Source organism: Diadema antillarum, unplaced genomic scaffold (assembly GCF_040938485.1).
Source record: "Diadema antillarum isolate AM-2024a unplaced genomic scaffold, OU_Dant_1.0 seq00000384_RagTag, whole genome shotgun sequence".
NCBI classification, from domain to species: Eukaryota; Metazoa; Echinodermata; class Echinoidea; order Diadematoida; family Diadematidae; genus Diadema; species Diadema antillarum.
Genome location: NW_027271382.1, coordinates 1,478,594 through 1,550,682, shown reverse-complemented (window position 1 = coordinate 1,550,682; position 72,089 = coordinate 1,478,594). Strand labels below are relative to the sequence as shown.

The window sequence follows — 72,089 nt, the reverse complement described above, 5'->3', positions numbered from 1 at the left end:
CGGGTTGGCTTCACAGTGATCCGTCCGAGTGTCCGAGATGACCCTTCCTCCGTGATCACATTTTGTGCAAATGAGTGAATTTTGAAGTTATTTCAGACCTGAAAAAATTCTGCCATCAACCCTCTATACCCATGATCTTCCAGGTTTGTCAACACAGACTCGAGTGCTGCGCAGGCGGGATTACACAGCAGCCGAGTACTGCGCACTGTTAGATACACATCAAAATGAAATTTGTAACATGAATATGCGTCAATAAATAACCTTACTCTAAACATAACAATCATATAAAAAGCATAACATCATAATCAAAATATACTTCTTACAACTTGTACATTACTTACTTACTTAAACATCATGATAAACATCTCTACAACATAACTAACTACGACAATGGAAGTATGTCGGCTACTGTGTAATCCCACCCCCGCAACATCCTTTAAGAAAATTGCCGGCAACAATAAATTCGAAGCCATCGTAACTTCATCATCCACTCATTTGTCCAAAGTGTGATCACAGCCGCAGGGTCACCACCGGGCACCACTGGAATCGCTGTGAAACACACCACGGCAGATGATAAAATACCGAGGTAGCTGCAGTTGCACTGGGTCTAGGGCCAGCAACAGGGCGGCGTACCGAGAGTTCTGGCCGGGGTGCTCTTGTCGCTGAGATGCCGGGCGCACGAGTGAATGACGCACGAGCTGTGTGGTCGAGAAGCTGAAGACCTGAAAACAGGCTGTTTGAAATGAACAAAAGACCCGACCCCATGTTGAACATCCCCTGAAAGACATTCTGGGATTGTACATCGATTTGATACTGACACAGTGTCAACAATGAATACAGTAATCCCAAAGTAATTATGCTAAGATATGCCAACATTAGGGTAGTGAATGGTTCAGGCTATTAGTTAGACTGGTTATTGATTAAGCTGGATATTGATTAATAAGCTAGGTTTGGCTATTTTGTTGTAAATTGCCAGTTTTCCAGGATTTTCGGCAGGCGTTGAGATATCCCAAGAACAGCCAGCCGGCCGTTTTGACCGCGGACCACGGCCCGTCCACCTCCAAAGGTTCCCCGTGGTTGTGAAATTCCACGCCGATGGAAAATCGCTGGAATAGGGTAAGCTCAAGTTCGAGAGTGTCAAAGTAGGTCACAACTGGTTCTTCGCCTTGAGTTTCTGATGGTTCCGGGTCTGAGCCATGTGATCCTCCGGTAGTGTGATCTGCAGTCTGAGATTGGAATTAGACCGGAGTGTAAACATGTTGCTGTTCAGCATAAGTTTCTGAAAGTTTAGTTTAATATCAAGGGGTCCATTAAAACATTCAGAAACTTCAGATGCGTATCAATTTGCAAGAAGCATAAAAGGAAAGCAAAAAGGAGACTGGAAAGAGAGAGAGAGAGAGAGAGAGAGAGGTTGCATGGCACCTCAAGGTACGAAGAGTTACTGATGGACAGAATCGGCAATTACAACGACGAACATTGATGGGTAACGACTTTAACGTGTTCATGGACAAGATGTCAGGAGAGAGTTATTACACGGAACGCCATACGTAACTAGATACCCTTAAAACCCGTAATAAATAATGTTGAGGCCTTCTCTTACACACGTACACTTACATTACAATACCCGTCTGTGATGTCGACGATTGTTGGTCCTTGTCTTTGCATGTCTGCCAGATATTCTCTTCCTCCTCGGGTCAAGGCGTAGGGATCTCCTAGCTCCCGCGAGAAAAACGGTTTCCATGGGAACCTGATGATGTTAACAATGTCTCGCCAGGCAGGGATCATGCAGGGTGGTGATGATGACGATGTCGGGGTATTATTCGCCGGGGGACGGGGCTCCTCCACGTACGCAACAGACCTCTCCCTCCACTCGGCGCGGAAGACCGGGCGATCATGATGGAAGCTTGTGAAGCTGCGAGATCTCGGCTGGGATCGAGGAGGACCTTCTGATATGACTACTCGAGGTCGTGCTCCAGCTGACCCCGACTTTGTTGTCATCACATATTCATTGTGTCCCTGGTCGTTGCTCCAGGAGTCTAGATGGACGCTAATGCTGTTTACTGACTGCTCAACCTTGTCGTCGGTAAATCGAAATCTGCCTTTAAAGAACCTGGTCAGGGTGGCCACTTTTCCTAGACTTTGATCTTTGTCAGTTCTCCTCGTCCAAAAGAAGAAGGAGAAGCGTTTTTCCCCAGCAGGACATCTTTGACCTCTTGACCCCTGACCAGTAAACTGGGATGAACGACAATGGAAAAAGAAAATCACAGCCTCGTAATAATAATAATGATAAGTGCATGTAAATAAGAGCACAATCAATCTTTTTAATGAATTAGTGAACAATGGTATGGTTTTTATATGATGAATTTTGAATGTTGTTCACTATCTTTATAGAAAAACACAACAAGACTTCGAAATTCACACTCAAGAGTACCAGTAACTTTTTTGTGTGTATTCATGTGACATAGATAAAGCTATCAAGCATTTTCTCAAAATTCATAGTCAAGTACATTGTACTAGTAAACGAAACTCTCATAGACGAAAGTTCTGTTTTTAATCGACACAAGCGGGAAATATCAATCACAATTTCAAAAAGTGAATACGGAAATAAATTATACTTATAATTGAAAGTGATTGCGTGATATTTCTGATTCGGAATTCGGAACTCACAATTCCGAATTACGCGTTTCGGAATTCCCAAACACGTCACCCAAATAAAATGTCACAAAAATGAGGACTTATTGTCAATCACACCTTCTCATGTACTGACCCTGTGTATTATTACATTCAGGAGTTTGGGAGAGAAGGAGCTAAAACTGCATATCGTATATGATAACATCATCCGATATCGGGTGTATCAAACACAAACCTGTCGTCGTGGCTCAAAGATTTTGTGTGAGGTGAAGCACCTTTCGAACCGAGCGTTATAGCGACGACTGCCGCTGCGTCTTGCTGCCCTCCAAAAGCCACTGTTGATCACAGGACGCCTTCGTTCCGATAGGCATGGGACATGCATATTGCTAATGACAAGTGCACGGGATCCCCGGTACTCGCAGGTCTTTCTTTCTGCCAGTCGGCGTGGATCGTTGTTGTTATGTGGATCCAGGTGCAAAAAGTTATGGTCGGTTGGCATGACGATGCGAACGGCACTTAGAGGGGGAAAGTCCCATACAATCAGGTCGGCAACGCGGTAGACCGCGTGTGGATAGAACTGAAACGTCGTTGATAGCATAATGGTAAGACATGAAACAAAGAAAACTTTACTTAGTATCTAAACCTCAGCAAACTTCACATACATGTACTCTGTAGCAGAAATTTCAAAAGAATTTATTGATGTATCGAATTCGTCTCGCGCAACATACAACCTGGAATCAAATTCAGATGGCTGATTAGTTGTGTCACTGCAATTAGAAAAAGGCATACAAGTATATGTTTGTTATTCGAAATGGAACTTTCGCAATAAATGAAACTTGTTGCTATCGTTTTGTTATCGCAGGGGTGGTTTATGTTATGAGGAGCTCAGACACAAATCCTATAGCAAGCAGTTCAGAAGTAATCATCAACATGCTACTTGCAAGAAAAAACAAAACACACAAACTTAAGTTTGGTATGTCTTGTTGAGCAAAAAGATAAAAAAAAAAAAAAACAACCAGAACCTCTCTTCTTAATGGGTAGGAAATAAAAATACTTCTTTAAGCCTCTATACCTCAAATTGCGACCTGGTGTCGGTCTCCACTTGACAGGGAACAAGAGCCATCGTTCCTGATTCTGGTTGGCATTTTCCTTCCTTGACCTCACTGATGACACCCTCTCCGCGATGGTCAATCTTGGATGGCCCCTGGACTTCGATGTCCATCGACGCGAGACTCACGCTGTCACCGCCATGCTTGAGGGTTGCAGATGTAGGCCTACGTGAATTCGACTTTGTAATGGACGTGGGAGAAGATTGAAAAAAAAAAAAGTTTTTCATTGACTTGGCCCAGTGTGTATGTTTCAACAGTACTTTTATTCTGCAATATATGTCTAAATATGTAAATCTACATGTATGACTATACATATAAACTATATATAGAATGATTCAGAAATAGAGGGTGAGCGATAGATGGGGGGGGGGCTAAAGAAGAAGACAGAAAATTGTATGAAATACCCAAAACCTCATGAAAGCTACAATTTTGAGAAAGTGCCCTGTATGACATCATCACTCGACCTCATTATGTATGTACATATGAGGTTAGGACAAACTACAACGTACTAAAATTCGATGAAAACGTGCGGGTATGAACATTTACCATTTTCTCAGTTGAAGAAAATGCTAGTTTGTTTATCAAAGCCAACTTGAATTTGGCGTTGAATGCATTTCAATGAACACTTGGTCTTCCTAAACAGGTGGTCACTAAGCAGGTCTGACTATGTACGCTGTTATCATGCCCTAGTTACGCTTGTCATGTTCGAAGACGTTACACTATTAGTAGGCAGTGGGTATGCCTCATTGGTCATTGTTATTGATCGCTGAAAGTGTATCGGCCCAATACTGATGAATTCAGCATAACGTAGTAGAACATTATGACGTATTCCGCAGTAAAACATTATGACGTATAGGCAGTAGAACATTATGACGTATGCGCAGTAGAACATTATGACGTAAACATTATATACTAGTACACTCTGTATCCGTATCACAACATGACTGCGGCAATTTAATGTACACTGTATCTCTTTACCTTGACCTTGAAGGTGACCTTGAGAAATTGTTACCGATGTGCTTATGTAGGAATAAACGAGCGCTTCAAGCGAAATACGTCATAAAACAATGACAAAATGCTTCAACCACTTTGAGCCACAAAAATAGATGTAATGATCACTGCCCGAATTTGTTCGTAGCAAACTTATTTATATCAAACACAGTTACTCATTTTAAGCAATCAGTCATCAATTCACAATATTTACACAACTCTCTACTGATGTGGCTACGCTGTATACATGTATTTAATAGATATGATACTGAAAACAAACCATTGTTTCTTTTTTTTTATTTGTGTGTGTTGTTGTTTTGGTTTTTTTTTTTTTTTTTTTTTTTAGGGGGATACTTTTGGGGAAATAGAAAAACGTGTCCTTGCTTAGATTAATTTTGACATAGTATGAAGATTACAAACCAAATCTACCCTGTACTTACTTGTCAGTTCATTAATGTGCATATATGTCAAGACTGTTCTAACGGTACTTTACACTTTAGATGACGCATAGACTTATATCTCATGCATATGTCAATTTCCATGAATATTTCTCGTTGCAATTAAGAATTCATGAAAGGAATCAAACAAACACACAAGTTTTATCGCGCCTGTGGCATCGAGACTTGACTATCTGCTATGGTTAACTGTTGTTTATTCACTACAAACACAAAACAAGTTTGACGCACCTGTTGCAATGAATGTTCACTGCCGGTATCTACATTGACGGACTGTTCCGGGCTTACTCCTGATGAAATCAGTTCATCTTCACTGTCACTGTCACTGGTAGCTAGGATGTATTAAGATTCACAAAAAAGTACTATTGTTAATCATATTTCACGATGGACTGTTGAAACAAATTCATGCATTAATGTTCAATCGCTGCAAAATAACGGTCTGCTTGACAGTAACTCAACTAACTGATCACTGTGATTCAAAGAACAATGAAAAGAAATGAAAAGATGAATTTAGTCAATATATACCTGGATTCATACAACAGATGGATTTTGATCGCTTTCCTTGCTTCTTCTTCGTTTTGCCTTTGGCTGCGGACTTTCGGTAGAATCTGCGTCCCGCCATATTTCTGCGCTTTGTATAACTTCTGTCTTCCTTTAGCACAGGTCAGAGAAGCAATGAAGGAAACAAACTGCATGCATGGGAAACTATTAGCGGTAACTACGCGCATCACATTGGGCCGCGCGCACCAGCTTGTGTCAATTGTGACGTCATAGTACCGCAGTCCTGTGATTATGACGCAACATTTTGTACAGAACGCTTTCCCCTTGTCCATTTATTTTTATACTACCCATACTAACCATGTTACCAAGAGTATACTCATTGCATTTTCGTCATGATCTCACAGTTTACTTTAATACCTCCAGAGACACAAAAAGAGCAAGGGGATTTGGAATAAACACTTATAGTGGTTAAAGCAATTGCTCTTATTATTTCTTGTTGAACACTAAGTTCATAAGAACCTCATAACCTCATAATGCCCTTGGTATTGAGCGGGTTAGGTTAAACAGTAATTGAATTATTAAGGTCTTTTAGTCATTCTCATTGGCCGCGTAACTAGACCCCCCCCCCAAAAAAAAAACCAACAACAACAAACAAACAAACAAAACAAAACAAAAACAAACACACACACACACGTAAGGGTTCAATAGCTAACTTCACGACAACTTGAAGATAATGCAGTTCCAAGTGAAGCTATATTTGGCAGAAGCGATAGTGTCGTGCACTGAAATCTGAAGTAAAATTCCGTAGGTTTACACTATAATAAGGAGTGACACGGACGTGATATATGACGAGTCGGTTCCACACCTAATATGTTCGTCTCTTCTTTGCAAATTGCTCTGTTAGCGAGAGTTTTTAGTCCACTCTTTCTTTGCATAATTACAATAGCGCCTCCCCCCCCCCCCCCCTTCCCGGTCTTAGCATAGCCAAAAAAGCACGACCCTTTTAGGGTTAAATGCTAACCTCCTTGAGCAGACCTTTTCAATTAATTTCATATACAGAGTGTCACAGCAGGGGACTTTCCTCTGAATGTGGGGAACGAAAGTCCTCCCTGCGACTGGATCTTTTCTATAGTCAAAGGTTGACTTTCTCTAAATGCAGCAGATTGTTAGCAGACCATTCACTCAATCAACTCTTTCGACTTGTGCAACTACAGTGCCTCGAAAGAAGTAGCCAATCACGCAGTGTTCTTACAATATAACGATCAATAAGATTTATTATACTGGTCTCAAATTATGGTCGTTTACAATAATAACATAGTACAAACTTGAATACAGATATCCAATTCCACTTGATCTTGAGCTTGGTTGCTCTGCTCGGTGGTTTATTCTAGAAGCTCCCGTGCTTGGTTGCTCTAGGTTGTCGACGATGCCCTGCCTGAAGTAGCGGGTCGTCTCCCCTTTCTTCTGGTCCTCTCTGGAACCGCAAACTGTGGCTCTCTCTGGAACCCTAAACTTGGTCCTCGCTGGAACCCTAAACGGTGGCTCTCTCTCTCTGGAACCTTAAACGGTGGCTCTCTCCCTGGAACCCTAAACACCCTGTTAATTTAATAACATGATACTTCCCTTCTAATTTGTGGTCTGTTTATTCCTGATTCTATTCATATAACTTCAACAAAACATATAATTATATATTCCATCATATTAACATTGATTAGCCACACATAATTTCCATCATAATGTTTCACCATGGATCATTCTTTCATTGTTGAATAGGGGTGATTAATCAGCCCATTAAAATCTAAGCGTTGTTCTAATTCTCTATTTCTTTCACAATGCAATTAAAATTCGGTTTGACATACAAACATCACACGTACAATGCAATATCGGGAATTACATAGGAACTTACAAGGCACAAACAACTTCAATTAAATGATCGTGTACTTACAACAGTTGTTGGTGTTTAAACTCGAATCCTCCTAGATTCTCTTCTGGACGGTCAGGCTGTCCAAGCCGAAATGCAACAATCTCTGAATCACACTGATTCCAAATAACACTCTGCTACTCTCTAACTTCGCAATCTCGAAGTACCGTAGCCTGGTCCTGAGTGTTCCGCAAATTATGTGGCATCTGAATTTTGCGCCTAAACATTGCCTTTTATTCATTTGTTGGACCATAGGCCTCCATGTAAAATAAATTAACTGAATTGACTTCCTAGAAAGTTTTTACAGAAGTCCTGCCCCCTTTTCTTATTGGTTGGCGTTTTCTGTCTGTCAAAACTTTCCTGAGTATCTCATTTTGCATTGGTCAGGCCTCTGCTTGACGTCATCACTTCCTGTCCACGGAAACCAAAATTCTTTGAAGTGGTCCTGTTTTGACCTAGCTAGAAACTTGTGTTTGACGTCGTGAATGACGTCCACATACCAGATAGTATGAGGCATACTACCAGGGATACCCTTTCCTCGTATTTTGACGTCATGTAGGGTTTACTCATCCCAAAAACATTTAATTCCAAATCACTCTCTTTTACTTTGATTGTGCATCGCAACATCTCCTTATATGGTTATTTTGATGCAAGCTTTTGTCTTTAAAGCTGCACTTCTTTTGTAACCATTGCGATAACATCAATTTCTTACATGAGCTACCTAATAAACAGTCGTACAATGAGACAAATTATTACGTGACAAATACAAAATATGTCATATCATGACACAGAGAACATTTATTTCTTCTTTCCTTTTCCTTGAGATTACTCTGATAGTATACCATCGTTTCACACACATGGCTTCTTCTGTTTGCTACGGGTTTGTTTTTGTCTTTTTCAAAGAAGTGAAATATTGTTTCAAAGTCATGTATCAGTTCCTTGCACCAGGTGTTATGTCATAGCAATTAAGGTATTCTGATGAATGCCGTATGCCTTGATAAAAGTTGCCTCAACTCTTCATTTTGAAAAAGTATGCTTTGGTATCAAGTGCCAATGTTTTTTTTCTATTTCCTTTGGGGTTTTTTCCCCCTAAGGACCCTGCTCCTTTTGAGGAGCATGGTCCATTCAACTTTGATATCAATATTAGTGCTGCAATTAAGGGTGAGTTTAACTACAGCCAAGTTGAGCATGAGATGTGAATTCTCTCCCAGACATGAGATGACAACATGACATAGCAACGTCAACGCTGAGGTCTCATTTGGTCTTCAGATGTCTCCATTTCCCTCCTCGTGTACGAATCACAGAATGACTATTTTCTCATTTTCAGATACAGAAGTATTTAATGCTTTGTTTAACTCCTTTAGTCATATTAAGAGCGTAAGAATATACAAGTCTTGCAATTCAGTTTCTGTCTGGAGAGACACAAATGTCATCACTGATTTGCCTTTAAAATATGTATGGAAGACTATAGAATACCTTCTTGTTTTGCAGTGGATGTTGTTATGAGCCCGAGGAATAGATAGTGGCAAATCAACATGTCATATCATATCATATCATTGAATTGAATTGAATTGAAAGGGTATTTTATTGAATAATGTCCATTGCAGCCCGCAGGCTGGATTGCAGACATTTTACAGAAATAAGCGCGATTGCTATAAAATATATACAAGATTGCATAGATACATAGAATGAAAAAAAAAATCAAACATATTCGTTACACAATATTAACATTTAAAACGAAACACATATTATACATGTACAATTTCTATGTCACTATTCTCATTACCATAAATAATCACAATTATTTTGAAAATACCTGTAAATTCAACTTCTTTCTCATCTTCCTTTGTTTTCCTTTTTCTCTTCTTTTTGTTCTTCTTATTCTTCATTTTCTCTCTTTCTCTCTTTTTTCAGCTTTACATTATTCAGTTTTCACTTTTTTTACTTCAACCTCATTTTATTCACTAACAATATCCAAAATTAATTATCATTATCATAACCACACATTTGATATCATTACAACAAAACCACCGTTTACAGTATTACTATAGCAACAATCACTATCACTAAAAAAAAAATCCTTATATATTATCATTGTTACTTAAAACATTGAGTTCATATATCAAAACAATTGTTCAAACATAAAAAAGAAAAAAAAAACTTCATATATCACAGATCACATAACACAGAACATAAGAAGGCAGGTATTGCACTATTGTGTATGGCAGTATTGCACTGGCTGAGTCAGAAAAGTTTGCCTGAGACTTTAAAAAATGGTACATGGCATATGAAGGAAAAAATGAAAATTGGAGATAAAATCAGTAATGAACATAAAAACATATTCTGTGCTTACATTGTATATACTGGTTACTTGCACTTGTTAATGCAGAAGTTGTTATAAACATTTCTCAAGTACTATATGAGAACAATAACATGTCATTCACCAGAAAAAAAAATCTTAATCACTTAACATTACATTATCACTAGACTTGTAAAAACATAAAGCTGGAAAAAATACACCCCCCCCCCCCAAAAAAAAAAAAAACACGCAAGACTTCACACATCACATGACTCAAATCATTAAAAAAAAAAGAAACAAACAAGCGTGCATTTCAATCAGACCAAAAAAAAAAAAAAAAATTAATACTGTTGAAAAAAACCGGCAGGTGAGAGAGAAAGAACATCCGAACAAACAAACAAACAAACAAACAAACAAACCATATGTTTGGAGATCAGAAATGGACATTTAAAAAAAAATCATATTCTGTTCTTGAGGTTTAGATTTCTGTCCCTTCCATTTCTATCACATTAAACTCGGTTCCATTAAAGGACAAGTCCACCTTCATATACATGTGGATTGAGTGAATGCAGCAATATTTGTAGAACACATTAGTGAAAGTTTGGAGATAATCGGACAATCCGTTCAAAACTTATGAATTTTTAAAGTATCTGCACAGTCACTGCTGGATGAGAAGACTACTAGAGTGTATGATGTCACATGCGTACAATGTTATAAGGGAAATATAAAGAGAATTTCACAAAATGTTAACTTTTGAAAAAAGTGCACATTTCCTCGACTCGTCACTGACGTATGTTCAGGGTAATATTATTCCCCTTGCCTTCTGAAAGAGGGAAGTCAAGTGTTCTTTTATTATACGAGAAAAGTGAAAATATCTTGAATTTTCCTTATACTTTCTTTATATCGTTGTACACATGGGACATCACAAGCTGTGGTAATCTTCTCATCCAGCAGTGACTAAGCAGAAGCTTCAAAAATTTATAACTTTTAAACGGATTGTCCAATTTCCCTCAAACTCTTGCTGATGTGTTCTATTGATATAGCTGCATTCACTTGATCCACATGTCTATGAAGGTGAACTTGTCCTTTAACACTTACACAGACTCTATCATATACAGTATCTACACATGTACTTAAAGAGGATCCTAATTTAAAATGTGTTGTTAAAAGATTCAATTCAATTCAATTCAATTCAATTCATCTTTATTCGTCCAATAAAAAGTATTACAGGAAACTCATCGCGGGATTTTCACATATAAATGACAAAGCATAACAAATACAATATATACATAAAAAAGAACAACACGGAATAGCACTTGACAAATAAATAAATAACCGGGCATGTATGCAAAATCAAACTGAAAAGAACAATCGTATAAAAACGTTGCATAAAAACGGACTCCATTGGCATGATGCTAAAAACTTCAAAAACCTTCTCTCTTGTTACGTCCCAATATCAACCCCGCCCCCCCCCCCCCCCCGTCAGCCCGTAATAGACTGGAACCAAAACCAACTCGCACTAAAATACAACATAGCAAACAAATCAAAACATACAGAAACAATATCAGTGATTATATCATCATATCATATAAATTTCTTTCTAAGTCCACCAATATTGCACAGAGTCATTTCCCAAATTCTGAAATATAATAATGCCAAAAAATATAATCATTGTAGTTGTACATCAACTTGCCGGGAAAAAAAAAAAAAAATATAGATAGAGGGAGGATCAGTGGTAGAGAGAAGAAAGAACGAAAAAGAATAAGATAGGAAAGGAAGCATATATAACAGTTCATAAATGACATATATCAAATATCATTAGCTATGGCATCATAAGTCCAAAACTGTAAAATCCCAAAATGAAGTGATGATGATAATGACCAGTCTGTGTCAATGACTAAAATAAGAAAAGGAAAAAAAAGTTGAGGGTGATGATGATAGTAATGGTAATAATAACATAACATCTTCCAAACTACTTTATTGTTTTACAATGCCCCCCTCCTCCCAACAACTTTCCAACCCATACATACAAAAATCACCATACATTTACCCCTATCACATTACATCCATTTAAAAGCCCATGATTCTACCAAACAACTTACTCATCACAAAAACAATTTCGACACATCCCTGCTGACCCGTAACCTTCCTCAAATTACTCAATCACAATATTCCACGTAGAAACAATGGAAACGGTTAAGCACAAAATCATCAAAAAGCGGGCGGCCTCAGATGGCCCAGGGAGCAACCCAACGGCTTCCTCTAATAATTCAACTACTAATGAGTTAACAGGTATATACTGTTAAGAATCTGTGTGAAAAACAATGAAAACAATTAAACACAAAAATTATCAGAACTTGGGCTGTCGGCCTCGGGTGGCCCAGTGAGCAACCTCACGGGCGGCCTCAGATAATTCAACTACTAATGGGTTAACGAGTACTATTGAAAAGTCTAATTGCAAATGGAATGAAAGAATTCAGATATCGGTTTGTCTTGCATTTTGCAGATTGCAGTCTCTTGCCAGATCTTAACCAACAGAAACATTGGTGAAGAGGGTGATGGGGGTCCTTCATGATATTCTCTACCTTCCTAAGAATACGGACAGTGCACATGTCATCTAGGCTGAAATCTTCTCCGACTATTTTACCTGCCTGATTCAACAACCTTTGAATTTTCATTTGGTCTCTTTTCCTTAGACTGCAATACCAGGAGAGGCAACCATATAGAATGGTGCTCTCGACAACAGCGGTGTAGAAGAGTTTGAGAATGGGTTTGTCAACATGAAAGGATTTTAGTTTCCTCAAAAAGTGAAGCCTTGCATGGCCTTTTGCCAGTGCTTGTTTGCTCTGCTCTTCCCAGTTTAACGACTGATCAATCATTACACCAAGATATTGATATTTTGGAACAATTTCAATAACCGAGTTGTGGATGACAACTGGTCTTGGAACATCATTCTGTCTTTTTCTGTGATCAAACACAATTTCCTTTGTTTTCTTTTCATTAAGTTTGAGATAATTACAGTCACACCACTCTACGAAAGAGTCCAGTGTTTTTCGATATGTTGTTTCGTCATTCTTCGTAATCAGTCCAATTATGACCGTGTCATCAGCGTATTTCAGTATGCTTGTGTCCTCACAATCACTTTGACAGTCATTAGTATAAAGTATGAAAAGGATGGGGGACAGGACACAGCCCTGGGGAGAACCGGTACTAATTGACATCGGGCGTGAAAGAACACCGCTAACCGATACTTGTTGGGTTCTGTTAACAAGGAAATCGCGAATCCAGTGAATGAGGGTGGGGTCAACTCGCAGATTCCGAAGTTTTTCGATCAGCTTCCCTGCTACCATGGTATTGAATGCTGATGAGAAATCCACAAATGTAGCACGAGCGTATGTGTCGCGGTTGTCTGTGTGACTTTGAATGGAGTGAACCAATGATAACACCGCGTCATCTACGGATTTATTCTTCTGATATGCAAACTGAAATGTATCCACCTGCTGCTTTAACGGATCAATGAGGCGCTTGGACACAATTCGCTCAAAACACTTCATGACTTGTGACGTAAGAGCAATCGGACGGTAGTCATTCGGCTCACTTGGGCGCGGTTTCTTAGCAACGGGAACAATAACGGCAGATTTCCAACACTTAGGAATTATGTGTGTCTTCAGTGACTTGCGGAAGAGTGCAGCATAAGGAATTGCCAACTGATGAGCACATTCTTTGAGAATTTTCCCGGTGATATGATCTGGCCCGCAAGCTTTCCGTGGATTCACGCGCTTGAACTGTTTCGCGACTTCCCAAGTTTCGATGGTGACATTGCATTGTGATGGGTCGTCACACACGCTCTCAGATACTGCAGCTCGATCATTCGCAGAGAAAGCAGCGATTTTTTGCTTCATTGCATCTTTCACCTTTTTAGTTATCCAGGGCTTTTGGTTGGGATATATTTTCACTGGCTTTGTTTGAACACAGCTGTCTATGCAGAAACGTACATAATCATTTATCCTTTCCGTTTCCACATCAACGTTATCATCTCGAAAAACATCCCAATCCGTAGTTTCAAAGCAAGATTGTAGTCTATCAATGGCAGGTTTGTCCCACACTTTCACAACTTTGTTGGTAGGTTTTGTTGTTTTAAGTTTTTGACGGTACCTTGGTAAAAGATGAACGACATTATGGTCAGAGTTTCCAATCGGGGGACGAATAAGAGACTTGTAAGAATTGGCAATGGAACAGTAACATTGGTCCAAAATCTTATTTCCCCGTGTAGGTTCACTGACACATCGAACAAATGTAGACAGGGTTTCACTGAGAGGCTGCTCACAATGATTAACATCTCCCAGAACAATCTTTGGCGAGTCGGGGGAAGAAATACACATAGACTGTACAGTGTCATAAACCAAGTTTGACGCCACCTCAGCATTTGCGTCGGGAGGGATGTATGCCAAAATAACATGAATTGTGGTTAAATTCTCGGGGAAGGTAGAAGGGACGTAAGGCTACGCACAAAAGTTCAAGGTTGGCGCTGCATATACTTTTCTTTATCTGAAAATTCTGACACCAGCGTTTGTTCACATACATACAAATTCCACCTCCTTTTGATTTATTAGTTGCAGTTTGGGACCTGTCCAGACGTAAGATATCAAATCCATCAATGTCAATAATGTCGTTGGGTATGTCATTTGATAGCCAGGTCTCGGTGAAACAGAGTATGCTGGAGTCTCTGAACTCGGAAAAGTATTTGCAACCAGTTCGGATTTCATCGATTTTGTTTCTTACTGACCTTAGATTAGACAGCGTTAGTATTGGTAAGGGTGGGCGTTGTCCTCTCCTTTTGACACGTTGTCTCACACCACCCTTCCTACCACGGCGTCTGTGTCGACGCTGATCCGGTGGCGCCGTCCAAGAGTCATTTCTCGTTGGTACCCATGAAGGCAAATCCATGGGCGTGACTCGCGACGCCACGGCTCCAGCAAGTTCATGTAGTACACGTTGGTCATATGTAATTGGGTTGTAGGATTGAGCCGGAGATAAAACAACCAAAAGAAGCACCAAACAAACCCACATGACGTTTAACAGTTTGACGAACATATTCACCACTATGCAATAATCACAATGAAACAGATAAGAAGTCGAAATCAATCTCCAAAGATGAAAATTAACATAACATTTGACGAAAAAAGGACGAGAAGTAAAAATCCCTGGTCGCCACAGGAGCAGCGCCCTCTCTTATGAGAGACAAGCACACGCACACACATCCACTCACACACACACGCACACACACACACACACACACACACACACAACATAACTATTCATTTAACAAACGAATTAAATGAAGAATAGCACTGGTCTTATGTCTTTCAGTTCTGTAACGGAGAGTGGTGAATTTCTGTATTGTGTGAGTGATTACGGGGTGGCGGAAGCAGGTGGTGCAACTTGGAGGATGGATCCAGAAGGGTCCTCGCGAAGGACGCACAGAGGTCTCGCCGCCTGTCACTGAGGGTGGGGAGGTGCAGAGTGTCCCTAGCCAGTGGCGGATCTACAGGGGGGGTTTAGGGGGTTTAAACCCCCCTCTTGGGCTGCCAAGTAAAAAAAAAAAATAAGAACATACAAACAAACAACAACTAATTAGTCAATTATTTGAAGACCAAAATCAACAATAAAGGCACTTTTCTTGCGTAAAAGCTGTCAATTTTAAAACTGAATATGCAAAATTTTCGCCCCTAACGGGGCGAAAATTATAATACACTATCAATATACATTATCATAATCTTTATACACTAATATTTACTTTATGAGTAAATTTAGTGTATAGATGGTATAGCCTCGCGTCCTCGAGTGTGCCCCGTGGAACATACCTTTAGTAAAGCCTACTTTTTTCTTTTCTTCTATGCTTTCTTGTAATACAAGAATAATTTTTATTGCTCAAACAATGCGATTACGTTTTAGCTTTTAATGAATACATTTCAGACGAATGGCAAAGTGAGAGTGGCTCGCTCACTCTGTCCATACTTATAATAGAATGAATAGTTTGCATAATTTATGATCATAGTCCTTCGCGGGGATTTTTTTTAACTGTGTTTAGTTCCCTAGGAATTTGATTTAAATGCCCTAGAAACGCGACTTTTATGCTCTGTTTTTACAAAAAGTCCCTATGCGTGGGACATGGGAAGAGGTATATCCCCCTCCCACACCCTCCCCCGCTCTGTCGCTTCGCTCTCGCCGCGGATCTCACACCGTCTCATGAAATAATGTTATACCACCGTATAATCATAGTTATTTGCAAATGATTCTATCCACTTTTTAATTTCCTAGAAATTTGCTTTTAAATGCTCTATAAACGCGACTTTTGTACTCCCCCTCCCCCCGCTCGGTCGCTTCGCTCCCTCGCCGAGGATCTCAAACCATCACGTCAATGTGCCCATCCCCGTCGAAATTTTGCCCCCCCCCCCAAAACCAGACATGTTCCACCGCGCTTGGGGCGCGGGTGGGGCTGCACCAACCCCCCCCCCCTCCCCCCCCCAAAAAAAAAAAATATATATATATATACATTGTATATATGTTTGGCAAAAAAAGAGAGAGAGAGAAAATAGAGCATGCAAAGTAATTAATATGCTTAAAATTGCAAGCTGGCAATCCTAAAAATTGAAAATCTCCCAACTGTGGGAGGGGGGATACCCCCCTCCCACACCCTCCCCCCTCCCCCCACTCGCTTTGCTCTCACTCACTTTGCAATACCCAGCTCAACCCTTAAACCCCCTCCTTGGAAAAAAGCTAGATCCGCCCCTGCTAGCGTCTGAATAGCTGGAATAGCTTCGACCAATGATGATTCTGCAGGCTCGCTTTTGTATGCGCTCAATCAAGTCAACCTGTTTCTAGGTGAGAGCCGCGGCCCAAACAGGAACAGCGTACAAAGTATTCTAGAATTGGTCTAACGGTGGCCAGATAGACTGTTAGGAGGTCAGCTGGAGGGAGGCCATGGAACTTAAGTCTGAGCAGAATGAAGAGTCGACTGTTGCCCTTGCAGACCATGCTGCTGACCTGGTGTCCCATTTCAAATTTGACTGGATGTAATGAACACTCGTAGTAGCTTAACAACTTTGGTATTCTCAAGCACTTGGTCGTTAAGCGTTATGATGGTTGGTGGTGGAAGCGCCCTTGCAAAACATATATCCATGTTTGCACACTTCTTCAAGTTAAGACGCATGTTACTATCAATTGCCCATTGTTGTAGTTCCATTTGTCAGGCGGTGAAGATTGGCTGTTGATCTTCAGACATTCGACCACCGTTAGGTCGTCCACGTATTTGTAGTGTCGGGTATCAGTAGGCGCGTGGCTTACCTCGTCGTTGTTGAAGACGTCGTTGATTAAGGCTGCAAAGACAACTGGTCCTAGCTTCGTACCCTGCAGGACTCCTGACGTGAGGATACATGGGTCAGAGAGTGTGTTCTTGTACTTTACTCGCTACACAATTAAGAAGTCTTTGATCCAGGCGACGTATGACGGAACCACTCCCATATTAATCAGTCTTCCAACGGCGACACTGTGGTCAACGTGGTCGAAAGCTTTAGAGGACTCAGTTAGAAGGAGAGTCGAAAGGGAACCAGTGGTGTCCGCGTGTTTGTGCAAGGTGTCCAAGACGTTAACAAGACAGTGTGTAGTAGACACCCATGTTCCCATACTGTGCTGGATCCAGCTAGGGGCGCATCATGCGTAATGTGTCACGAGCCACAGAGTGGCGAAGTGCGAAGTGGTCTGTCAGGGCGATGGGACGAAGGTTGCTGATTGTAGCGGGTGACGATTTTGGAATTGGAATAACAGTTGGCTCGTTTCCATTCCATAGGCACTTCGTGATTGCCGTAGTAATGAGAAGCGTTCATGATGTGCGATAGGGGACGAGAGAGTTCATTGGCGAAAAGCCGGATAAACCTAGCAGAAATCCCGTCAGGGCCACACGACTTCCGCTGTTTGACATGACTGAGTTGTGTGAAGACTTCATGCGGTTCTACATGGAGCGGTGGCGGTGAAGGTAAGTATGCGGGCAAGCGCGATTTGCCACGCACTGGAAGCTCACCACCGATTGACGCGAAGTGCTGACATATAGCCTCACCGATAGCTTTATGGTCGTTCGGGGCAATATCAGGAACAGTGATGCTCATCTTGGGGGTATTTCCAGACAGCATTCTGATATGTCTGAACCATTCACCAGGAGAAGATTTCTTCCATCTTTGCACTCGATTGGCGGTTTTTTTTTTTCGCTTTGCGGGTTCTCGTATCGCTTTGTTTCTCAGTTGTCTCCATATAATAGGAACTCGCGCTTTTCGCTAAATGCTCTCTGTGTTTTGGCTATCAGGGACTTGATAAGAGGAGTGATCCACACTTTGTCCTCACTATGCAGTTTCACTGACCTCTGCGGAAAGTATTTGTCGATTGATTCATGGATTGTTTGACAGGAAGGCCGAGCACTTAGCCTGTACGCCGTGTGCATCATATACCTCTGACCAATCGTGGTCAGATATCCAAGTTCCGTACTGACGAATGCTGCTATCTGGCATGGGCTGCAAGAGACGTTTACTCGTGGTGTTGCTCCGCTGGGTCTCGGCAGTTGGCAAGAGTAGGACGCAATTCTCGCTATCGCCAATGACGTAAAAAGTACCCGGATGTTGATTTAAGTGTCATTTACGGTGCATTATGGGATAGTCCGGTAGCAAAGTCACTTCCGTTCGTACGCGCGTGATACGTGGCTAATGCTATTTACACACACAACCGACTGTATTCTACGTGTACTTCCGGTTTTCTCGACTTGAATTACAGCTTTAATGTGATTTGAAATTTCTCCATTCTTAAGAAATTGCAGTTAATACGACTATTGGTTGTTGCTGCGAAGCTGCCATGTGTTGTTCGCACGACAATAAATGAAAAAAATCTGCAGAAATAGGACCCTTACTGGCATGCGAGACGTGACGTGGCCGCGTGGGTGAAGTTTGCGGGTGACTCCACAGCGCAGTACGTGTACGCGCGACTTACTAGTGGTAGTAGCACTAGGCCATAGGCAGTAGGCCTACGTACATTGTACGTACTTACTTGGAAGAAGTTGCTTCGGAGACAGGATAAGTTCGAGATCACTGTTCGTTCCCGATTGTGTTCGCGACATTTCGACAGAGAACAAATCAAAAAAAAAGATGGGCATTCCATGACGATATACTGTATATCCAGGTGGGTGAATATTTTCCAGCATATTTTCAGCGTATGCAGAGATGACTGATCTGTGATGCGTGCACATCGATCGCATGATCAAGCAGTAGAAATTCTACGCTGTACCGGTATGTGTTAGCTTATGCGCTGCGTGCAGTGTGGTGGTACGTGCATGCTAATGCGATGCAAGGCCGGCCGCCGGAGGGGACTACAGTGTACGAGTATGATGACAGGCCTGGGGACCATTTCATGAAACCTTCTGTCAGTGATTTACACTGACAACTGTTAAAAAATCCTTGCATCTGATTGGCTGATAGCAAATTTGTCGGTGAAAACCTCCGACGAACTCGTTGATGAAACGCCCCCCGGCCACTCGCTGGCTCGGGCGCGGTACAGGGGCCTACTGTACTAGTATCCGTACCGTGGTCGGCGCTGCGCTATAGGTAAGGTACACGTACGCGCACGCTAGCGTTGTGCAAATTATGCCCCGCGCCGGAAGTGCCCTTGCTACCAAGTGCACTACATCTTGACGAAAAAGCCACATCCGGGTACTTTTTACGTCATTGGCGATAGCGAGAATTATAGTCGCTAAGTCCTATGGATGGTATGATCTCTGCTGGTCGATAACTGCTAGATCTTTTTGTGAATATCTTATCAAGGATGACATCACCGTGATTGGGTTGGTCAACAACCTGGACGAATGCGTTGGACATGACTCCGCTGAGGTCTAGGTGATACTGTCACCCATGATGAAGACCGCAGTATCGTTTTGTTTGTTTGTTTGTTTTTTTTTTTTTGTTAGAATAACGTCAATTGTAGATCCTATATGATCAAGGAGTGACGCGGCAATTGGGCTACGGGGTGGGTAGCATACTGCTCAAATAACTATTCTCGAGGAAGAGCGAGGAAGCCGATCATAGAGGACGGAGAGCAATCCACAATGTTTCCATACCATCAGGAACCTTGATGTCTTCTAGTATCACCCCTTTCAGCTCTTCCTTGATAGCGTAGACAGCCACACCTCCTCCCCGGCGATCAAGCCGGGGTCTGGAGAAAAGATCGTAGCCAGGGATGCAGCGAAGACTAGCAGGTTGGTTAGCCATGAACCAAGATTCCGTTACTGTGGCAACTTCAATGCCGTAGTTATTAAGGATGACGCTCAGCTCATCGGTTCTATTTGTTTCAAAATCAAACTTTAAGGTACAGATGAAGTTGCATTTTAGTCCTACGTTTATCAGTAGGTCATATAGGTCACACACGCATGTTTGATGTCAAGAAGTACAACAAAGATTGAATTCAGTGTGTAGTCAATAGAGTGGTGTGCAGCAGAATACACGATCCATTACATCTAAAACAAGATCGTGCTTAGAGTGTGCTTTCCTGAGCCCCCCCATCCTGACTGGCATACTTTGCACTGCTGTGTATGCCTTAGCATTGCCAATATTTTGCAGACTTTGCCAACCTATGTTTTGTCCCAGGCTGATGGTGGTGGTGTTAGCCCACTTATACCAATTGTATTTTTTTTTCCGATGACAAAAGGCCTGATATATCACTTCATAGTCCGAGCAGAAGAAAGCATTATGTGCTGTTACACTGTTAGTGTGAATAATAAAGTCAGTATCGCACCATTTCTATGTTTGCTTTGACTGTGCAACATATGTACTGGACCATGAAGCAGCAGCTGGCTCACCACACCATCACAGGTTGCAACGCACAGCCTAGGCAGTGGCGGATCTACGGGGGGGGGGGGGGGTTAGGGGGTTTAAACCCCCCGCCCCCTTGGGCTGCCAAAAATAAATGAATAAACAAAGAAAATAAAATAAATATGTATATATATGAATAAAAGGGAAAAAATATAGCTACAAACGGCAGCTTTTGGACTGTAAAATGTCAAAATTTTCAAGCTCGCTCGCTTCGCTCGCTCGCATCCAGCAGTTGAGCCCGGTGCGCCTCCCCCTTAATTTCTAAAGCGAAAAACATAGCTACGACGGCAGTTGTTGGACTCTAGAATGTCAAAATTTTCAAGCTCGCTCGCATTGAATCGTTATGCCATTCTCCTAATGTTGCTGACAGTAATTGCCAGTAGTTGCGCCCGATGCCCCCACCCCTTAATTTCCAAAGCGAAAGATAAATATAGCTACAAACGGGAGTTTTTGGACTGTAACATGTCAAAATTTTCAAGCTCGCTCGCTTCGCTCGCTCGCATTGAATCGTTATGCCACTCTCCTAACGTTACTGCCAGTAATTGCCAGCAGTTGCGCCCGATGCCCCCCCCCCCTTAATTTCCAAAGCGAAAGATATAGCTACAAACGGGAGTTTTTGGACTGTAAAATGTCAAAATTCTCAAGCTCGCTCGCTTTGCTCGCTCGCATTGAATCGTTATGCCATTCTCCTAATGTTGCTGCCAGTAATTGCCAGCAGTTGCGCCCGATGCGCCGCCCCATTAATTTCCAAAGTGAAAGATATACTGTAGCTACAAACCCCTTTTTGGGACTGTAGAATGTCAAAATTTTCAAGCTTGCTCGCTTCGCTTGCTCGCATTGAATCGTTATGCCATTCTCCTAATGTTGCTGCCAATAATTGCCAGCAGTTGCGCCCGATGCGCTCCCATTTATTTCCAAAACGAAATATATAGCTACAAAACTCCAGTTTTGGAACTGCAGAATATCAAAATTTTCAAGCTCGCTCGCTTCGCTCGCTCGCATTTTATTGTTATGCCATTCACCTAATATGTTGCTGACAGTATATAATTTGTCGATCGTTTCACACCGTCATTAAATAATCCATGTAAGGAAAACTTACAATGTTCCTCAATGACTGCGTTGTTGAATGTATCACATTCCGTAATGTATTGTAGTCCCATTATTGCTCACGCACACACGCACAAGCATACAGACCGTCTAAATTACTTTATTTACTTTGGTTCCCCCCATGTTTCGACCCACCGTACGCCACTTTACATATATATATATATATATATATATATATATATATATATATATATAATAGATGTGTGTGCGTGTGCGTGTGTGTGTGTGTATGTGTATATTGTGTAACATATGCACGGTCTAATCTTGAGCCCCCTCCAATGTTTGCCCCCCCCCCCCCCCCCAATCCAAAACTGCTTCCGGCGCGCCTGTTTTAAACTGTTATTTGATCTTATTCTAATAAGACGTAATATCATGGACTGCTTTTTATGTTCTCCATTACGTTAGTAGATGCCAGGAAAACATCACTTACGGGGTTCAAATAGCTAAAAAAAAAAAAAAAAATCGGCGGGACGCCACGCGGCTCCACGCGGCTCACAGACATCGCCTTGTGGACGATGCTCTGCATCGCCATTGGGACATCACAAACCCAGGGACCGCGGAGCCAGGGTCGGCAAAAAAGAAAAAAAATAGAGCATGTAAGTATGCTTAAAATCGCAAGCTGGCAACCCTAAAAATGAAAAATCTCCCTACTGTCGGAGGGGGGATACCCCCCTCCCACACCCTCCCCCCCCTCGCTCGCTTCGCTCGCTCGGGCTTGGTCGCTACGCTCCCTCGCAATACCCAGCTCAGCCCCTAAAACCCCTCCCTTGGAAAAAAGCTAGATCCGCCCCTGCTGGGGACCTTATGGGGACAGCAACAAGTGGACCAGTGAGTAACAAACACCAGTACCCCCCCCCCCCCCCAAGTGGTAGATCCCCCCAGGGAAGATCCACCAAGTTTCTTGGAGACCAACAGTAAATTAGAATTTATGAATATCTCATGGACTATTACCGAATACAGTCAACCCTGCCTATATTGAATCTATTTGGGCTGAAGAAATAACTTGGACTTAGAGAAAATTTGACTTTAATGAGGGATTAAAATCGATAGAATATAAGGAGAAGAGGACTTGAAAAGACCTTTGACTCAGATGATTATTCAATTTTTTTTTGCGAAGTTGACTGTACCCCTCTGATGTATAGTTTTACAAACTCTTATTATGAAAGAAATTAATTCCTTCTGTCTCTTTTTGATGAATTATAATCAATACGATGATGTGCAACCGCTCTGAAACATTCAATTTCAGCAAGTCTGTGGAAACGTGGGTTGATTTAGTTTCAGCGTGAAAGAAAGGATGTAAATGTTCCATTTCTTGAGTGAGGAACATTCATAGCGGATTTGATGAACTTTGTTCAACAGCTTCATGAAGGGAAATCCACACAGTGTACCATAAAATCCTCCCTGAACAATCTTTTTTTTTTTTTTTTTTTAAATTGGGCTTGCATTCATCACACTCTCAGTGATGTTCAATCCCTACTCCCATCCAGACGCCGGAGAGCTATGGCCGTATGCTGGAGCTGTGCTGGAAGGGGACCAAGGAGGTTGACCTCGGCAACGGCCACAGGAGGAAGTTCCTCAAGGACGGTGACACGGCAATCCTCTCAGGTGTGTTAGTCTGACCAACCTGGAGTCGCACCCGTGTAACGTCATCTTTCCTCATTAATGGGTGCATGTGGGTGTACAGTGCACTCTCCATTATACCGAACATGGTTATGACGACATTACAGTGAGAACAAAGTAAAGATTCAGGCCGCAACATTTCCCACCCTATGTTTTTTATTGTTTATTTGTTCGATTAAAATGGAATTTCTATATAAAGAAAGAAAACTGCAGGTCCCAAGGACTTTTTGATAACAGGAGTCCACTGTAAAAAACATTGCCAGCTTTCAGGAGCTGCATGATATACCTGGGACACTCATTCATATTTCCGAACCACAAATATTGGGCAGTGCAGTGCACTCCTAATGTAACGAACACTGTTAAAATAAATCTCCCATTACAACAATGTAAAAATTAGAGTCCCAAAATTATATTCTGTATGTCTTTATGTAATTAACTGTTCAGCTATAGCGACATTTCGATTTTCCAAAGAAAGCTGTTGGACATGAGGACTTTGTTATAACGGGAGTCGCATTTTTGAACATTCTGCCCCCCTTCACACAGAGGAATATCCTCAGGTTATCCTAATCTTCTAATTCATCTTAATAATAACACATTATTTGATTCCCATAATGGGATGATACCGAGTAGGATGAAGCTCTGTGCCATTCACCAGATGACCCACTTTTAATAACAACCGGGGATCAATCTCTATGTGAATTGCCCTTCCCATGATGCACCTTCAGTGTCTGCTAAGATTGTGGCAGAAGTACATATGTGTATAGGTAAACAAAAGAATCCAGATCATTCGCAAACACTTTGATATTTCATGTTGTCATCTTCTAAATTTAGCAGATCACATGAAAACAGGTGCACAGGGGTTGCTCTATTAAAATGAAACAATAATTTCCTGCTTTCTTTTGCCCCCTTTGTTTCTTTTTGTCAACCAATAAATCAACACTTGAGTATAGTCATGAAAACAAGGTATATTTATGTAATATCATTCTTTTACCTCGCAGTAATTGCCAGCATAGCAATCTTAAAGGGTGTGTACAGTTCTGCTAGAGATGTAGATTTAGCTTTTAACATTTTGCGAGATATTCAGAAACCACTCTATGAGATGTCAAAGACCATGCAGTTCTAAGGGGTATCAAAAGTTTATTCGATGAAAATCGATTTTGAAATGGCTGAGATATCCAAAAACGAGGTGAAACAAAGAGGTCCTAATAAAGTTGTGGCATGTTGCCTTTTATTATTAGCACTTTTTTGGATATCTCAGCCATTTGAAAACCAATTTTCATCAAATAAACGTTTAATCCTTCTTAAAATTACATGCTGTTTCATATTTCATAAGAGGCTTTTCATTATCTCACTTAGGAATGCTCAAAACATGAATCCCTACCTCAACCAGTACTGTACAGTCCCTTTAACACGTACCATCAGATGTTGCAGCTGAAATATGCGACAATATTGAATACCGACTGTTTATGAGATACTTTAGATTTCAAGACATAATTGAAATAAGACCCCCAATGTCAATATGCCAAAATTCTATCGTTCCACTCTCCAGGTTACTGCCAGGGAGACGGCTTCCGCGTCGGATTCGGCGAGAGCGTGGGAACCGTGATGCCAGCCCTCCAATGATTGGGAAGTTTTCTTTTCCGAGGGTCAACCCTGTATCCATGCATGGCCCAACCATTCTTACTTCTAGCATTCAATGCTAAAGATGTGGTATAAGGACAGACGTAGCTATGAGGGTACCCATTTGTGTCAAAACACTTGGGCTTATCCTTCAACGAAGTGTAAGGTGTGGAGTATTGGTGTCTTGCTTTCTTCTTTTTTTTTCTCTCTTTCCCTCTTTTCTTTTTTGTTTGTGATGACTCTGCTGTTTAGGTGCAAGTGAAATGCAAAATTTGCATTTACATATACGTCTGTATATTTTTGTTGTGGCATGTTCATGCGAAAGAAGCTTTTTAGGAATCATGGTAAAATATTCAGGTATTAAGTGGACAATATTGTGAGACGCTGCAAAAAAAATGAATGTAGGTCCAGTTGTCGCAAATGTTCCCATGATATCCTTGCTTCCAGCCACTATATGTCATGATATACCAAGATCTTGTTATGTGCAATTTCTCCTGTGTATTTATCCCAACAATTTTATTGTTATACAACATTTTGACCTGACCATGGTGAAAAAAAGAATCATATTAAGGGTGTTAATTCTGAATTAATATACATGTACACTGTACACCATTTTATGTCCTTTCAGGAACAGAATTGCTGTGTTTATTCTCAGTTATGATTATGCTTCCAAGAAGCAGTATCTGGGACTCGTTTTGAAATAGTGCTGCACTTCTAGTGGGCTCTGAAGCGATTTTGGCTACCAGCAATGGCAACTCGACAATCAAATCAAGTGTGAGCATAAATAGTTGTTGTAGCAGTGACTGCAACTAGAGCTTGGGCTGCAGACATTTTGTTGTTTGGGGGGGGGGGGGGGGGGAGTGGCTGCAAGCCGGGAGGTATCATGGTTCGATGGTTCCCCCCCCCCAAAAAAAAAAAAAAAGTTCTGCACTCCCCTCCCCCTGTATGGTATTTTTAGTGGTCAAGTGTAGGTATGCTCGTGCATAATCATGTTAAGCAGAACAATAACGCTTAGTTATTGCTAAATGCACAGGTTTCATAGTCCTATAGGGAAGCACTGAAATGAAAAGTGATGTTGTCACAGAATACTGTAACACCTTGTAGTAAATGAAAGGCTGATGTTGTTCAGTCTCTTAGACTGAACACATGTTTTGTTTATTGAATGTGTGCTAGGAAACCTTCTAAATCTTGTATTCAGTATTTTCATTTTTGTCCTTTAACAATTTCAGGGCCGATAAAAAAGCTTTTGTGCTTGGCTTCTGTCTGTGCCATTTCACATGGTACAATTTCCAAGCACTGTCACTTGCATAAAACTGCGGTTGCAATATGAGTGGATGATTACATTTGTGCATATACATTTGTGAACACATTTGTGAAAAAATTGGGATCAACTTTAATACTTCCATGAGAAAACAAACAATAAATAGCATCCTTCAAGGAGGTACATGTATATTTTACCACTATTTAGCATTGCGGGAGTAAATAGTGCACTTCACTATCCTTTTGTCTATGTGTGTAGGTTGTTTGTGTTTTGTTTCTTTGCATCACTGATTTTGATCAAGTGTGTAGTGCACTCAGAACATTTTTAGTTTCACAGGGTTGTGTGCATGTGTGTGTTTGGTTGTCAGTGTGTGTGTGTGTGTGGGGGGGGTGTCTGTCTGTTGTGCTCATGTGAAAGTGGCAGATTCAACTGGTTAGGTTTTGTAGACAGTATGTGAAACAATAAATGCTTTTAACTCTTCCTTAAAGTTAATCTTATGGCAGAAGTCGTCCTAAAATTGGCAGCCTGGAATTTCAGGTACAACGAAAATAATATTTCAATGAAGCAATTCGGCAGAGTGGATATTCGCTGTCTATAGCTCTTTATTGCCACATAATAATTCATTCAAATTCATGGAATTCTTCCATCTAGATTGTCAATCAGTTGCACATAATAATTCATTTGATTCTGAATCAAAAGTATTTTTTTTCACATTATGCATAATATGTTTGTAGCAAAAAGCATATAGATGTGGCTTTCTTATATATTGCGAACACTTTTGAATGTGCTTTAGCAATTATGATCATATTTTGAGCTTATAATTTTTAGAATTGTTTTTTGTTTTTGTGGGTTTTTTAATTGTTTTTTCTGTTTGTTTGTTTGTTTGTTTGTTGTTGTTTTTTTAAGGAACATGTATTCACTGTAGTCACTAGACCAGTAATCAAAGAGAGACAGAATTACAGAGCGCGATCAGGGGATGTCCAACATGAAGCCCGCTCCTTTGATACATTCCAGTTAGCTTGAAATCGGATCGTCAACCGCACGCCCACGTAGCACGCACGCTATTCACGCAATGCGACTGGCATCTCCGCGGCAAAGGGTGCTGCGGCAAAAACTTCTCGGGATGCTGCCCAGCCGTTGGCTTAAATCCAGTGGCGGATCTACAGGGGGGGTTTAGGGGGTTTAAACCCCCCTCTTGGGCTGCCAAGTAAAAAAAAAAAATAAGAACATACAAACAAACAACAACTAATTAGTCAATTATTTGAAGACCAAAATCAACAATAAAGGCACTTTTCTTGCGTAAAAGCTGTCAATTTTAAAACTGAATATGCAAAATTTTCGCCCCTAACGGGGCGAAAATTATAATACACTATCAATATACATTATCATAATCTTTATACACTAATATTTACTTTATGAGTAAATTTAGTGTATAGATGGTATAGCCTCGCGTCCTCGAGTGTGCCCCGTGGAACATACCTTTAGTAAAGCCTACTTTTTTCTTTTCTTCTATGCTTTCTTGTAATACAAGAATAATTTTTATTGCTCAAACAATGCGATTACGTTTTAGCTTTTAATGAATACATTTCAGACGAATGGCAAAGTGAGAGTGGCTCGCTCACTCTGTCCATACTTATAATAGAATGAATAGTTTGCATAATTTATGATCATAGTCCTTCGCGGGGATTTTTTTTAACTGTGTTTAGTTCCCTAGGAATTTGATTTAAATGCCCTAGAAACGCGACTTTTATGCTCTGTTTTTACAAAAAGTCCCTATGCGTGGGACATGGGAAGAGGTATATCCCCCTCCCACACCCTCCCCCGCTCTGTCGCTTCGCTCTCGCCGCGGATCTCACACCGTCTCATGAAATAATGTTATACCACCGTATAATCATAGTTATTTGCAAATGATTCTATCCACTTTTTAATTTCCTAGAAATTTGCTTTTAAATGCTCTATAAACGCGACTTTTGTACTCCCCCTCCCCCCGCTCGGTCGCTTCGCTCCCTCGCCGAGGATCTCAAACCATCACGTCAATGTGCCCATCCCCGTCGAAATTTTGCCCCCCCCCCCCAAAACCAGACATGTTCCACCGCGCTTGGGGCGCGGGTGGGGCTGCACCAACCCCCCCCCCCTCCCCCCCCCCCCCAAAAAAAAAAAAATATATATATATATACATTGTATATATGTTTGGCAAAAAAAGAGAGAGAGAGAAAATAGAGCATGCAAAGTAATTAATATGCTTAAAATTGCAAGCTGGCAATCCTAAAAATTGAAAATCTCCCAACTGTGGGAGGGGGGATACCCCCCTCCCACACCCTCCCCCCTCCCCCCACTCGCTTTGCTCTCACTCACTTTGCAATACCCAGCTCAACCCTTAAACCCCCTCCTTGGAAAAAAGCTAGATCCGCCCCTGAAATCCAATGGTCCATGCAGCAAAGTCCACTGAGGACGGGCTGGCTTCACAGTGATTCTGAGTGTCCGAGATGACCCTTCCTCCGTGACCACATTTTGTGCAAATAAGTGAATTTTGAAGTTATTTCAGACCTGAAAAAATTCTGCCATCAAACCCTCTCTACCCATGATCTTCCAGGTTTGTTAACACAGACTTGAGTGCTGCGTAAGCGGGATTACACAGCAGCCGAGTACTGCGCACTGCAACTTAGAATAATACACATCAAAATGAAATTTGTAACATGAATATGCGTCAATGAATAACCTTACTCTAAACATAACAATCATATAAAAAGCATAATATCATAATCAAAATATACTTCTTACAACTACATTGCTTACTTACTTACTTACTTACTTACTTAAACATCTTATATGATAAACATCTCTACAAAATATCTAACTACGACAATGTAAGTGTGTCGGCTGCTGTGTAGTCCCACTTCCGCAACAGCCTTTAAGAGAATTGACGGCAACAATAAGTTCGAAGCCATCGTAACTTCATCATCCACTCATTTGTCCAAAGTGTGATCACAGCCGCAGGGTCACCACCGGACACCACTGGAATCGCTGTGAAACACACCATGGCAAATGATAAAATACCGAGGTAGCTGCAGTTGCACTGGGTCTAGGCCAGCAACAGGGCGGCGTACCGAGAGTTCTGGCCGGAGTGCTCTTGTCGCTGAGATGCCAGGAGCACGAGTGAATGACGCATGAGCTGTGTGGTCGAGAAGCTGAAGACCTGAAAACAGGCTCTTTGACATGAACAAAAGACCCGACCCCATGTTGAACATCCCCTGAAAGACATTCTGGGATTGTACATCGATTTGATACTGACACAGTGTCAACAATGAATACAGTAATCCCAAAGTAATTATGCTAAGATATGCCAACATTAGGGTAGTGAATGGTTCAGGCTATTAGTTAGACTGGTTATTGATTAAGCTGGATATTGATTAATAAGCTAGGTTTGGTTATTTTGTTGTAAATTGCCAGTTTTCCAGGATTTTCGGCAGGCGTTGAGATATCCCAAGAACAGCCAGCCGGCCGTTTTGACCGCGGACCACGGCCCGTCCACCTCCAAAGGTTCCCCGTGGTTGTGAAATTCCACGCCGATGGAAAATCGCTGGAATAGGGTTAGCTCAAGTTCGAGAGTGTCAAAGTAGGTCACAGCTGGTTCTTCGCCTGGAGTTTCGGATGGTTCCGGGTCTGAGCCATGTGATCTTCCGGTAGTGTGATCTGCAGTCTGAGATTGGAATTAAACCGGAGTGTAAACATGTTGCTGTTCAGCATAAGTTTCTGAAAGTTTAGTTTAATATCAAGGGGTCCATTAAAACATTCAGAAACTTCAGATGCGTATCAATTTGCAAGAAGCATAAAAGGAAAGCAAAAGGAGACTGGAAAGAGAGAGAGAGAGAGAGAGAGAGAGAGGTTGCATGGCATTTCAAGGTACGAAGAGTTACTGATGGACAGAATCGGCAATTACAACGACGAACATTGATGGGTCACGACTTTAACGTGTTCATGGACAAGATGTCAGGAGAGAGTTATTATACCCGGAACGTCATATTATGTATACGTATAACTAGATACCCTTAAAACCCGTAATATATAATGTTGAGGCCTTCTCTTACACACGTACACTTACATCGCAATACCCGTCTGTGATGTCGACGATTGTTGGTCCTTGTCTTTGCATGTCTGCCAGATATTCTCTTCCTCCTCGGGTCAAGGCGTAGGGATCTCCTAGCTCCCGCGAGAAAAACGGTTTCCATGGGAACCTGATGATGTTAACAATGTCTCGCCAGGCAGGGATCATGCAGGGTGGTGATGATGACGATGTCGGGATATTATTCGCCGGGGGACGGGGCTCCTCCACGTACGCAACAGACCTCTCCCTCCACTCGGCGCGGAAGACCGGGCGATCATGATGGAAGCTTGTGAAGCTGCGAGATCTCGGCTGGGATCGAGGAGGACCTTCTGATATGACTACTCGAGGTCGTGCTCCAGCTGACCCCGACTTTGTCGTCATCACGTATTCATTGTGTCCCTGGTCGTTGCTCCAGGAGTCTAGATGGACGCTAATGCTGTTTACTGACTGCTCAACCTTGTCGTCGGTAAATCGAAATCTGCCTTTAAAGAACCTGGTCAGGGTGGCCACTTTTCCTAGACTTTGATCTTTGTCAGTTCTCCTCGTCCAAAAGAAGAAGGAGAAGCGTTTTTCCCCAGCAGGACATCTTTGACCTCTTGACCCCTGACCAGTAAACTGGGATGAACGACAATGGAAAAAGAAAATCACAGCCTTGTAATAATAATAATGATAAGTGCATGTAAATAACAGCACAATCAATCTTTTGGATGAATTAGTGAAAATGGTATGGTTTTTATATGATGAATTTTGAATTCATTATCTTTATAGAAAAACACAACAAGACTTCGAAATTCACACTCAAGGGTACCAGTAACTTTTTTGTGTGTATTCATGTGACATATATAAAGTTATCAAGCATCATTTTCTCAAAATTATTGTCAAGTACATATACTAGTAAACGAAACTCTCATAGACGAAAGTTCTGTTTTTAATCGATACAAGCGGGAAATATCAATCAGAATGTCAAAAAGTGAATACGGAAATAGATTATACATATAATAATTGAACGTGATTGCGTGATATTTCTGATTCGGAATTTGGAACTCACAATTCCAAATTACGCGTTTCGGAATTCCCAAACACGTCACCCAAATAAAATGTCACAAAAATGAGGACTTATTGTCAATCACATCTTCTCATGCACTGACCCTGTGTATTATTACATTCAGGAGTTTGGGAGAGAAGGAGCTAAAACTACATATCGTATATGATAACATCCGATATCGGGTGTATCAAACACAAACCTGTCGTCGTGGCTCAAAGATTTTGTGTGAGGTGAAGCACCTTTCGAACCGAGCGTTATAGCGACGACTGCCGCTGCGTCTTGCTGCCCTCCAAAAGCCACTGTTGATCACAGGACGCCATCGTTCCAATAGGCATGGGACATGTATATTCCTCATGACAAGTGCACGGGATCCCCGGCACTCGCAGGTCTTTCTTTCTGTCAGTCGGCGTGGATCGTTGTTGTTATGTGGATCCAGGTGCAAAAAGTTATGGTCGGTTGGCATGACGATGCGAACGGCACTTGGAGGGGGAAAGTCCCATACAATCAGGTCGGCAACGCGGTAGACCGCGTGTGGATAGAACTGCAACGTCGTTAATAGCATAATGGTAAGACAGGAAACAAAGAAAACTTTACTGAGTATCAAAACCTCAGCAAACTTCACAAACATGTACTTTATAGCAGACATTTCAAAGAATTCGTCTCGTGCATCAACTTGGAATCAAATTCAGATGGCTGATTAATAGTGTCACTGCAATTACAAAAAGTCATACAAGTATATGTTTGTTATTCGAAATGGAACGAAATATAAGTCATGAAAATTCAAATGAAGGTCTATAGTTATACTTTCGCAATAAATGAAACTTGTTGTTATCGTTTGGTTATCGCAGGGGTGGTTTATGTTATGAGGAGCTCAGCCATCAATCAGCAAGCAGTTCAAAAGTTTTAAATCACCAGCATATGCTTCTTGCAAGAAAAAACAAACAAACTAGACTTTGGTATGTCTTGTTGAGCAGAAAAAAAAAGAACCTCTCGTCAGGGAACATAAACCCAAAGAGCAATGTGGGTAGAGTAAAAGCGCTAACATTAGTAAAACACATCAGTGAGAGTTTGAGGAAAATTGGGCAATCGATGTAAAAGTTATGAATTTTTAAAGTTTTGGTGTTGGAACTGCTGGGTATAGGAGACTACTATAGGTTATTACGTATGAGTGGACTACAATATAAAGAAAATATAAAGGGAATTTAATGAAAATTCATTTTTCATGAAAATTACACATTCCATCAACTTGATACTGACATAAATTATGTGAGGGGTAGCAATTATTCCCCCTGCTTTCTGAAAGCGGTTTGTAAAGTACTCTTTCATTTTGCTAGAAAATTAAACTTTTTGTGGAGTTCCTTTTATATTTTCTTTATATTGTTGTCCACTCATACGTCATAACCTCTCCTCATCCAGCGGTTCCAACACCAAACCTTTAAAAATTCAAAACTTTTGCATTGATTGTCCGATTTTCCTCAAACTTTTACTGACGTGTTCTACTAATGTTAATGCTTTTACTCAATCCACATTGCTCTTGCTCTTTGGGTTTGCGTTCCCTTTAAAGGTCCAGTTTACCTTTGGGAGCAGTGATTTAAAAAAATTTCAAGATATCACATTTGATGCATATGTGTAGGTCTGTTGTATCACAAAACATCCTACCATACAAAATTTTTGCAATAAAGCCTAAAACATGAGGAGATATCAGCATTCTTCTCAATAACCATAACTGTATACGGTTTAGTCTGGAAGCATTCTTATTATAACTATTGTTCACATTTTGTGTACTTAACAATACTTAACATCGATTATACAGATTCAATTTTTTACAGTGGTTGTTTCTATCCCAAACTCACATTTTAGATCTATTTTTAAGCACTAATGTTGGGTTTTTGTTTCATCTGCAAATGGTAAATTATGCCTTTAATGGGTAGGAAATAAAAAGCCTTCTTTAAGCCTTTATACCTCAAATCGCGACCTGGTGTCGGTCCCCACTTGACAGGGAACAACAGCCATCGTTCCTGATTCTGGTTGGCATTTTCCTTCCTTGACCTCACTGACCACACCCTCTCCGCGATGGTCAATCTTTGATGGCCCCTGGACTTTAATGTCCATCGATTCGAGACTCACGCTGTCACCGCCATGCTTGAGGGTTACGGATGTACGTGAATTTGACTTTGTAATGAATGTGGGAGAAGAAAAAAAAAGTGTTTCTTTGACTTGAACAGTAAATGCGTTTCAAAGGTACTTTTATTCTGCAGTATTTGTCTAGATATGTAAATTTATATGTTTGACTATATGCATAATTAGACAGAAAATGATACAGACAGAGAGAGAGGGTGAGCGAGAGATGGGGGGGGGGGGCTAAAGAAAGAGACAGAAAATTGTATGAAATACCCGAAACCTCATGAGAGTTAGAATTTTGAGAAGGTGCACTGTATGACATTTATCACCTGACCTCATATTGAGGTTGAGACAAACTATTATAATTCGGTGAAAACGTGTGTTTATGAACATTTACATATCCATTACTTTCTCAGTTGAAGAAAGTGTAAGTTTGCTTATCAAAACCAACTTGAATTTGGTGTTGAATGCACCATGAACACTTGGTCTTCCTAAACATGTGGTCATAGTCACTAAAGCAGGTTTGACTGTACTGTCATGCTCTAGTTACGTTTGTCATTTTCAAAGAGGTTACACTATTAGTAGGCAGTGGGTATACCTCTTTGGTCATGTTATTTAACTAGTAGTACATTGATAACTGAAAGTGTACATTGGCGTCATAGCACAGAAGAACATTATGACGTATTCCGCAGTAGAGCATTATAACGTATACGCAGTAGAACATTATGACGTAAATATTGTGTGTATACACTCTGTATCCGTATCACAGACAGTGGCAATGGGGTATGGTAGGGATTACTCTTTGAAGGTGACCTTGAGAAATCTATTACCGACGTTCTTATGCAGGAATAAATGCAAATGATTCTTAGAAATTGTCTAGTATAGCGAAATGCACCGTCATAAATCAATGACAAAATGCTTCAACCACTTTGAGCCACAAAATAGATGTAATGATCACTGCCCGAATTTGTTAGTAAGAATCTCATTAAACTCATTTTCTCATTTTAAACAATCAGTTATCAATGCCAAATATATAGAAAATTCTTTACTGATGTGGCTATTTGATAGTTATGATATTGAAAAAAACTCATATTGACCTTGAATCGGCCTACAGATTGAGCTAAAAACAAACCATTACAGCGATTGTGCCGGCCTTTCGATTTTTTTTTTCTTTTTTTATGGGGTTGTTTTTTACGGGGTTAGTTTTTGGGAAATAGAAAAACCTCCTTCTTCTTGCTTAGATTATTGCTGTGGTATTATTATGGAGATAACCATTGATTTAACTCTATATTTGTCTTGAAAGTTTAAAGTTATATCAAACCTTTGCATAAGTAATGTCCAGAATGTTAAACTTTAGATGACGTGTGGACTTTATTTCATGCATATCATGCATATTTTGTGAGTTTCGATGAATATCTCCCCCGTTTAATTAAGAATTCAAAATGTTTCAAACAAATACACATGTTTTATCGAGCCTGTGATATCGAGAGTTGACTATCTGCCATGTGGTAACTGTTGTTTTATCGCTACAAATTGGAAACAAGTTTTACTCACTTGCTCCAATGAATGTTCACTGCCGATATCTGCATTGACGGACTGTTCTGGGCTTACTCCTGATGAAATCAGTTCATCTTCACTGTCACTGTCATCTAGGGTGTATTAAAAGTCATAAAGAAATTAGAAATATCATTAAACATAGGGTCTAATTTTACGATAGACTGCTGGAACAATAAATTCATGCAATAATGTTCAATCGCTGCAAAATAACAGTCAACTTGACAGTAACTAAACTAACTGATTACTGTAATTTAAAAAAAAAAGAACAATGAAAAGAAACGAAAAGATGAATTTAGTCAATATATACCTGGATTCATACAGCAGATGAATCTTGATCGCTTTCCTTGCTTCTTCTTCGTTTTGCCTTTGGCTGCGGACTTTCGGTAGAATCTGCGTCCCGCCATATTTCTGCGCTTTGTATAACTTCTGTCTCCCTTCAGCACAGACCAGAGAAGCAATGAAGGAAACAAACTGCATGCATGGGATCGGAAACTATGAGTGGTAACTACGCGCGTCACATTGGGCCGCGCGCACCAGCTTGTGTCAATTGTGACATCATAGTACCGCAGTCCTGTGATTATGACGTAACATTTTGCACAGAACGCTTTCCCCTCGTCTATTTTATACTATAGTAATCACTTTACTAAGAGTATTCTCATTGCATTTTCGTCATGATCTCACAGTTTACTTTAATACCTCCAGAGACACAAAAAGAGCAAGGGGATTTGGAATAAACACTTGTAGTGGTTAAAGCAATTGCTCTTATTATTTCTTGTTGAACGCAAAGTTCATAAAATTTATAACCTCATAATGCCCTTGGTATTGAGCGGATTAGGTTAAACAGTAATTGAAGGTCTTTTAGTCATTCTCATGGGCCGCGTAACTAGACCCCCCCCCCAAACACACACACACACACACACACACACACACACACACACGTAAGAGTTCAATAGCTAACTTCACGACAACTTGAAGATAATGCAGTTCCAAGTGACGCTATTTAGCAGAAGCGATAGCGTCGTGCACTGAAATCTGAAGTAAAATTCCGTAGGTTTACACTAAGGACTAGGAGTTACACGGACCTGATATATGACGAGTCCGTGCCACACCTAACATGTTCGTCTCTTCTTTGCGAATTGCTCTGTTAGTGAGAGTTTTTAGTCCACTCTTTCTTTGCATAATTACAATAGCGCCTCCCCCCCCCCCCCCCCCCCCGGTCTTGGCATAGCCAAAAAAGCACGGCCCTTTTAGGGTTAAATGCTAACCTCCTTGAGTAGACCTTTTCAATTAATTCCATATACAGAGAACATTTATTTCTTCTTTCCTTTTCCTTGAAATTACTCTGATAGTATAGATTATTATCGTTTCACACACATGGCTTCTTCTGTTTGTTTGGGGTTTGTTTTTGTCTTTTTCAAAAAAGTGAAATATTGTTTCAAAGTCACGTATCAGTTCCTTGCACCAGATGTTATGTCATAGCAAGGTATTCTGATGAATGCCATATGCCTTGATAAAAGTTGCCTCAACTGTTCATTTTAAAGAATTATGCTTTGGTATCAAGTGTCAATGTTTTTCTATTTCCTTTGGGGTTTTTTTTTTTCCCCTAAGGACCCTGCTCCTCTTGAGGAGCAGGGTCCATTCAACTTTGATATCAATATTAGTGCTGCAATTAAGGGTGAGTTTAACTACAGCCAAGTTGAGCATGAGATGTGAATTCTCTCCCATGCAGACATGAAATGACAACATGACATAGCAACGTCAACGCTGAGGTCTTATTAGGTCTTCAGATGTCTCCATTTCCCTCCTCGTGTACGAATCATAGAATGACTATTTTCTCATTTTCAGATACGTAAGTATTTAATGCTTTATTTGACTCCTTTAGTCATACTAAGAGCGTAAGAATATACAAGTCTTGCAATTCAGTTTCTGTCTGGAGACACACATATGTCATCACTGATTTGCCTTTAAAACATGTATGGAAGACTATAGAATACCTTCTTGTTTTGCAGTGGATGTTGTTATGAGCTCGAGGAATAGATGGTAGCAAATCAACATGTCATATCATTGAATTGAATTGAATTGAATTGAAAGGGTATTTTATTGAATAATGTCCATTGCAGTCCGCAGGCTGGATTGCAGACATTTTACACAAATAAGCACGATTGCGATGATGTACAAGATTGTATAAATACACTGTACATAGAATAAAGAAAATATCAAACATATTCGTTACACAATATTAAAATTCAAAACGAAACAAACACATATTATACATGTGCAATTTCTAACATCACTATTCTCATTACCATAAATAATCACGATTACTTTAAAAATACCTGTAAATTCAACTTCAACTTTCTCATCTTCCTCTGTTTTCCTTTTCTCATCTTTTTGTTCTTCTTATTCTTCATTTTCTCTCTCCTTTTGTCAGCTTTACACTATCCAGCTTTCACTTTTTTACTTCAACCTCATTTCATTCACTAACAATATCCAAAATTAATTATCATTATGATAACCACACATTTGATATCATTACAACAAATCCACCGTTTACAGTATTACTATAACAACAATCACTATCACGTTCACACTGCCCCCCCAAAAAAAAAAATCATTATATATTATCATTGTTACTTAAAACATTGAGTTCATATATCAAAACAATTGTTCAAACATAAAAAAGAAAAAAAGCTTCATATATCACAGATCATAACACAGAACATAAGAAGGCGGGTATTGCACTATTGTGTATGGCAATATATTACACTGGCTGAGTCAGAAAAGTTTGCCAGAGACTTTAAAAAATGGCACATGGCATAATACTTATTAGGAAAAAATGAAAATTGGAGATAAAATCAGTAATGAACATAAAAACACATTCTGTGCTTATATTGTATATACTGGTTACTTGCACTTGTTAATGCAGAGAGTGTTATAAACATTTCTCAAGTACTATATGAGAACAATAAATATTACATTCATGTCATTCACCAGAAAAAAAATCTTAATCACTTAAAACATTACATTTATATCAATAGACTTGTTAAAACATAAAGCAGGAAAAACTACAAAAAAGTAAGACTTCACATATCACATGACTCAAATCATTAAAAAAAAAAAGAAACAAACAAGCGTGCATTTCAATCAGACCACACACACAAAAAAGATTAATACTGTTAAAAAAACCCGGCAGGTGAGAGAGAAAGAACATCCAAACAAACAAACAAACAAACAAACAAACAAACAAACAAACCATATTTTTGGAGATCAGAAATGGACATAAAAAAAAAAATTCTGTTCTTGATGTTTAGAATTCTGTCCCTTTCATTTGTTGGTGCACGTGGTGCTCCAAACACTTCTATCACATTAAACTCGGTTGCATTAAAGGACAAGTCCACCTTCATATACATGTGGATTGAGTGAATGCAGCAATATTATTGTAGAACACATCAGTGAAAGTTTGGGGAAAATCGGACAATCCGTTCAAAAATTATGAATTTTTAAAGTACCTGCACAGTCACTGCTGGATGAGAAGACTACTAGAGTGTATGATGTCACAGGCCTACAATCTTATAAGAAAAATATTAAAGGACAAGTTCACCTTCATATACATAAGGATTGAGAGAATGCAGCAATGTTAGTAGAACACATCAGTGAAAGTTTGAGGAAAATTGGACAATCCGTTCAAAAGTTACGAATATTTTAAGTATCTGCGCAGTCACTGCTGGAAGAGAAGACTACTACAGTGTATGATGTCACATGCGTACAACTAAATAAGGAAAATAAAAAGAGAATTTCACAAAACTTTACTTTTTGAATAAAGTGCACATTTGTTCGACTTGCTACTGACGTATGTTAAGGGTAATATTATTCCCCCTGCCTTCTGAAAGAGAGAAGTCGAGTGTTATTTTGTTATGCGAGAAAAATGGAAATATGTTGAATTTTCTTTATTCTTTCTTTATATCGTTGTACTCATGTGACATCACAAGCTATAGTAGTCTTTTCATCCAGCCGTGACTGAGCAGAAACTTCAAAAATTCATAACTTTTTAACGGATTGTCCGATTTTGCTCAAACTCTCGCTGATGTGTTCTACTAATATTGCTGCATTCACTCAACCCACATGTCTATGAAGGTGAACTTGTCCTTTAAGAGAATTTCACAAAATGTTACTTTTTGAAAAAAGTGCACATTTCCTCGACTCGTCACTGACGTATGTTAAGGGTAATATTATTCCCATTCCCTTCTGAAAGAGAGAAGTCAAGTGTTCTTTTATTATGCGAGAAAAGTGAAAATAGGCCTTGTATCTTTAATTTTCCTCATACTTTCTTTATATCGTTGTACACATGTGACATCACAAGCTGTGGAAATCTTCTCATCCAACAGTGACTGAGCAGAAACTTCAAAAATCCAATTTTCCTCAAACTCTTACTGATGTGTTGTATTAATATAGCTGCATTCACTTGATCCACATGTCTACGAAGGTGAACTTGTCCTTTAACACTTACACAGACTCTATCATATACAGTATCTACACATGTACTTAAAGAGGATCCTAATTTACAATGTGTTGTTAAAAGATACACCTTAGACAAGCACACGCACACACACACCCACACATCCACTCACACACACACGCACACACACACACACACACACACAACATAACTATTCATTTAACAAACGAATTAAATGAGGAATATAGCACTGGTCTTATGTCTTTCAGTTCTGTAACGGAGAGTGGTGAATTTCTATATACTTCTTGTATTGTGTGAGTGATTACGGGGTGGCGGAAGCAGGTGGTGCAACTTTGAGGATGGATCCAGAAAGGTCCTCGCCTCGCCGCCTGTCACTGAGGGTGGGGAGGTGCAGAGTGTCCCTAGCGTCTGAATAGCTGGAATAGCTTCGACCAATGATGATTCTGCAGGCTCGCTTTTGTATGCGCTCAATCAAGTCAACCTGTTTCTTGGCGGCCCAAACAGGAACAGCGTATTCTAGGATTGGTCTAACGGTGGCCAGATAGACGGTTAGGAGATCAGCTGGAGGGAGGCCATGGAACTTAAGTCTGCGCAGAATGAAGATCCAGTCGCCTGTTGCCCTTGCAGACCATGCTGCTGACCTGGGTGTCCCATTTCAAATTTGACTGGATGAACACTCCTAGTAGCTTAACAACTTTGGTATTCTCAAGCACTTGGTCGTTAAGCGTTATGATGGCTGGTGGTGGAAGCGCCCTTGCAAAACATATATACATGTTTGCACACTTCTTCAAGTTAAGACGCATGTTATTATCAATTGCCCATTGTTGTAGTTCCATTAGTTTGTCAGGCGGTGAAGATTGGCTGTTGATCTTCCGACATTCGACCACCGTTAGGTCGTCCACGTATTTGTAGTGTCGGGTATCAGTAGGCGCGTGGCTTACCTTGTCGTTGTTGAAGACGTCGTTGATTAAGGCTGCAAAGACAACTGGTCCTAGCTTCGTACCCTGCAGGACTCCTGACGTGAGGATACATGGGTCAGAGAGTGTGTTCTTGTACTTTACTCGCTGTTCTCTGCTACACAAGAAATCTGCGATCCAGGCGACGTATGACGGAACCACTCCCATATTAATCAGTCTTCCAACGGTGACAGTGTGGTCAACGTGGTCGAAAGCTTTAGAGGATTCAGTTAGAAGGAGAGTCGAAAGGGAACCAGTGGTGTCCGCGTGTTTGTGCAAGGTGTCCAAGACGTTAACAAGACAGTGTGTAGTAGACACCCATGTTCCCATACTGTGCTGGATCCAGCTAGGGGCGCATCATACGTAATGTGTCACGAGCCACAAAGTGTTCTGCCACCTTTGCGAATTGTAAAGTGGTCTGTCAGGGCGATGGGACGAAGGTTGCTGATTGAAGCGGGTGACGATTTTGGAATTGGAACAACAGTTGGCTCGTTTCCATTTCATAGGCACTTCGTGATCGCCGTAGTAAGAAGCGTTCATGATGTGTGATAGCGGAGGAGAGAGTTCATTGGCGAAAAGCCGCATGAACCTAGCAGAAATCCCGTCAGGGCCACACGACTTCCGCTGTTTGACATGACTGAGTTGTGTGAAGACTTCATGCGGTTCTACATGGAGCGGTGGCGGTGAAGGTAAGTATGCGGGCAAGCGCGATTTGCCAAGCACTGGAAGCTCACCACCGATTGACGCGAAGTGCTGACATAATATAGCCTCACCGATATAGCTTTATGGTCGTTCGGGACAATATCAGGAACAGTGATGCTCATCTTGGGGGTATTTCCAGACAGCATTCTGATATGTCTGAACCATTCACCAGGAGAAGATTTCTTCCATCTTTGCACTAGCTCGATTGGCGTAATTGTTGTTTTTTTTCCGCTTTGCGGGTTCTCGTATCGCTTTGTTTCTCAGTTGTCTCCATATGAACTCGCGCATTTCGCTAAATGCTCTCTGTCTTTTGGCTATCAGGGACTTGATAAGAGGAGTGATCAACACTTTGTCCTCACTATGCAGTTTCACTGACCTCTGCGGAAAGTATTTGTCGATTGATTCATGGATTGTTTGATAGGAAGGCCGAGCACTTAGCCTGTACACCGTGTGCATCATATACCTCTGACCAATCGTGGTCAGATATCCAAGTTCCGTACTGACGAATGCTGCTATCTGGCATGGGCCGCAAGAGACGTTTACGCGTGGTGTTGCTCCGCTGGGTCTCGGCAGTTGGCAAGAGTAGGACGCAATTATTGTCGCTAAGTCCTATGGGTGGTATGATCTCTGCTGGTCGATAACTGCTAGATCTGTTTGTGAATATCTTATCAAGGATGACATCACTGCGAGTGGGTTGGTCAACAACCTGGACGAATGCGTTGGACATGACTCCGCTGAGGTCCAGGTGATTAAGGTCACCCATGATGAAGACCGCAGTATCGGGTTGTTTGGTTAGAATAACGTCAATTGTAGATCCGATATGATTAAGGAGTGACGCGGCAATTGGGCTACGGGGTGGGTAGTACACTGCTTTAATGATAGTATTCTCGAGGAAAAGCGAGGAAACCGATGAGGACGGAGAACAACGGCGTAGCCAGGATTTCATCTTAGGGGGGGCGGTTAGTCTGCGAGGGAGCGAAGCGACCGAGCCCGAGCGAGCGTAGCGAGCGAGGGGGGGAGGGTTTGGGAGGGGGGTGTCCCCCCTCCCACGGTAAGAACTTTTTGCATTTTGATGTTGTAAATGGTGCAATTTGATGCATGCTTTAGCGCGTTTTATCGACGTGAAACAGTCCCACTTGTTTAAGGTAGCAGTATATTTTAGTGTAGATTATTATTGAACAATTTGCCTATAAAATGGTATAATTTAAATACACTTCTTGTATTAATTCTTCACTGAATATCATGAACGCGACTGAACCCGAGCGAGCGGAGCGAGCGAGGGGGAAGGGGAGGGTGTGGGAGGGGGGTGTCCCCCCTCCCACGGTAAGAACTTTTTGCATTTTGATGTTACAAATGGTGCAATTTGATGCATGTTTTTGCGTGTTTTAACGAGTTGAAACAGTCCCACTTGTTTAAGGTTGCAGTATATTTTGATGTAGATTATCATTGAAGAATTTGCTTATAATATGGTATGATTTAAATAATCTTCTTTTATTAATTCTTTTCACTGAATATCATGAACGCGACTGAACCCGAGCGAGCGGAGCGAGCGAGGGGGAGGGGAGGGTGTGGGAGGGGGGTGTCCCCCCTCCCACGGTAAGAACTTTTTGCATTTTGATGTTGCAAATGGTGCAATTTGATGCATGTTTTTGCGCGTTTTATGGACGTGAAACAGTCCCACTTGTTTAAAGTAGCAGTATATTTTGATGTTTAGATTAATATTGAACAATTTGCCTATAAAATGGTATAACTAAAATATACTTCTTGTGTTAATTCTTTTCACTGAATATCATGAACGCGACTGAACCCGAGCGAGCGGAACGAGCGAGGGGGGAGGGGAGGGTGTGGGAGGGGGGTGTCCCCCCTCCCACGGTGAGAACTTTTTGCATTTTGATGTTGCAAATGGTGCAATTTGATGCATGTTTTTGCGCGTTTTATCGACGTGAAACAGTCCCACTTGTTTAAGGCAGCAGTATATTTTGATGTAGATTATTATTGAACAATTTGCCAATAAAATCTTATCATTTAGATAATCTTCTTGTATTAATTCCTTTCAATAAATATCATGAACGTGACTGAACCCGAGCGAGCGGAGCGAGCGAAGGGGGAGGGGAGGGTGTGGGAGGGGGATGTCCCCCCTCCCACGGTGAGAACTTTTTGCATTTTGATGCTGCAAATGGTGCAATTTGATGCATGTTTTTGCGCGTTTTATCGACGTGAAACAGTCCCACTTGTTTAAGGCAGCAGTATATTTTGATGTAGATTATTATTGAACAATTTGCCTATAAAATCTTATCATTTAAATAATCTTCTTGAGTTGATTCCTTTCACTGAATATCATGAACGTGACTGAACCCGAGCGAACGGAGCGAGCGAAGGGGGAGGGGAGGGTGTGGGAGGAGGGTGTCCCCCCTCCCACGGTGAGAACTTTTTGCATTTTGATGTTGCAAATGGTGCAATTTCATGCATGTTTTTGCGCGTTTCAACGAGTTGAAACAGTCCCACTTGTTTAAGGTTGCAGTATATTTTAATGTAGATTATCATTGAACAATTTGCCTATAAAATGGTATAATCAAAATACACTTCTTGTGTTAATTCTTTTCACTGAATATCATGAACGCGACTGAACCCGAGCGAGCGGAGCGAGCGAGGGGGGAGGGGAGGGTGTGGTAGGGGGTGTTCCCCCTCCCACGGTGAGAACTTTTTGCATTTTGATGTTGCAAATGGTGCAATATGATGCATGTTTTTGCGCGTTTTATCGACGTGAAACAGTCCCACTTGTTTAAGGTAGCAGTATCTTTTGTTGTAGATTATTATTGAACAATTTGCCTATAAAATGGTATAATTAAAATACACTTCTTGTGTTAATTCTTTTCACTGAATATCATGAACGCGACTGAACCCGAGCGAGCGGAGCGAGCGAGGGGGGAGGGGAGGGTGTGGGAGGGGGGTGTCCCCCCTCCCACGGTGAGAACTTTTTGCATTTTGATGTTGCAAAATGGTGCAATTTGATGCATGTTTTTGCGCGTTTTATCGACGTGAAACAGTCCCACTTGTTTAAGGTAGCAGTATCTTTTGATGTAGATTATTTTTGAACAATTTGCCTATAAAATGGTATAATCAAAATACACTTCTTGTGTTAATTCTTTTCACCGAATATCATGAACGGGACTGAACCCGAGCGAGCGGAGCGAGCGAGGGGGGAGGGGAGGGTGTGGGAGGGGGGTGTCCCCCCTCCCACAGAGCTAGAGCTTAGGGGAGCTTAGGGGAAGGGGGATTCCCCCTCCCGCTCGCGGAGGTTTTGCATTTTTAGAATTGAAATAGAGCGATCTGGGTATAGCCACAGTCTACTTCTATGCATGGCGGAAGGGGGGGGGGAGGGGCGGGCGAGCAGGGAGAAGGCGTGGGCGAGTGTTTCCACCCTTCCCTTCCGATGGAGCTTTTGCCTTTTTAAGGTTGAAAATCTTGGTAAATCTAAAAAGTGTACTAAGCTAGGGAAAGAGGCACAGAGGGGGAGGGTTTGGGAGGGGGATACCCCCTCCCAAGCACGAGAGATTTTGCATATTTTGAATTGAAATTCAACGATCTGGTGCACACTTTGAGTGAAATATTAAAAAAAAATATCTTATTTGATGAAAGGTTGCAAAGGAGACCCGCTTCATGTGCATGCATACAGTATACACGCATTTTTTTTTCCGCCTCCCAAATCCCCGGTCCAAATCTTAGGGGGGGCGACCGCCCCCATCGCCCCCCCCCCCCCTGGCTACGCCAGTGGAACAATCCACAATGTTTCCATACCATCAGGAACCTTGATGTCTTCTAGTATCACCCCATTCAGCTCTTCCTTAGCGTAGACAGCCACACCTCCTCGCCGGGGTCTGGAAAAAATATCGTAGCCAGGGGTGCAGTGAAGACTAAAGTTGGTTAGCCGTGAACCAAGATTCCATTTACCTGTGGCAACTTCAATGCCGTTGTTATTGAGGATGACGCTCAGCTCATCGGTTCTATTGTTCATTGACCGAGGATTACACAGTAACAAAGACGGTAGCTGGTTTTGGTGCCTGTGCACTGAAGAAGAGGTTGCTATGGAAACCAGGTTGGCATGTCGGATAGCTCGACTGGCGCGGGTTTCAATGGCCGTCGCGCTTTTAATGGCCGACACTCTCTCTGTCACTATTGTTTGAATCTGTCTCTGCTTATTTACACCAGCCCGACAACCACGTTTAGTTGATTTGGCAATATTGAAATCCTTCAACAACTTCCAAGTTGCATTTGGTATTTTTGTTTTAGGCAAGTTTTGTCCAATATTGTGCAATGCCTGCAGTGAATACTTCATGTTTTACCAAACAGATCACCGCCAGACTTTCTTTGAGTAACAGCATCAAAACTTAATTCTTGCCTTTGGGCTGAACATGTTACACTCAATTACATACTGTAAAAGCGGATTATTTTTGCACTCGGTCGGGTGAGAAAACATTCGCGTGTTTTTAATTCTGCGGAATCAAGACGTCAACTACTGGAACATAACATTATGGCAAGCAAAAATATTCGCGTGCTTTATTTTTGCGCTAGGTTCGGGTTGCACGAAATACACGAAAACTGCAACACCGCGAAAATGTCCACTTTTCAGTAAATACGTACTTGAGACAATGTTTTCTGTATTGATGGCAAGTTGTTTGTGTAGGTTTTTGACGTTAAGTTTGATAGAATGTGATCAGATGATGTGATTCCCTGAGCACTTGTCATGCTGACCAATGTTCACTCTCTCTTTATTTTTTTCTCTCTTTATGTATATAGGTGCTGACATGGTTGAGCCAGCAGTTGTTTCAAAATCAAACTTTAAGGTACAGATGAAGTTGCATTTTAGTAGGTCAGTAGGTCATGTAGGTCACACACGCAAATTCAACAAAGATTGAATCCAGTGTGAAGTCAATAGAGTGGTGTGCAGCAGAATACACAATCCATTACATCTAAAAGAAGATCGTGCTTGGAGTGTGCTTTCCTGAGCCCCCTATTCTGACTGGCATACTTTGCACTGCTGTGTATGCCTTAGCATTGCCAATATTTTGCAGACTTTGCCAACCTATGTTTTGTCCCAGGCTGATGATGGTTGTGTTAGCCCACTTATACCAATTGCCCGTAAGAACAGATTAATTAAGAGCTGAACTTTTGATGAGGCTGAGGCCGGGAGTGAGGGCCAGTGTAGGGAAGTTGAAGTGCAGAAGTGATAATGTCACAGTCTTTTGTTGGTAGTTTGGGTTGGAACCTGGCGTGAGTATGGTTCAGCAAAAATAGTTTTCACAGATATTACGAGATTTAGGCTTCGACCAACCTTTATTGACTTGCTGGCTAGCTTTTGTCCACTCCTGTGGACGAAGCAGGCAGTGTCTAGCAGGCAGTGTCAGAGAAACGGTACAATCACTTGGTCTGAAGAAGTCCACAGGAGTGGACGAAAGCTAGCCAGAAAGTCAATAAAGGTTAGTTGAAGCCTAAATCTCCTATTATACGATTTCCCCAACTGATGAAAGTTTTCTGCAGTGTTCACAGATATTTAAGTCAGGTGAGCACGTTCAAAATCAGTGTCCATGGTGATAAATGGCTGTCATCATCACACTTGCCATTTGAGGGGGTCCATGCAATTTTTTTTTTCCAATGAGAAAAGGCCTGATATATTACTTCATAGTCCGAACAGAAGAAAGCATTATGTGCTGTTACACTGTTAGTGTGAATAATAAAGTCAGTATCGCACCATTTCTATGTTTGCTTTGACTGTGCAGCATATGTACTGGACCATGAAGCAGCAGCTAGCTCACAACACCATCACAGGTTGCAACGCACAGTCTGGGGACCTCATGGGGACAGTAAAGTAACAGTCAATCAACAGTAAATTAGAATTTCAGAATATCTCATGGACTATTACCAAATACAGTCAACCCTGCTTATATCGAATCTATTTGGACTGAAGAAATAACTTGGACTTATAGAGAAAATTTGACTTTAATTATGGATTAAAATCAATAGAATATAAGGAGAAGAGGACTTGAAAAGATCTTTGACTCAGATGATTATTAATTTTTTTTTTTGCGAGGTTGACTGTACCCCTCTGATATATAGTTTTACAAACTCTTATTATGAAAGAAATCAATTCCTTCTGTCTCTTTTTGATGAATTGTTAATTAATACGATGATGTGCAACCGCTCTGAAACATTCAATTTCAGCAAGTCATCTTAGAATTGGCAGGCTTGAATTCCAGGTACCACGAAAGTATCATGTCAGGGAAGCAATTCAGCTGAGTTGGTATTCACTGTCTATAGCTCTTTATTGCCACATTATAATTCATGCAAATGCATGCAATTCTTCCATCTGGATTGTCAATCACTTGCACATAATAATTCATGTAAATGCGTGCAATTCTTCTATCTAGATTGTCAATCAGTTGCACATAATAATTCATTTGAGTTTGAATCAAAAGTATTTTTCTTTTCACATCATGCATAATATGTTTGTAGCAAAAAGCATAGCTGTGGCTTTCTTAGATATTGCAAACACTTTTAAATGTGCTTTAGCAATTATGATAATATTTTGAGCGTATAATTTTCATTATATTTTTTGCTTTTGTTTTTTTTTTTGTCAGGTTGGTTGTTTTTTCTGTTTGTTTATTTGTTTGTTTTGTTTCATTTTTTGTTTTCAGTTTTGTTTTTAAAGGAAAATGTATTCACTGTAGTCACTAGACCAGTAATCAAATGGACACAGAATCACAGAACGCGATCAGGGGATGTCCAACATGAAGCCCGCTCCTTTGATACATTCCAGTTAGCTTGAAATCGGATCATCAAGAGCACGCCCACGTAGCACGCACGTCATTCACACAATGCGATCGGCATCTCAGCGGCAGATGGCACTACAGTAAAAACTTCTCGGATGCTGCCCAGCCGTTGGCTTAAATCCAGTCGTCCATGCAGCAACCAAAAGCCCACTGAGAACGGGTTGGCTTCACAGTGATTCCGAGTGTCCGAGATGACCCTTCCCCCGTGACCACATTTTGTGCAAATGGGTGAATTTTGAAGCTATTTCAGACCTGAAAAAATTCTGCCATCAACCCTCTCTAAGCATGATCTTCCCGGTTTGTGAACACAGACTCGAGTGCTACGCAGGCGGGATTACACAGCAGCCGAGTACTGCGCACTGTAACTTAAAATAATACACATCAAAATGAAATTTGTAACATGAATATGCGTCAATGAATAACCTTACTCTAAACATAACAATCATATAAAAAGCATAACATCATAATCAAAATATACTTCTTACAACTACATTGCTTACTTACTTACTTACTTACTTAAACATCTTATATGATAAACATCTCTACAAAATATCTAACTACGACGATGTAAGTGTGTCGGCTGCTGTGTAATCCCACTTCCGCAACAGCCTTTAAGAGAATTGACGGCAACAATAAGTTCGAAGCCATCGTAACTTCATCATCCACTCATTTGTCCAAAGTGTGATCACAGCCGCAGGGTCACCACCGGGCACCACTGTAATCGCTGTGAAACACACTCAGGCAGATGATAAATTACCGAGGTAGCTGCAGTTGCACTGGGTCTAGGGCCAGCAACAGGGCGGCGTACCGAGAGTTCTGGCCGGGGTGCTCTTGTCGCTGAGATGCCAGGCGCACGAGTGAATGACGCACGAGCTGTGTGGTCGAGAAGCTGAAGACCTGAAAACAGGCTGTTTGAAATGAACAAAAGACCCGACCCCATGTTGAACATCCCCTGAAAGACATTCTGGGATTGTGCATCGATTTGATACTGACACAGTGTCAACAATGAATACAGTAATCCCAAAGTAATTATGCTAAGATATGCCAACATTAGGCTAGTGAATGGTTCAGGTTATTAGTGAGACTGGGTATTGATTAAGCTGGATATTGATTAATAAGCTAGGTTTGGTTATTTTGTTGTGAATTGCCAGTTTTCCAGGATTTTCGGCAGGCGTTGAGATATCCCAAGAACAGCCAGCCGGCCGTTTTGACCGCGGACCACGGCCCGTCCACCTCCAAGGGCTCTCCGTGGTTGTGAAATTCCACGCCGATGGAAAATCGCTGGAACAGGGTGAGCTCAAGTTCGAGAGTGTCAAAGTAGGTCACAACTGGTTCTTCGCCTGGAGTTTCAGGTGGTTCCGGGTCTGAGCCATGTGATCCGCCGGTAGTTTGATCTGCAGTCTGAGATTGGAATCAAACAGGAGTGTAAACATGTTGCTGGTCAGCATAAGTTTCTGAAAGTTTAGTTCAATATCAAGAAGTACATTGCAACATTCAGAAGCTCCAGATGCGTATCGGTTTGCAAGAAGAATAAAGGGAAAGCGAAAAGGAGATTGGAAAGAGAGAGAGAGAGCGAGAGAGGTTACATGGCACTTCAAGGTACGAAGACTTACTGATGGACAGAACCGATGGGTCACGACTTTAACGTGTTCATGGACAAGATGTCAGGAGAGAGTTATTATGCCCGGAACGTCATGTGTATACGTATAACTAGATACCCTTAAAACCCGTAATAAATAATGTTGAGGCCTTCTCTTACACACGTACACTTACATCGCAATACCCGTCTGTGATGTCGACGATTGTTGGTCCTTGTCTTTGCATGTCTGCCAGATATTCTCTTCCTCCTCGGGTCAAGGCATAGGGATCTCCTAGCTCCCGCGAGAAAAACGGTCTCCATGGGAACCTGATGATGGTGACAATGTCTCGCCAGGCAGGGATCATGCAACGTGGTGATGATGACGATGTCGGGTTGTTATTCGCCGGGGGACGGGGCTCCTCCACGTATGCGACAGACCTCTCTCTCCACTCGGCGCGGAAGACCGGGCGATCATGATGGAAACTTGTGAAGCTGCGAGATCTCGGCTGGGATCGAGGAGGACCTTCTGATATGACTACTCGAGGTCGTGCTCCAGCTGACCCCGACTTTGTCGTCATGACGTATTCATTATGTCCCTGGTCGTTGCTCCAGGAGTCTAGATAGACGCTAATGCTGTTTACTGACTGCTCAACCTTGTCGTCGGTAAACCGAAATCTGCCTTTAAAGAACCTGGTCAGGGTGGCCACTTTTCCAAGACTTTGATCTTCGTCAGTCCTCCTCGTCCAAAAGAAGAAAGAGAAGCGCCTCTCCCCAGCAGGACATCTTTGACCTCTTGACCCCTGACCAGTAAACTGGGATGAACGAAAATGCAAAAAGAAAATCAGAGCCTTGTAATAATAATAGTAATAATATAATGATAAGTGCATGTAAATAAGAGCACAACCAATCTTTTGGATGAATTAGTGAAAATGGTATGGTTTTTATATGATGAATTTTGAATGTTGTTCACTATCTTTATAGAAAACACAACAAGACTTCGAAATTCACACTCAAGAGTACCAGTAACTTTTTTGTGTGTATTCATGTGACATAGATAAAGCTATCAAGCATCATTTTCTCAAAATTATTGTCAAGTACATTGTACTAGTAAACGAAACTCTCATAGACGAAAGTTCTGTTTTTAATCGATACAAGCGGGAAATATCAATCACAATTTCAAAAAGTGAATACGGAAATAAATTATACTTATAATTGAAAGTGATTGCGTGATATTTCTGATTCGGAATTCCGAATTACGCGTTTCGGAATTCCCAAACACGTCACCCAAATAAAATGTCACAAAAATGAGGACTTATTGTCAATCACATCTTCTCATGCACTGACCCTGTGTATTACATTCAGGAGTTTGGGAGAGAAGGAGCTAAAACTACATATCGTATATGATAACATCATCCGATATCGGGTGTATCAAACACAAACCTGTCGTCGTGGCTCAAAGATTTTGTGTGAGGTGAAGCACCTTTCGAACCGAGCGTTATAACGACGACTGCCGCTGCGTCTTGCTGCCCTCCAAAAGCCACTGTTGATCACAGGACGCCATCGTCCCAATAGGCATGGAACATGTATATTGCTTTCGACAAGGGCACGGGATCCCCGGTACTCGCGGGTCTTTCTTTCTGCCAGTCGGCGTGAATCGTTGTTGTTATGTATAACCGGGTGTAAAAAGTTATGGTCGGTTGGCATGTGAACGGCAGCAGGGGGAAAGTCCCATACGATCACGTCGGCAACCCGGTAGACCGCGTGTGGATAGAACTGCAACGTCGTTGATAGCATAATGGTAAGAAAGGAAACAAAGAAAACTTTACTTCGTATCAAAACCTCAGCAAACTTCACATACATGTACTTTATGGCTGAAATTTCAAAGAATTTATTGATGTGTCGAATTCGTCTCATGCATCAACTTGGACTCAAATTCAGATGGATGATTAATTGTGTCACTGCAATTACAAAAGTCGTACAAGTATAATTATGTTTGTTATTTGAAATGGAACGAAATATAAGTCATGAAAATCCAAATGAAGGTTTATAGTTATACTTTCGCAATAAATGAAACTTGTTGCTATCGTTTTGTTATCGCAGGATATGTGGTTTATGTCATGAGGAGCTCAGCCACAAATCAGCAAGCAGTTCAAAAGTATTAAATCACCAGCATATATGCTTCTTGCAAGAAAAAACAAACAAACTAGACTTTGATATGTCTTGTTGAGCAGAAAAAAATGAACCTCTCGTCAGGGAACATAAACCCAAAGAGCAATGTGGGTAGAGTGAGAGCGCTAACATTAGTAAAACACATCAGTGAGAGTTTGAGGAAAATTGGGCAATCGATGCAAAAGTTATGAATTTTTAAAGTTTTGGTGTTGGAACTGCTGGGTATAGGAGACTAAAAGAGGTTATTACGTATGAGTGGACTACAATATAAAGAAAATATAAAGGGAATTTAATAAAAATTCATTTTTCATGAAAATTACACATTCCATCAACTTGATACTGACATAGTTAGGGGTAGCAATCATTCCCCCTGCTTTCTGAAAGCGGTTTGTAAAGTACTCTTTCATTTTGCTAGAAAATTAAACTTTTTGTGGAATTCCTTTTATATTTTCTTTATATTGTTGTCCACTCATACGTCATAACCTCTAGTAGTCTCCTTATCCAGCGGTTCCAACACCAAACCTTTAAAAATTCAAAACTTTTGCATTGATTGTCCGATTTTCCTCAAACTTTTACTGACGTGTTTTACTAATGTTAATGCTTTTACTCAATCCACATTGCTCTGGCTCTTTGGGTTTGCGTTCCCTTTAATGGGTATGAAATAAAAAGACTTCTTTAAGCCTTATACCTCAAATCGCGACCTGGTGTCGGTCTCCACTTGACAGGGAACAACAGCCATCGTTCCTGATTCTGGTTGGCATTTTCCTTCCTTGACCTCACTGACCACACCCTCTCCGCGATGGTCAATCTTTGATGGCCCCAGGACTTTAATGTCCATCGACTCGAGACTCACGCTGTCACCGCCATGCTTGAGGGTTACGGATGTACGTGAATTTGACTTTGTAATGGATGTGGGAGAAGAAAAAAAAAGTGTTTCTTTGACTTGGACAGTAAATGCGTTTCAACGGTACTTTTATTCTGCAGTATTTGTCTAGATATGTAAATTTATATGTTTGACTATATGCATAATTAGACAGAAAATGATAAAGAGATAGAGAGAGGGTGAGCGAGAGATGGGGGGGGGGGCTAAAGAAAGAGACAGAAAATTGTATGAAATACCCGAAACCTCATGAGAGTTAAAATTTTGAGAAGGTGCACTGTATGACATTATCACCTGACCTCATATTGAGGTTGAGACAAACTATTATAATTCGGTGAAAACGTGCGTTTATGAACATTCACATATCCATTACTTTCTCAATTGAAGAAAATATTAGTTTGCTTATCATGCTTATCAAAGCCAACTTGAATTTGGTGTTGAATGCACTTCCATTAACACTTGGTCTTCATAAACATGACTGTGGTCATAGTCACTAAAGCAGGTTTGACTGTATTATTATCATGCCCTAGTTACGTTTGTCATGTTCAAAGAGATTACACTATTAGTAGACTGTGGGTATATCTCTTTGGTCATGTAATACATTGATCACTGAAAGTGTACATCACTGGCGTCATAGCACAGAAGAACATTATGACGTATTCAGTATTCCGCAGCAGAACATTATGACGTATTCCGCAGTGGAACATTATGACGTATACTCAGTAGAACATTATGACGTATTCCGCAAGTAGAATACTAGACGTATACGCAGTGGAACATTATGACGTAAATACTGTGTGTATACACTCTGTATCCGTATCACAAACGGCAAGGGTTGATACACTGCGGCAATGGGGTATCGTAGTGATTCTCTTTTTGAAGGTGACCTTGAGAAATCTTTACCGATGTTCTCATGCAGGAATAAATCCAAATGATTCTTAAAAATTGTCTAAGAGATACGATCCTGGTACGAGCGAATAAAGCGAAATACACCGTCATAAAACAATGACAAAATACTTCAACCACTTTGAGCCACAAAAAAGATGTGATCACTGCCTGATTTTTTTGGTAACAATCTTATTAAACTCATTTACTCATTTTAAACAATCAGCTATCAATTCATAATATGTACACAATGCTGTACTGATGTGGCTATTTGATAAGTATAATAGGCCCTATTGAACAAACAAACAAACAAACAAAAAAACCTCATATCAAACTTGCAATAGGCCTACTGATAGAGCTAAAAAAAAAAACCAAACAAACAAACAAAACAAAACATTACAGCGATTATGCCGGCCCTTTTTTTTTTTGGGGGGGGGGGGGGCGGAGGGGGTAGTTTTGGGGAAATAGAAAAAAAAAATGCTCTTGCTTAGATTGTTACTGTGGTATTATTTTGGAGATTACAATTAAATTAACTCTATATTTGTCTTAATAGTTTAAAAGTATATCATTCCTTTGCATATGTCAAGACTGTTCAACTTTAGATGACGCGTAGACTTCATCTCATGCATATCATGCATATTACGTCAATTTCGATGGGTATTTCTCGTTGCAACTATGAATTCAAAATGTATCAAACGAACGCACAAGTTTTGTCGCGCCTGTGCAATCGAGCGTTGACTATATCTGCCGTGCTTGACTGTCGTTTTATCTCTACAAAACACAAATCAAGTTTTACGCACCTGCTCCAATGAATGTTCACTGCCGGTATCTGCATTGATGGACTGTTCTGGGCTTACTCCTGATGAAATCAGTTCATCTTCACTGTCACTGTCAGCTAGGGTGTATTAAGAGTCATAAAGAAATGAGAAATATCATTAAACACAATTTCACGATAGACTGTCGAAACAAGTTAATTCATGCATTGCTGTTTAATCGCTGTAAAATAACCGTCAACTTGATGTTAAGTTAGCTATAGAACTCTAGCTGATTACACCGTGTACTGTAATTCAAGGAACACAAGAAACGAGAAGATTAATTGAATCAATATATACCTGGATTCATACAGCAGATGAATCTTGATCGCTTTCCTTGCTTCTTCTTCGTTTTGCCTTTGGCTGCGGACTTTCGGTAGAATCTGCGTCCCGCCATATTTCTGCACTTTGTATCGGCCGTCTCCCTTTAGCACAGATCAGAGAAGCAATGAAGGAAACAAACTGCATAGAACGCTGTATATAATGAGCAGTAACTACGCGCATCGCGTTGGGTGCGCGGTCCTGCTAGTGTCAATTGTGACGTCATAGTACCGCAGTCCTGTGATTATGATGCAACACTTTGTACAGAACGCTTTCACCTTTTAGAATCATTACCACGAGTATATACTAATTGCATTACGTCATGATCTCACAGTTCACTTTGATACCTCCAGAGACACAAAAAGCAAGGGGATTTGGAATAAACACTTGCAGTGGTTATAGTCTAGTGGGATTTGGGGAAAATATGACTGTCAGAGGCATTTTTTAGTAAAAGTGGGGAACCGGTCTATTTTGTATAATTCAAGTACGCTGAATCCAAAAATTCCGGTTCCCAAGCGGAATTTTGAGTCTAAGAGCATCTAATTTGCATAAACAAAATGGCCGCCAATTCATTGCTTTTTAAGGTGTTTCGATGATCTAATTTTCATAAAATCTCCCTAGACATGCAGAAATAGTAATAATTTCAGAAATGAAGGTGCAAAGACAATAGGTAGGTCATAATTTGTTCATAAATTTCACTTATATATGCAAATTAAGAAGTGAAATATGCAAATTAGGCGTTGCCGCTGATACAGTAATGCATTACCGCATATGCACATGTATAGTACCTACGTGTTCACTTCTGTTTTTAATCATTTTAAAGTTACCGGGGAAACAAAAAGTATTTTGTGTCGCCGGAGTCGAATCAAAATAAATCAATTCAAAAGAATTCAATCAGTTCAAAAGAATTGATTACACTTTTGCAAATATCTATGCAAATTGGTATACAAGAGGATACATAACTGGTAGGATTTTAGATTCTACAACGCATTGCTGCAATATATGGATCTGAATCATAATTCTGAAGATAGTTATCATTGTATCAAGACCGGTTCCCGATTCCTAGTGTGCTAAAGAAATACAAGAATCAACCTTATGTATCAAAACAAAACATGCATCTCATTTGCATTATAAATTATGAAAATATTTTTCCATTTTCTCAACATATTTTCCCCTAAAACAAAGTTTTGCTATCAAAAAGTACCTTGGCGTAATGAAAAATATAGATATGCTATCGGTCAAACAAAGTGTACATGGTGTCCTCTGAGTCCGAGGAAAATCAAGATCTGGAATCAACCAATTCAGAATTAAAAAAAAAATGAATAACAATATTTGTAATAACGAATGCAAATTGGTATGCAAGAGGCTTTACTACGACAGGCTTCGAGATTCTACAACACATTGCCGCGATATATGAATCTGAATCATTATAGTTAAAATATCAAGACGTAAGTTGATGATTCTTTTGTGATAAAGGAGATACAAGAAAAAAAACACAGTTATTAGAAATACCCTAATAATCTAATTTACATATAAATTATACAAATAGTTGGCCATTTCTATGGATATACTCCCTAAAACAAAGTCTTGCTGTGAAAATGTACCTTGGCGTACTAAAATACAGCTAAGATATCGGGCAAACACGTTGCACATAATGATGTCGTCAGAGTCCGAAGTAAATCAAGTACTGGAATCAATCAATAAAGGAGAACTGAATGACACTAAAATGAAATATGTTTGCAAATTGATATTCAAGAGGCCGTAGACCAGGCAGGTTTCGAGATTCTACAACGCACTGCCGCAATAAATGAATATGTTTCATAACAGTTATAACAATATCAAGACCTGTTAATGATTCCTGGTGTGATTAAGAGATGCAAAAATTAACTGCAACTACTAAACAACACTCATCTATTATCTCATTTGCATAATAAATTATGCAAATATTCATCCATTTCTATACATATTTGCCACCAAAACAAGGTCTTGCCATTAAAGTTATCGAGCAATCACATCACTATACATTACACTATATATGGATTAGTGCAAGGTCGCTTTATCCACCCTGTACTTTGTCGTTTTCATTGGGTAGATTGGTTTATACATGTAATTATTTTCAATCTGTTGAATTTAAAATCAAGTGGCAACTTTCATAAATCTCGTCATAATTAATGAGTTTTTTTTTTTATCTTTCTCTTCACCCACTCTGCAGGCTCAAGCAAAAAAAAAAAAAAAAATTTGGAAGAAAAATCCTGGTATCTTGGACAGTGTCGGAAACAGAAACGAAGGATGAACTTTGTATTATTGTAGTCATCAACACCTTTATATTTTGGCTGAAAAGAAACATAATCTGAGTCAAAAAGTCTATTTCTCAATCGAGCTAAATTGATCTACATTCATGCAAGGTTTGCATTGGATTTGTTTGGATTGGAGCTAGATATATCAGTTGTACAGGCTGTAGACCACATCAAAACGTTCCCATCCATTGTCTACTGGTGAAGAAAGATCAGGTCTGGCACAGTGAGCAGGATTTTCTTCCTTTTTTATCTTTTTTTTTAACACTGGAGTATTGTCGTTGGACTGCTTCTCGAGCGTTCAGTATACTTTTGTCGGTAAAATGGCGGAACATATTTTGTGCCAAATGAGCTTGTGTGATGCATCTTTTGAATCGAATAAAAGTTTATTCTTATAAAGACGACTGATAACAACCACGTTCTTGGAACCCTTTAGTTTTCTTCTCGCGTACAAGCAGCATCCTTGATGATTGTGAGTCATTGATCACTTGCTTTAATAAGAGTGCTACTGTCAGTATCAGTCTGGCAGAAAAAGCACAACTCCAGTATCTACGGAAGAAGGCCTCTTTAAGGTAGCTATCGGATCGATGTTATCTCTCAAGGGAACAAAAATAACTTCATCTTCGCAAGGTGGTGGAAAACCCAGGTCCTCCATTAAAAGATCCATATCCTAATTCTTGGGCAGGAATTCAAGTGACAATGTGGGTATTCAAAAACTATACTTGATAAAGCATATTATAATGAGAGGCAAAATGGCGACCATTTTACGTCTGATATGAAGTGGAATCTTCTGTATGTAATATGGTTTCTAATGAGTATTCATTATTCCTTAGTTCTTACAATCCACTGCATGGCCCTTAAAGCTATATAAGAGGCCTGTTTGCTAAGAATGTCATTTCTATGATCTGAATCACACCTGGTGCAGAGATGTATCAGAAGTCAGACAGACAAGGGAGCGTGGCGTTGTCAAGTTAAGAATAAATTGAAATGCATCATACTTGGTGGTTATCACTGGCGGCATGTCATCCAAGTATACTGAAAACAAAAACAAAAAGGAACAGGAAGGTGTAAACCCATTATTTCGCAGATTGCACTGGCCGATGCAATTTCAGAGTTCGAACTGTCTTGGAAGTTGACTAAGTTACATTCTTATAACAGATGTAGAAGGATCAAATATAGGTGGATGTGTGCCACACGTCTTTTTTTTTTTGTCCATTTCTTCTCCCTCACTGCTATTCTAACATCGTTATTTAAGTTTATCATGATAAGGCGCGGTCAGAGTGGCAAAAGATCGCAAAGTTTAAGATCGCGAAGTCTTCACGATCTTTTGGTGTCCGGTCACACTGGCAAGAGATCGAGAAGTTTGGAGAGGACAGCATTATAAAATGAAATATCCCTAGCTGTAGTGGGAAGTTTCGCGGAAAGCTTGCAGTCACACGTACTTGAAAAACTTCAAGATCTTAAAGATTGCGATCTGAAACTTTTCGATAATTTGCCAATTTGTCCGCGCCTTTTGAGATCTTGGAGATCGCGATCTTAAACTTTCGCTTGGGAACCGGAGTTTTTCTGACCCTCAAAACCTTAAAGTCTACATATTTAGTATTTAATTTGCCTCTCAAGAAATGAAAAATGTCAAAATTACTCTTCCAGTGTTAATGTATATATATATATATATATATATATATATATATATATATATATATATATATATATATATATATTTATACATTTATTTATATATCTGCATATTTCAGTCCTAATTTGCATAATTATGAATAAAATATACTTTTTACCACCTGAGAAACGTTTATCCCTTATAAATTGGTAATTCTATTCTCTGTACAAACATTTCAAATCACTTTTTTCCAGCTTGTTTGCAAAGAATTGCTAGAAAATGCGTATCTGAAACTGATAATTTCTGTAGCTTGGCAGCCATTTTGTTTATGCAAATAAGATGGTCAAGATCGGTGAATTTCGCTTGGGAACCGGATTTTTCGGATTCAGCATACTCAAATTAGGTAAAAGAGACCGGTTCCCAACTTTTACTCAAATATGCCTCTAACACCATTTTAGAGAGCCCTTTTTCAGAAATCCCACTAGACTATTAAAGCAATTGCTCTTATTATTTCTTGTTGAACACAAAGTTCATAGAATTTAGCAGTTGTTACAGATAACCTCATAATGCCCTCGGCATTGAGCGGATTAGGTTAAACAGTAATTGAAGGTCTTTTAGTCATTCTCTTTATGGGCCGCGTAACTAGACCCCCCCCCCCCCCAAAAAAAAAAAAAAAAAAAACAACAACAACAACAACAACAACAACAACAACAACAAACAAACAAACAAACAAACAGAACAAACAAACAAACAAACAAAAACAAAAAAAAAACAAAACACACACACACACACACACACACACACGTAAGGATTCAATAGCTAACTTCACGACAACTTGAAGATAATGCAGTTCCAAGTGACGCTATTTAGCAGATGCGATAGTGTTGTGCACTGAAATCTGAAGTAAAATTCCGTAGGTTTACACTAAGGTGAGACATGGACATTTAACGAGACGGTGCCACACCTAACATGTTCGTCTCTTCTTTGCGAATCGCTCTGTTAGCGAGAGTTTTTAGTCCACTCTCTCTTTTACAATAGCGTCGTGGTTTTCAATGATTTTTTTTCTTTTTTGACAATGAGAGAGGTTTTGAAACTTGATAACTGGACTCACATGCATACAGTACACTCCCGTTATACCCGTTACAACGAACACGGTTACAACGAAATTCTCGTTACAACGTAAAGTAAAAATTCAGAACACAAAATTATCGTCTAAATATCTTATATACTTTACTGGTCGGCTACAACGAAATTTCGACATAACGAAAGAAAACTGCCCGTCCCGAGCATTTCCAACTAATTCTGTGCACTGTAGTACGTCTTGAGCAATTCCACCGATTATCTGAGGTTTTATAACAAGGATTTCGTTGTTGCTGTTGTTGTTGTTGTTGCTGCTGCTGCTGCTGTTGTTGTTGTTGTCTAAAATGCTTTATGCATAGAGCACGATTGTTATGATATCAAATTGATATTACCGCCGACTCCCTGCTGTTCTTGTATAGTCCATCTCATCCACCCTTTTCCCCTCTCGCTCAAACCCCGATCTCTCTCCCTCACATTTTCCTCTTTGACATAAAGTATGAACATACTTGTGTAGTCACGCGTACTGGGCATTTCGTTGGTTTTAATACGTAGTTCCTTTATTAACATTCCGGAATATCCTCAGAAAAAAACACAAACAAACGAACATGTAATGCGATCACGTATGCAATTTCTGGAAAGATGGTCATTATTAACAATCTATCACTTTTCTCAAAATGATGCTCAATATGCAGGAAGTGTGAATGCCTAAGAAGATTATCCATTTGCCTTTCAGTCTTTCTCCTTTGTATAGTAATTTGATCATTGTGTAACGGAAAAAAAACACAGCCTCAGCAACAAACACTCCTATATCAGAGATTTTTATGTATTGATCCACCAATAAACATATATTCCTGCAATTATAACAAACCAACTAACAAAGGCCAACAATTTTGAACAACTATAAGCGTACTGAAACAAACATTGAATACACTGTACCTTAAAATTTTGTTTGAACTGTATAACACATTTTCCCCTTCATGCCCAACTGTGGGCTTATTGTGTGTGCTAACCCCCCCCCCCCAAAAAAAAAAGGAAGAAAAAAAAAAGAAAAAAAAAAGAAAAGGCAGGTTTTTACATAGGAACTGAACTATTGTATCACATACAGCTACATACTATATTTCAATGCAATCTCACCTCGTTTTCGGATGGAGAAATATTTCAAATGAAAGGAAAGGAAATGGTTAACGAAATTCTGGATGAGAATAATGTGACGATGAGGGCATTCATATTGGTAACAACGAAAAGGTTAGTTCAAGTGTATTTCCGTGTCCACTTTACATTCTAATTTCACACCTTTTCAAATGTAATGCCAACTTCTTTCGAGATTCGGCAAAGGTTACCTCTGCACTATTTCCTTGTCAACACTGTATAAATGCATACTTGATCAATCAATTTTATTTGTGATAAAGATATCAATTGATAATTCTCCCTTCTGTCACACAAACTGAACGAAATATCTTTTGAATCTGTGACGTTAGAGTATATACTTCCCCCACTATATTTGCTATTTCACATTATTTTGAAAGGGTTAGTAATATTATGCTTTAATGACTCTTACCCAGTTATTTGCAGCATGTATTGTGCATAATACGTATATCAGATTGCAACATAAACTGGTGCTTAACAACATGAATCGACAGAGAGAGGTCATGTACACGCATAATTCATGAAGTAAAGTCTCTCAGGTTGATACTTTAATACAACATCAGTAAAGATTGAATTGAATAAAGATTTTTCCATATTCCGCTTTTGATCATAAAGCTGTTATTATAAACACTTGGGTATCTTTGACATGCATGTTCATTGATTTCTAGTCTTTCATTGCCTCCACAAAATAGATTCAATTTGTATTTAAATGAGAAATACAAAAAATGCATGCACTAAAGAATACTTTGTCGATATCTTATTGGGGACGGATAAGGAATATAATTATCATATCGAAGAGACATCTACAGCTATAGCTTAATTTCGATTCACAGCCCATCAGCTACTATATACTACTTATCTTCTTTCCTCTTGTTTGTTACACTCGGTTATTCCAAAGGCTCGTTTATCCGAAAATGGAGTAGGGTTCGTCATGCCGAAGGTTCGATAAACCAAAGACGAAATACGGTTCTAATTCCGAAGGTTCGTTAGTGCGCATTTTTTTTTTTTTTCGTTTTCGAAGTAACAAACCTTATTTCCTCTTACTAGTAATTAAGGAAATAGCGCCACAAATACAAATGTTCGGATTAACGAGCCCTATTTCATTTTCGGATCAACGAACACCTATTCGGAACAGGTATACTGAATTCGTGTGTTTCAGAATAACGATTAATGAACCTTTATAGAATAATGAACATCACCCACTTTTTTTCAGCTCCTCTCCAGCGGTGATCTGTATCACATGTCATCCGCTGTTTACTTTGTTGGAAATTTCAGTATGTGCCCTATACATCTTTTTTTTTTCTATAGACATTACTTTCTGATATGTATTTGATGCTGGGCGGAACCTTTTAGTATTTTGTGTGTTTTGTCCACATCACATGATTCTTGAAGAGTATATCAGACGCATAATTATGTGCACTGTAAAAACATCGGTGTTAGATTTAACACCACGGGTGTTAAATCGAACACCGATCAAACTTCAATAGAGGACCACACCCACAGGTGTTAAAAATGCACTGTGATGGTGTTGAAAAGTGTTCACCTGACACTTCGTGGTGTTAATTTGACACTGTACCTGGTGTTATTTTGACACTGTACTGGTGTTAATTCAAAAATGACACCACATGGTGTTGATTTGATATTTGTTGGTGTTAATATCAATGGTTTAACACCCGTCCAGCTTCAATAAGAGACCACACCAGCTGGTTTTACTTTGGTGTAAATTTATTTTCACATTTTTTTCAAAAATCTAGTATTTTAATGTAAAATTCTTGATCGTCTTGTTTAAATTAAAAAACAACAAGAAGTGCAGTTACTAAGAAACTCTTCAAAAAACAGTTTAAAATTTGGAAATGACACCCGGAGGTGTTAATTTAACACCATAAATGAGCACCGAAAATTTAACACCAGCTCGGTGTTCACTATTTAACACCGGACTTTTTGCAGTGTGCAAAATGTGCACATAATCATTACAATCATTTTAGTTAACCCTTTGCGTGCCTTGAGTATCAATTGGCAAGGAAAACTTCTTAGCGTTGTATCAACACACTCTATACAATACAAAGTCCCTGACAGAAAAAAAAATAAACGGTTTGTAACTTAGCTTCCGATGGTGCAATGGTAAATTGGTTCGAATGTGCTATTTGCTGTTTTTGCTCAATGATTTCAATACACACACATTTATATCCAAGACTTTGCGCTCCTTTTTAAAGAGCCACCGACATAGTAACAGGTCCATTTCCACTTCAAAATATACATTTGAACATGCATGCACAACAAATCCTTCAGCTTGATGCTACTCTATTATGTATATCTCCAGTTCATTTCATATTTTGCGTGTTTCATGCTCTACCAAAATGTAATTCAAACATCTTCTCAATAACAAAGCGTATATAAAGTTTTATAAGAGATGATTCGACATGATGTTTACCAAGTCGATTTTGTTAACGGCAGAACATTCAAAACAAATATTACATTTGTTTCTTTAGAGAAACAATAACACACATTTTAGCAAATCACGACAAACCCAAGTCTTGATATAACAAGAGAAGCATAGGGCTGTAGGTTTATATTGTCTCAATGTTCTAGACAGTAGAATGATGACACAGAAAATGGGTAAGAAAGCATCTCGAAGCTGCCCTTTCGAAGAATATTGCATATTAAATTTTGTTAAAGAAAAATGGTGTAAACATTTTACTGGCGAGAAAAATGCATTCTCACCTCAATCCTCAATTACTAAATTTTGATCGCTAATGAAAAATTGCAAAGTCATTTGACATTGTTAGATATTTTCTACTTCATAGCAAAAATTAAATTCCAGCAAACACACAGAATTCTCCTAACGATGCATTATTTTTTTTCTTCACTTAGTTGATGAGCAGAACTTTTTTCCCTGTTGATCCCGATCGTTGCTCGATGTCCACGTGACTAGCTCTGACGTCATCAAACTTGAATGTTCCCCCGATATAAGGCTTCAACCAGCCGTCTTCGACTCCTTGGTAAAGCACTTCATGCAGCACTCTTCTTTCTTCCTGAAGTGGGGATGGGGAGCAGCAAAAGGTAGAATTATTGAGGTAAAAAGAAAAGGAAATTGAATAAGATCGGCGGAACATGGTTGCGGATATCCATCTTGGAATTTACCATGATACGTGTAAAATGATAGTCCAACTGAACATTCGGACTTAGTCATTTATTCACATTCTTCGCAAATTATTCTCATGCTCACTGAAAACAGCCCTTTAAAGTTTATTCATGCCCATGTAAGCAATGGAGTGGGGGGAAAAAGAAGTTAGAGCACTCCAAAACGTGCGATTTACAAAGAGATAGAATATTTCCGTTAACATAGATGATTTTCTTTTGCCTCCACCATATTCCCCATCAGTGCAAAGATAAAGCAAACAGGACTATCAGTCGATCTATGGTAAGTTTGAATAGGAACATTTTTCTTTTATAGTCTCCTATTTTGCAAGGTTTAAATATTCTAATTTTGATAATAGTCTTGATATTTTTACAAGGAATTATGCATGTCAAGCGTGATTCTCACCAACATTGAGTATAGTTTTATTTCTACGCACATGGACTGACGTTAAATGACACCGCTCAAAGAGACACGTCAAAAATAATCAGATAATAAAACTAAAAATACTTCAAAAGATGACAAAGTCTGCAAAATCTTACTGTTTTAGAGAAGAAGAGGGAACTTCCGATGACAGTGCATTCCTTTGCAACTAAAAGGTGTGGAACACACCTGGCCTCGCCTCTTTTTCCTATGATCTGTTGGTTTGGAGAATAAATACAATACTATTCAATAAAGATCTATCTTTAAATGATAGAAAACTTAACGAGTTCAAAGTACTGCGACTCGACGTTACACGAATTATTTCAGCCCTCTCACACTTTCATCATAATTTTATTTCATAATATTGCAATCATTATTCAAGTTCACAAGTAACGGAATCTCATGATATGGGGAAAGCTGTCTTTAATGTCTTCAAATTCTATGCGTGCATGCTGTTTCAAAAAGCTGCCCTATATACAACCACAAAACTTGTATAAAAGACTTGCCCTAACTAGCAACAACCAATGGATGCTATGTGAATTCTTGCCTAAGAAATTTAATCGGATGGAAGAGGTGAATAAAATAATGCGTTACTATAGGCTGTAGGAAAAGAAACATTCACGAATTTTGATATGTAGGTAAGTACCTACAATAATATGTATGCCGAAACGGTCTATTATGATCGAATCAGTAATTCAGATCATCATTCTTCGTGTCCCTTCATGGTTGTAAAACCGTGCACCAGCCTATCATTCACAGTTTCACACACACACACACACACGCACACACACACACACACACACACGCACACATGCACATACGCACACACACACACACACACACACACACACACACACACAACGCACTGTACACTCGCAGGCCTGTGTAAACTTCATTTCACATTGCATCGTTTGCATACAGTATTCTCTGTTACAAAAGAAAGTGTGTTTTTGTCGAAAGATCTAAATAAATCTAAATTGAACTATACCGCAACGTGACCGTATCTGGCAAGGATGTCGATGTCCGTTCCCAAGTTGATATCAGCATTAGTTTCCACGATGACATCGACTCCTGACGGACCGACAGCTTCCTATAAACGATATTATAGTGTTGTAAAGTGCAAATTAGTGTGCGGACAATATTGATGAACTTATTAATTAGAATTCACAGATGGGGCGGGGGGGGGGGGGGGGCAATGATATAGTTGACAGCATTTAGATACCATGTATCAGGTGCCAGAATATGGCAGTTCTCGCGCCATAATGAAGTTTAGTGTCCGCCAAGACTTAATTCATGAATTTATGGATATTAAATCTCTCCTTAATAATCGCAAAAAGAATGACTTACTAAGAAGTTAGTTAGACATAATAATCAGTAGACCTATTTACAAGGAAATTTGGAAAGTCACTGTATTTATTCCCTGTTACAAACTGAGACATTGTTGATGTGCTTATGTATTTTGATATGATCCTTTTCTTATGATGAAGTTCACCCTGAGGTATTGAAGCATTTAGTTCAGTTCAATTTTACTCATTTGTATTATTTTGTCATTTGAAAATGAGATATTCCCAGATATTCTTAGAATTGCGAAGGTGATTCCTGCTTTTAAAAGAGGAGATGACTGCTTCTCGAATAATTATAAACCGATATCTGTTTTATCCATTTTTACTGAAATGGACGAAAAAAATTAAGTAATTGACTGATAAGTTTCATCAGTAAAAAGATTACTTTATATGAGAAGCAGTTTGCTTGTAGATAAGACTGCGGTAATTCCTATGCCATTCTTAAAGATTTTACAAACAAAATAGCTAATGCTTTGAAAATGACGTATCGTATCTTATACATGTTATATCATTAGTGCAGTGCATGCGTTCTGTACATCCGAAGTATAGCAGCAAAACTTGCTATTTGTTTCTTCTTTAGTTTGGTTTAGGGCAGGGAATTTTGTTTTGTTGTGTTATGTGTGCGTATGTTAATGTTGTTGTTGTTGTTGTTGTTGTTGTTTTTGCTTTTTGTTTGGGTTTTTTTTTTTTTGCCTTTGTGATGAAATATGATCGATATAGCATTATTCTGCAAAACCTTGAGATCTGTAGTGAAGTCGGGAGACTTGTAGTTAAAAGCGATATCAGCTCCCATTTCTTTGACGAGCCTTAGACCTCGCTCGGTGCCTGCAGTACCAAAGACTTTCGAGGCTCCAAGGCCGCGTGCAATCTGAATGCCTGCAAGCCCAACCTGGATAACAAGAACAAAATTACGACCTTTGAGAGGAAATTAATAGCCAAAATATAGTGGTTGGCTGCAGGGAATGTAGACGTATCTATTAAAGAATTCTACACATTATCAGACAGGCAAAAGGCAGGAGAAATAATATTAATCTACGTATCACAGTATCAAGCCTATATTTCATTTAAAAAAATGATTTTTGTGAAATTCTCTTTATGATAATTATTTATCTCTATCTTCGTAGTATTTTGACAACACGCATCGTTATGTCAGTAAAGACACTAGGCAAACAGGGCCCATGAGTCCGACATAACATCACGGTGTTTAATGTGTCGGTCTCATGGGCCTTTTTTACCTAGTGTCGGACTCGTGGGCCTTGTTTGCCTACGGATATACAGTCAGAATCATGGGCCTTATTTGCCTAGTGTCAAGCTCATGGGTTGTCTGACTCTTGGTTATATGACTCATGGACCTTTTTTTTTCAATGTCGTGCTCGTGGGCCGTATGACTCGTGGGTGTCGGGCTCATGGGATGACCCTTTCATCCCTATCAAGTATATTCAGTGAGGTCTGAATTCATCGAATGGAACGATGGATGGTCGTTTATGTCGAAAACCTAGAGAAGTTGGGGAAGTTTCTAAAAATGAATAAAATATTCTTACTGCTCCACTTGCTCCTTGAATAAGAACGCTGTTGCCCTTTTCAAAGTTTGCCCTGTAAAATGACGAATAAACAGAAATTATCTAAAACAATGTAACTTGAAGTATGCTGACACCATCCAATCAACACAACTCATTTGATTATGTTTCTTATCATAGTCATTATACATGCCTACAAAAGGCCGTTACCTATCCTGGAAATATTAAAGATAGTGGGAAACGTGCGACTCAAATTAAAATCATTGGGATCAAACAAACAAACACACACACTTCTGACGTAATAACCATGAAGCTGCATGTAATGATTGTACATTTCGCACTTTCAACTTGAATGCCAATTAATCTCAGCATTTATGTTAACCGGCAAATTAGGACAATGTGACACAGATATCAGATTATCGTCGTACTAATTGATTATTTAGTTAGTGAAAACGCATGATTTTGCAACCAACTATTTCAATTATTTGTCAATTTACCACTGTAGAAAAAGACGTAGAGATTATGCAGTAAAGTACGCCATTTTTAAATAAATGATGATGATAATAGTGGCCTCTTATAAAGCGCTGAAGTCCATCAAAAATGACGCTCGCTTTAAAGCCGTTGTCTTCCTTTTGTTAATGGTGAAAAATGCGGTCAAGAACCCTAAGAGAGAAAGCTAATGAATCTGCGTACAGGAAATTTGACGAAATAAATATTATTTTTAGAACCTCTTCAGGGCCCGAAGGGCAGTGAAGTATGGTGTAGGTAGAAGCGCGCCCTCTTCGAAGCTTAGCCTGTCATGGAGCTTGTAAACCTTTTCCTCATCTGCAAGACAGTAATCAGCATACGTCCCTGTTCTTGGTTGGAATACATACACTCGGTCTCCCGGCTGAAAAGAAAGGGATGCGCGTTGTTATTATTATTATTTTTTTAATTTCCACTTTCTTTACAGATTCTATGTACATGTGAGATATATGGGTTTTCATAAAGATAAGTGTAGGGCCTATGCAAAGAGAAACTTCGCTTGCATCATTTATTGTAGGCCCTATTTATAAGCATTGAAAATACAAACGTACCCTACACATAGTTATCAGTGCATGGAGGATTGAGTGAAATCGAAATGATGGATGGATTAACTCTGTTTCGAGGGTGCTGAATCCGAATCTGTACGATGCAGCTCTTACATCTTTGAGGGTTTTGAAATATTCAAAATGGCCGACAATATGGCCTCTAAAATCTGAAATTCCTGTAGGCCCCCTATATTTCCTTGTAAATGGTGAAAAATTTGAAACAAAATTCAAAATTTAATGTTTCGGGTAGGTGAAAGAAAAGTACAGTACCTTGAATGAGCTAACACCTTCACCGACTGCTTCAACGACACCTGCCCCATCCAGCCCGATAGTGAATGGTGTCACGAACCCCCGCCATCCATTTTTCCTAATGCGCACCTCAATGTTGTTTACTCCGGCCGCATGAAGGCGCACCAAGACCTATAGGCAAAGAATACATAATGGTGATATTGCGTGACTGCGTCGTTCTATAAAAATTGCAGTGTTTGTGAAGCACGTGGTAGCTATCCTATGGTATCATCGCTGGTTTTAAAAATATAATTATACCTCCGCCACCCAATGTTTGCTTCATATAGGATGGATACAGCGAGTGGTCGGTCACTCAAGTCAACGTCCGAAGGCTCGATGCAGAAGCTTGCGGAGAGATTAAACTGTCACAGGTTCTAGAGCTGAAAGGTAATACAGTGTACTCCGTTATAACACAGACCTCGTCCTGTAACGAAATTTCGTTATAACCGAACAGCATAGTGTAGGCCCCATGAATATAAAGAGACTATAATTTTTGGACCTGAATTTTGATTTCGTTGTGACGAGAATTTCGTTGTAAAAGTGTTCGTTGTGACGGGAGTGCATTGTCCGTTGCATGGTATACAATGCAAATACTGTACATGTTGATTTGTATTGACTCACAAATAGCCTAATCATCTCCTATGTGTCCAAAAGAATATCGAAATATGCGTTATATATACTCTGGAATAATATTTCTACTATTTTTCTAAGGATTACTTGAACACGTGCCCACAAACAAACACACAAACAAACAAACAAACAAACAAACAAACTTCCAAACCAAGATTCTGCCAGTAACATCATCTGTCAAATATTGCTAAAGTATACCAATGTGATAAGCACAAGACATAGGAATGCTCCTTCCCCTAGACCGAGAATAACTTGCATGTCTTCCCGCAATGTCTTTTGTTAACTATTATAGTAACGTGAAAACATGCAAGTTATGCTCGGTCTTGGGAAAGGGGCATTCCAATGTCTTTTTGAATCGCACTTAAGTGATATTTAGTCAGATGATGTCACTGGCCGAATATTGGTTTGGAAGGGTGTTTTTTCTTTCTTCTTCTTCTTCCCCTTTCTTTCTGTGAACGTATCCAAATAATCTGAGAAATTTAGTGTAGAAATATTATTACTTACTACGTTGCATATGGCAGGCATATAGATTTTCATTTGGCCACATACAGCGACATAAGTGATGTTGAGGATATCACGACTCAACACAAGTCAGCATACATTTGCATATAATATAGTTCCTTTAAAAGAAATTTGCGCATAAATTTATTTGGATCCTGATGTTTAAAATGTCAGATCCCTTTTTTTTCCGAGAGACAGATAATGTCTTGTGATTGGAACCTATCCACAAATAAATCATATGTGAAAAGTGGATTCAGTTTGTTTGATGAAAGGTGAATCGTTTCGACTTACACAGATTCAAACATTGACGCTCTGTCACACTCGTAATGCAATTATCAAATTTTGTCGAGGAAATAAACTTAAAAATGGCCATCGACAGCATTAAAATTCGTAGTATAAACCTGTTACAAATTAAACAATGTATAGAATGCATTCCCATATGCCTGTCAAAACTCATATAAAACAACGGTCAAAAACATCAAGATGGTTAATGATCATTATGTAGATTCATGATATACCAAATCAGTTGTCATTTATTTGTCGATTGATTGAAAACGTTTTCGATTATAATGCTAAAAAACAAAATTTGAACACTGGCACGGACTGGAAAGACGATATTGCCCCCATCATATATCGATCATAATTTATTACATACTAGCAAGTTTGAGAATGTCGTGGATACCGTCGTTTTGTGAATTCAGACAATAAAACTTTTTTGGTTGTTGTTAGCTTCAATTTTTATTGATTGAACTGACAAAAAATATTACTGTATATGACCAGAATCACCCTAAATTAAATGCAAGCACCCAGCATAAATTTTACTGTTCAATTTTACAAAATTGACTGGTAGGCCTAATACCCTATGTTTGCACTTTGTCATCTTGCAAGTCATAATGAAAAATTGCATATAGATACTACACTGCAAAAAGTCCGGTGTTAAATAGTGAACACCGAGCTGGTGTTAAATTTTCGGTGCTCATTTATGGTGTTAAATTAACACCTACGGGTGTCATTTCCAACTTTTAAACTGTTTTTTGAAGAGTTTCTTAGTAACTGCACTTCTTGTTGATTTTTAATTTAAACAAGACGATCAAGAATTTTACATTAAAATACTAGAATTTTGAAATAATGTGAAAATAAATTTACACCAAAGTAGCACCAGCTGGTGTGGTCCCTTATTGAAGCTGGACGGGTGTTAAACCATTGATATTAACACCAACAAATATCAAATCAACACCATGTGGTGTCATTTTTGATTTAACACCAGTACAGTGTCAAAATAACACCAGGTACAGTGTCAAATTAACACCACGAAGTGTCAGGTGAACACTTTTCAACACCATCACAGTGCATTTTTAACACCTGTGGGTGTGGTCCTTTATTGAAGTTTGATCGGTGTTAGATTTAACACCCGTGGTGTTAAATCTAACACCGATGTTTTTACAGTGTACGGGCTGGATCATTCAGCATCTATAAGGCGAACGCACAGTGATTAGAGTAGCTTGATAGTGGTGAGGTGATAAATCAAAATGACTTGCATGCACGTTTATTCTTCTCACTTTTTGCAAAATATGAGTTTGCAGAATCGTCAACTACTGATGCCATGAAATTTAACAGTGCAGTTATAATACATGTACCGCATAAAAACATTCTATCAACAATCAAGCGACAGGTCTTCTAACAAAACACTATCATGCCAGGTATACAATGTGCGGTGAACCTAAAGTGTATAATGAAACACGAATAGTAAAGGAGCTGGTCAGAGCAGCTAGTTTTCAATCAAAGGAAGATATGAACAAATGTTGAAGCAGAATATTTTTGCCATTGATATGGAATTAAAAACAGAGACAGAGGCAAAGACACACTAGGTCTTCTGTTCATTTTGAAGAGAAAAACAGCAGCAACAACAACCAGCTATACCAGTCTAACACTGGATGAGACACGTGCCACGCAGTTTGATCTGTTGAGAGTAAAAAACATTTGAGTTGGAGGCAAAGTCATAACACATGATAGCGCGGGAACGAGGACATTTGGAACGTTGTAATCGAAATTGTATTGGGATACAATCACTCTGCCTACCAGTGCAAAATTTTATTTCATATTTTGGTGGAAGTCACATTAAAACTTTGTTCGAAATCATTAGGGTAAACGCGGTATGGCTTTGGCAACAACAACAACAAAGAAAACCCTCC

The 72,089-nt window shown here is 39.8% G+C and overlaps 2 protein-coding genes across 2 annotated transcripts in view; both read right to left on the bottom strand.

The window, feature by feature from the left end:
* Positions 1-40,024: 40,024 nt before the first annotated feature.
* On the bottom strand, positions 40,025-42,144 carry LOC139731785 (uncharacterized). Its single transcript, XM_071642661.1, has 3 exons — positions 41,886-42,144; positions 40,601-40,894; positions 40,025-40,284 (listed from the first exon to the last, which is right to left on the bottom strand). The coding sequence occupies exons 1-3, from the start codon at positions 42,142-42,144 to the stop codon at positions 40,025-40,027; spliced, it is 813 nt and encodes a 270-aa protein (XP_071498762.1).
* Positions 42,145-63,856: 21,712 nt separating this feature from the next.
* Positions 63,857-72,089, bottom strand: part of LOC139731783 (quinone oxidoreductase-like) — a 12,129-nt gene continuing 3,896 nt past the window's right edge. Inside the window, exons 2-8 of the mRNA XM_071642660.1 lie at positions 68,749-68,898; positions 68,137-68,297; positions 67,433-67,484; positions 66,628-66,780; positions 65,537-65,638; positions 64,668-64,763; positions 63,857-64,021 (exon numbers count right to left, since the gene is read on the bottom strand). Coding sequence (XP_071498761.1) covers positions 63,857-64,021; positions 64,668-64,763; positions 65,537-65,638; positions 66,628-66,780; positions 67,433-67,484; positions 68,137-68,297; positions 68,749-68,898 — 879 coding nt within the window. The remainder of the gene's footprint in view (positions 64,022-64,667; positions 64,764-65,536; positions 65,639-66,627; positions 66,781-67,432; positions 67,485-68,136; positions 68,298-68,748; positions 68,899-72,089) is intronic.

Bases quoted from the DNA above. Each gene is read 5' to 3' on its own strand.
- LOC139731785 (XM_071642661.1), bottom strand. From the start codon at position 42,144: ATGGGTGACCTTAATCACCTGGACCTCAGCGGAGTCATGTCCAACGCA. The intron at 40,895-41,885 runs GTCAGTACGGAA...AATCCTCTAAAG, and splicing joins CATGCCAGATAGCAGCATTC to CTTTCGACCACGTTGACCAC. The intron at 40,285-40,600 runs GTCGGAAGATCA...GCCTCCCTCCAG, and splicing joins CGACCTAACGGTGGTCGAAT to CTGATCTCCTAACCGTCTAT.